General features: G+C 42.6%; 2 protein-coding genes across 4 annotated transcripts; both read left to right on the forward strand.

Annotated features, from left to right (window-relative positions):
- Window positions 1–23,714: 23,714 nt before the first annotated feature.
- On the forward strand, window positions 23,715–31,941 carry LOC121634675. 2 transcript variants are annotated; one of them, XM_041977531.1, is made up of 2 exons: window positions 23,715–23,798; window positions 24,156–31,941. In XM_041977531.1, the coding sequence occupies exons 1-2, from the start codon at window positions 23,793–23,795 to the stop codon at window positions 31,302–31,304; spliced, it is 7,155 nt and encodes a 2,384-aa protein (XP_041833465.1). In that variant the 5' UTR covers window positions 23,715–23,792; the 3' UTR covers window positions 31,305–31,941. The 2 variants fall into 2 exon arrangements, with proteins under 2 accessions (XP_041833465.1, XP_041833463.1); XM_041977529.1 differs by having other exon boundaries at window positions 23,726–23,809; window positions 24,167–31,941.
- Window positions 31,942–48,832: 16,891 nt separating this feature from the next.
- Window positions 48,833–56,476, forward strand: LOC121634697 (CD63 antigen-like). Of its 2 annotated transcripts, none has more exons than XM_041977570.1 (9): window positions 48,833–48,998; window positions 49,936–50,004; window positions 50,089–50,205; window positions 51,262–51,336; window positions 51,888–51,983; window positions 52,650–52,760; window positions 52,846–52,884; window positions 52,965–53,048; window positions 55,259–56,476. In XM_041977570.1, exons 1-9 carry the CDS (start codon window positions 48,939–48,941, stop codon window positions 55,400–55,402), a joined length of 795 nt encoding a protein of 264 aa, XP_041833504.1. In that variant the 5' UTR covers window positions 48,833–48,938; the 3' UTR covers window positions 55,403–56,476. The 2 variants fall into 2 exon arrangements, with proteins under 2 accessions (XP_041833504.1, XP_041833503.1); XM_041977569.1 differs by having other exon boundaries at window positions 48,838–48,998; window positions 50,086–50,205.
- The last annotated feature ends 7,309 nt before the right edge of the window (window positions 56,477–63,785 follow it).

Here is a 63,785-nt window from a genome sequence, read left to right on the forward strand (position 1 = left end):
GCAGAGCTTCAACCAAGTCCCGGGTGAGGCGGGGGACATTGAGTCTGAATGGGCTGTGTTCCGTGCCTCTATTGTCGAGGCGGCCAGCCGCAGCTGTGGCCGTAAGGTCGTCGGTGCCTGTCGTGGCGGTAACCCCCGAACTTGTTGGTGGACACCGACAGTAAGGGATGCCGTCAAGCTGAAGAAGGAGTCCTATCGGGCCTTTTTGGCCTGTGGGACTCCAGAGGCAGCTGATGGGTATCGGCGGGCTAAGCGGAGCGCGGCTTCGGCGGTCACTAAGGCAAAAGCTCGGGCGTGGGAGGAGTTTGGAGAGGCCATGGAGAATGACTTCCGGACGGCTTCGAGGAGATTCTGGTCCACCATCCGGCGGCTCAGGAGGGGAAAGCAGTGCTCCGTCAACACTGTGTACAGTGGGGATGGGGGGCTGCTGACCTCGACTCGAGACGTTGTGAGGCGGTGGAGGGAATACTTCGAAGACCTCCTCAATCCCACCAACACGTCTTCTGATTAGGAAGCAGAGTCTGGGGTAGCTGGTGCTGGCTCGCCTATCTCTGGGGCTGAGGTCGCTGAGGTGGTTAAAAATCTCCTTGGTGGCAAGGCCCCGGGGGTGGATGAGGTCCGCCCAGAGTTCCTTAAGGCTCTGGATGCCGTAGGGCTGTCTTGGTTGACACGCCTCTGCGGCATCGCATGGACATCGGGGACAGTCCCCCTGGACTGGCAGACTGGGGTGGTGGTCCCCCTCTTCAAAAAGGGGGACCGGAGGGTGTGCTCCAACTACAGGGGGATCACACTCCTCAGCCTCCCCGGTAAGGTCTATTCAGGGGTGCTGCAGAGGAGGGTCCGTCAGATAGTCGAACCTCGAATTGAGGAGGAGCAGTGTGGTTTTCGTCCCGGTCGTGGAACAGTGGACCAGCTCTACACCCTCTTTGGGGTCCTCGAGGGGGCATGGGAGTTTGCCCAACCAATCTACATGTGTTTTGTGGATTTGGAGAAGGCATTTGACCGTGTTCCCCGGGGACTCCTGTGGGGGGTACTCCGGGAGTATGGAGTGCCGGACTCGCTTGTACGAGCTGTCCGGTCCCTGTACGACCGGTGTCAGAGCTTGGTCCGCATTGCCGGCAGTAAATCAGAATCGTTTCCGGTGCGGGTTGGACTCCGCCAAGGCTGTCCTTTGTCACCGATTCTGTTCATAACTTTTATGGACAGAATTTCTAGGCGCAGCCGAGGTGTCGAGGGGATCCGGTTCGGTGGCCTCAGGATTGGGTCTCTGCTCTTTGCGGATGACGTGGTTCTGTTGGCTTCATCGGGACGTGATCTTCAGCTCGCACTGGAGCGATTCGCAGCCGAGTGTGAAGCGGCTGGGATGAGAATCAGCACCTCCAAATCCGAGACCATGGTCCTCAGCCGGAAAAGGGTGGAGTGCTCTCTCCGGGTCTGCGATGGGGTCCTGCCCCAAGTGGAGGAGTTTACATATCTCGGGGTCTTGTTCACGAGTGAGGGAAGGATGGAGCGAGAGATCGACAGGCGGATCGGTGCGGCGTCCGCAGTGATGCGGGCTCTGCATCGGTCTGTCGTGGTGAAGAGAGAGCTGAGCCGAAAGGCAAAGCTCTGGATTTACCGGTCGATCTACGTTCCTACGCTCACGTATGGTCATGAGCTGTGGGTAATGACCGAAAGAACGAGATCTCGAATACAAGCGGCCAATATGAGTTTCCTCCGCAGGGTGGCCGGGCTCTCCCTTAGAGATAGGGTGAGAAGCTTGGTGATCCGGGAGGGGCTCAGAGTAGAGCCGCTTCTCCTTCACATCGAGAGGAGCCAGATGAGGTGGCTCGGGCATCTGGTTAGGATGCCTCCTGGACGCCTCCCTGGTGAGGTGTTCCGGGCACGTCCCACCGGAAGGAGGCCCCGGGGCAGACCCAGGACACGCTGGACAGACTACATCTCTCGGCTGGCCTGGGAACGCCTCGGGATCCCTTCGGATGAGCTGGTAAATGTGGCCGGGGAGAGGGAAGTCTGGGTTTCCCTGCTTAGGCAGCTGCCCCCGCGACCCGACTCCGGATAAGCGGAAGAGAATGGATGGATGGATGGATGGACACTTAAGTCTTTACCATATAAGGTTCTCTGTCCCACAGACTGGATTGACACAAGAACATGCATTCCATGCAAATGAGCATCCTATAGGCAAACTCTATGATTGGAGGACACAGGACTGAGGAATTTTCTTTGTTTAAACCCTATATAAGACAGAACGACACATCAGGTCTGGAGGTCTTCGTTCTGGCTTTGAGACCTCCAGATTTTGCTGCAGAAATCTGTTTTGATGTCTGAACTTTTGTAATAAACTTCTTTTTATTATTCAAGTCAGCGTCCAGAGACGTTTTTGCCTGAAAACCAATTTTTCCACATCTCCTGATCAAGATACATCAGTGGTTTTCTTAAAGGAGGAGAGTATGGTGGCGGGGTTCATGGCGAGTGGCGTTACAGTGGACGGTGTTTACTTGCAGGTTTCCCCGCTTGCGGTGCCCACCTCCCGTGTTACTGTGTCGGGTGTTCCCCCGTTTGTCCCGAATGACGTTCTGGGGAAAGAGCTGCAGCGGTTTGGGAAGCTGGCGAGCAATTTTAGGACCGTGGGGCTAGGCTGTAAGAGTGAGAAGCTGAAGCACATCCAGTCTTTTAGGAGGCAGGTGTTTATGGTTTTGAGCTGTCAGACGCAGACGCTCGATGTGTCCTTCAAGGTGAAGCATGAGGAGGGATATTACATGGTCTACGCCAGCACTGAGAACATGAAGTGCTTTGACTGTGGTGTTGTGGGACACAAATGGATAAATTGTCCTCACAGGCAGGCTGGAGGTGTTGCTGAGCCGGGAGCTGATAGCGAGGGACTGGGGAAGGGTCGGGATGGTACCGCTGCTACGCCCGCTGAAGCCGGCCCACGGGGGACTGACGTCGCGGGGATGGGGGAGAGGGGTGTAGTGGAATGGCGGGTAGTCAGGTTGGAGAACGGCAGGCTCAGGGGGGTGTTCCTGGGTTATCCGGTGTCCCCGACAAGATAGCTGTGAAGGCGGGGGTGGAGTCGGCTCCGGGAGGAGCGTCCAGTCTAGTCAGGGAGGGCTGTGGTGCCTAAATGTATGCCAGGTGGGGATGAGCAGGATGCAGGGCGGCAGGGTGAAGAGGGGCCTACTGTAGATGAGGGGGAGAAGATGGAGGATGAAAATGAAATGAAATGAAAAATACTTTATTAATCCCTTTGCAGGGAAATTCATGTTTTCAGTACAACCCATCCAAGACTAGACAAAACAACATATGATGACACAAACAGAACAGGCATACACTGACGGAGCAGCCATTTCTACAGCGCTCCTTGTCTTAGATATAGGTGAAAGGAACATTAGGGAGTAAGATGTAGCTGAGAGGATAAAAAATAGGCATCTCCACACTGGGCCTAAGGGCCCATTATTGAGATACAAAAAAACACTCCTCAGTACATACAAAAACATAACTCAGACAATCACAACATGAGAAACACGTGGCGGGGGGGGACTCCCATCGCAGCAAGTGCAGACGCAGCTGCATTCTCAGAGCGCGTCCAATGAACCCACTGCCCGGGAGTGGAAGGAGGTGGAAGGACAGCAAGGCAGTGAATAACGGGGAGGTGTATCTGTAGTCGTGTACTTGAGTGTGGTGCGTGTGTGTGCGTAGAAGTGAGCATATGAACTTTGCCCCAGTTCTCCCTCACAGTCTCTGCCACCTGATGATAGTGGGGCATCCTTGAGGGCTGATCCAGGTTGAAGTCCATCGCCCGTGAAGAGGGTGAGGGGAGGGTGGGGGACTGAGCGTCCATCAACAAAACATTCCAGGGAGCTTTCAGCCAGCCATTCAAGGCCAGCACAGGGAGCCAAATTTGATAACAGCATTTGTTTTGGTTCAGGCCAGAGCTGTTTCGTCTGCCTTAAGTCTCTCAGTGGTCCCACTGGCGACTCCCAATGATCCGAATTATGGGTCAATTTCCATCCAGCCGAGCTGACAACTTCTCCAAGTTGGTGACCACCTCACGTACAAGCCCAGAAAGCGCAACCAGTTTGCCATCCAGAACTGGAATAGCCTCCAGTTTACGATTCAGCTCCTGTACCGCCACAGCCTGATTGTTCGTAGCTCGGGACACACCCGCACAGAAATCCGGCAGCTTGCCAGTGACTGCCGACAGTGTCCGAATTTTGCGATATGCCAGGAAACCGCCCGCTCCAAACAGCAGAAACCCAGTTATCATGAAACCGAATGTATAGATGTCCTCCACGTCCTCGACAGAAAGAATCGACAGACACATGACTTTCCACGCTCCCCAGGAATCCATCACATATCCAGCCGAAAACGTTCCGCCAGGGCAAGCAGGCTCCCCCACGCCTGTTTTCCGGTTCGAATAAATTTGGTCGATTGCATTTAGGGACCAGCTGATCAAATCCATATCCAAGATTTAGTTTTGGAAGGAAATGCAGAGAGAGGCTCAGAGATGACAGGACAGTAGCAGCAGGGCAGAGTGAGAGGGAGGGAGAAGAAAAAGCGTCTGCCTTGGTTGAGAGCCGGAAGTAATGACTCAGACTCTGCTTTGGTTGCAGATTCTCAGCACGGTGAAGATTTGTACACGCTGGAGGAAATTGATGGGTTTCTAGATGAAACATTTGGTAAATCCATTAAGGTATCAGACTTTTTTCCAGATGTGAGGAAGTTTATTAGAAGTGTGCGCACCCTACAGAAGGTAGTCAGGCTGGATTTACTGGATGAGAAGAAACGTTTTAGGTTAAAGAAACATGTCACTAGTTTGAGGAAGACACTTAACTTGAGAAGGGTTTCTGGACGGTTGAAGCCTAGTACATAAAGATATGGTGAAGATACTGCACTGGGTGTTTCTCCTCATGTTTTCCTTTACTGTTTACTCTTTTATTCTCTCTCTTGTTAGTATGGGTAAGGTGAGGGTGGGCATTTTAAATATTAATGGAGGGAAGGATCAGCAGAAGAGAGCAGTTATTTCTGAAATGATTTCTCAGAAAAGGTTAAACGTGGTTTTCCTACAAGAACACATAGTGATAAAAGTAATGAGCTGGACTGGGAATTGTGGTGGAAGGGGCAGTGTGTTTTCTCTCATGGCACGAACATCTCTGCTGGGGTAGCCTGCCTCTTTTCTCCTGGGCTGGATATTAACATTACGTCCGCAGTGGAGTTGGTGGCTAGTAGGGCTCTGGTTGTCAGGGCAGAAATTTTTGGTCTCTGTGGCGATCTGGGAAGAGGGGAGTTTATCACTCTGAGTCAATGGTGGGAAGTGGGAAAGGCACATATACGGGTTTTTTGTCAGCAGTACACCAGCCATTCTACTTTTAGAGTTAAATCGGTGATCCAGCGCTTAGAAGGAGAAATCAGAGCTCTGGAGGACACATCGTGCCCAGGTAGCAGTTTAGATGGCTGCAGACTACAGCAGAAAAAGAATGAATTGAATTCTTTTTTAAGGGAAAGAGTCAAGGGTGCTTTAGTTAGGGCCTGGTTTGTCAGCATGCGGGACGTGGACGCTCCCACTGCATTTTTTTTTATCTGGAGAAGTCTGTTTCTCAAGCAAAGCAGATGGTGTGTCTCCGTCTTCCTGATGGTACTGTGACGACTGACCCGGCTGAGATAAGACGACTTGCTGTGGAGTTTTACAGCGACCTCTTCAGGGAGGAGGCCTGTCACCAGCAGTGTGTGGCCGAGCTGCTGAAGGGGCTGCCTCGGTTGAAGCCCGCGGACAGAGACACGCTTGACACTGCCGTCTCCTTGGAGGAGCTTACTGCTGCTGTTGGTCAGATGGTGTCTGGTCGTGCTCCTGGGCTGGATGGGCTGCCGGTGGATTTCTATAAGCACTTCTGGAAGAGCATAGGAATGGACTTGTGGGAGGTGTTGCAGGAATTTTCGGCCTTGGGTCTGTTGCCAGTATCCAGCAGACATGCAGTTCTCTCTGTCTTGCCAAAGAAGGGGGGCTTGGCTTTGCTTAGGAACTGGAGGCCGGTGGCCTTGCTATGCACAGACTACAAACTTTTTTCCAAGGTGCTGGCTAACCGGCTAAAACGGGTGCTGGAGTTCATCATTCCTGTACTCTACAGTTCTTGAGCCTCTTTTAACTAAGATAAGGGCCAGACTGTCAGGTCTTCTGCTGCCAGGGATGCCTCGGCGTCCTCCACTGATTGTGTCTGCCTATGCTGATGATGTCACAGTTATTGTACGGAATCAGAGAGATGTAGAGGAGGTGAGCAGTAGTTTGGAGCTGTACCAGGCCTCTTCAGCTAAAGTTAATTGGGGGAAGAGTGAGGCCTTACAGGTAGGGCCGTGGGCGGACCAGGGTGTTCCTAATTTACCGGAGAACCTTTGTTGGGGACGACAGGAGTTCAAGATGTTAAGTGTGTTTTTGGGTACAGAGGAGTTTCAGGAGCAGAACTGGGAGGGTGTTGTGGACAGAGTGCGTGCCAGACTGTCCAAGTGGAAATGGCTGCTACCTCAGCTTTCCCACAGGGGGCGAGCCCTTATTGTCGATAACAAAAATAAGTCCAGACTAAACATGGAGAAGCAGCATTTAGCTGTTATGCTGCAAACAAGTGGAACAAACTGCCAGTGGAGATTAAACTTTCACCAAATGTAGACATTTTTAAATCCAGGTTAAAACATTTCTTTTCTCATGCGCCTATGCATGAATTCTGCATTTTACTTTCTTTTTTGTTTAAAACTTATCTTGCTTTTAATCATTTTAATGTAATTTATTATTTTATTGTGATTATGTGTTGATGCCTTTTACTATTCTAAATATCTGTAATGTCTTTGTTTTATGTAAAGCACTTTCAATTGTCCTGTACATGAAATGTGCTGTACAAATAAACTGCCTTGCCTAAAACAGAATATATTGTTAGGAACAACAAGCACTGCAACGCTAAACCTTCAACACAAGAAAGACACAGAACATTAAACAATGTATATAATTTTACTTGCAAGGAGTGTATGTAAGTATGATGCACATACTGAATTGTATGTGAAAAAAATCACACTTCACAAGACATTTTAAAGGGAGAAGTCCTTCCCTCGAACATCAAACACTTCAGAATTACACAAGTCTCAAGTTACAGCATTTTTCACTAAAGATAAGACATGAAAAATAGCAGGCATGGGTTAGTGTCTGCTCTTCTTCTGGTACAATCAGATCCTTCCATTTCGTCCATGGCCTTGACTTTCTGTTCCCAGGCATAAACCAGCACACACATGCAAAATGTTGCTTGAGTATATATTTCTAAATCCTGATACTTAAAATATAATGATTGGTAGATTCTTAAAACACAATGATTTAGTCCAAAGTATAACAACGAATCGCACATAAAAGCACAACATAATATAATAAGCATAATAATACTACATGTGATTTTTCTTACACATATAATAGAAAAAGGAAACTTCTTGTCATTTGATTAGCAGCACTAAATATTTCGAAAACCAACAGCTTAAATCTATTGTGTGTAAAAATATACCATTAACCAATTAAACTTGCACCTACCAATCAGGATAGCAGAATTCTTGACTCTCATGCCCCAATATATTATCCAAAATATATAGACTCATAACTTAGCTAGAAGATTCAGTAACTTTAATAAAGATGAATGGGCACATAAATGTTTAAACACCTTTAAACTGACTAAGAATTCAAACATGCAACTAATTCAATTCAAAATTCTGCATAGAACTCATTATACAGAACAAATGATGTTCAGGATGGGTCTGTCATAATCAAACATCTGAGCCGAGTGTGAAGCAACTGGAATAAGGATCAGCAACTCTAAATCTGAGACCATGATCCTCGGTCAGAAAAGGATGGAGCGTCCTCTCTGGGTCGGGAAAGAGAACCTGCACCAAGTGGAGGTGTTCAAGTATCATCAACAACAGTATAACTCACCTGACTCTCGAGGATCTAGAAGATCCCAGGGCTTATGCTCACCTTTTATGTGTTGATTGATTTTAGTTCTGCTTTTAATACACTCCAGCCACACCTGCTGTAAAAGAAACTGACTCAAACAAATATGAGTACTTGTATTATCAAATGGTTTTATTCTTTTTTAACAAGTATAACATACTTTTCAGTTTTATACTTCATACCCCACTGTCCATCTACAATGAAGAAATCAACCAGGTTAAATCCTACATGTACTTAAGTATTTAAAGTGATCACCTCTTCAGTTGGAATGACTACACTGTCTGTCTGAGCTCTTGTTTACAAAGGCTGCACTTTTTATGGAGACCAAGAATGTTTGGTGTGGAACAGAAAAGGATGTTCTTTTTTTATTAGGCTGGGCTGGAAAGCATCATCAGGTATGGGATGTCAGCATGGTACACCAATCTCCTTTAATAAATTGGACCAGGTGTACCGTAACATTCCAGGAGCACACAAGGCTGCAGCAGCTCCTCACCTCGGGATGTCAGATCATATTTCTGTGGAGCTGATCCCTGCCTACAGACCTCTGATTTGCAGGAGCAAACCCACCACCAGAACCATTCAGGTTTGGACTGAGGAGGCTTCCTCAGCCTTACAGAACCGCTTTGAGCACACAAACTGGGGAGTGTTCAAAGAGGACACTGATCTGGAGGACTACACATCATCTGTGCGGTCCTATGTTTACTTCTGCACTGATGCTGTCCTACCCACAAAGCAATCATGGTTTTCCCCAATCAGAAGACATGGGTGGACCACACAGTTCGGTCCCTGCTAAAAGCCCTGGATGCAGCTTACAGAGCAGGAGACAAACTGGCTTATAGAAAAGATCTGAAAAAAGGCATCCAACTGGCAAAACTCAGGTACAAGCAGTGCACTGAGGAGCACTTCAATGACAACACATGTAACATGTGGTAAGGCATCAAGACCATCACAGAGTACAAGCGCAGAGACCAGCAGGTCAGCCACGACCCCACTCTGCCTGACACCTTGAACAGCTCCTTCGCATGCTTTGACACTCCAAGCAGCAGAAGTACTGTTTACCCTCCAAAACCAAAGGCACAGCATCAGCCTGTTACCCTGCAGCTGCACCAAGTCACCTCCACCCTGAGGAGAATCGACATCAACAAGGCTGCAGGTTCAGATCAGGTGTCAGGTTGGACACCCACCTGTCTCTCTTACCCCAGTCATCATGATGGTGAATGTGGCCGAGGAGAGGGAAGTCTGGGTTTCCCTGCTTAGACAGCTGCCCCCGCGATCCGACTCCAGATAAGCGGAAGAAAATGGATGGATGGATGGACGGTTTCATGGAGGCTAATCCCTGGTTTTGAAGGGATGAAAGGGTGGGTTGCTAAAATATTTATGCAGTTTTACTGCAATTCTGCGCCCCTCAGAGACAGCTTCTTCCCCAGAGCTGTGAAAGTAAAAGCCCCTCCTCGTAGTTCAACAATTACAATGAATCTTGGTACAGTCTGCCATGAAGGTGATGGTAGGACTGGAAACCTCTCCCTCCACTCTGGACTGAGACAAGCACAGAGAGTTATCAGACCCATCATATGTCCTTTATCCTGAATACCAGTTATTACCTTCTGGTATAAGGTATTGCGTTCCAAAATACAGACTGAGCCCCTCGATTCTTTATTTTTTTCTTTATTTTTTTTTTCCCTGATGTTCTTCTAATTTTAGCCCAATACATATTGTACAATATATTAATAATTTGTGCTGTGTGGCTAAAGGTTTGTTTATAGATGACAGTGGTTGATGTCGACATGGCAGCTAATCTAACAGCACTTCCAGCAGGATAATGCATAAAGTCACAGAAATTAAATAATCTCCACCTGCTTTCTTGAACATCACAATGAGTTCACTGGACTCCAACGGCCTCCACAGTCACCAGGGCCTCATTTATAAAACTGTGCATAGAACAGATGACTACAGGTGTGCCTAGGGAAAATAGGAAATGTGGTGCACAAAAATTTCATAGACTGTGCAGGCACATCCCACACCGGTTTCTGTTTACCTAAACTTTTAGAAACACATTAAGGGAATTACAAAATCAGCCTACTATCACCTTAAGAATATTTTTTACGGGCAAAAGATCTGATGTCTGAGCAGGACCTGGAAAAACTAGTCCAGCTTTGATCTTTAGTCGGCTTGATTATTTTAACAGTGTCTTCACAGGTCTACCTAACAAATCAATTAAACACCTGCAGCTTATTCAGAACTCTGCTGCTCCAGTCCTCACTAAAACCAAGAAAGTGGACCACATCAGTCCAGCTCTGAGGTCTTTACACTGGCTGCCTGTTCGTCAGAGGATACACTTTGAAGTTCTGCTGCTGGTCTATAAAGATCTGAATGGTTTAGGACCAACATACATCAGAGACCTCTTGACCCAGTATGAACCTACCAGAACCCTCAGGTCATCTGGTTCCAGTTTCTTATCAGTTCCCAGAGTCAGAAACAGACATGGAGAAGCTGCATTCAGCTTCTATGCTCCACATGTCTGGAACAAACTCCCAGAAAGCCTCAGATAAGCTGAAACACTCAGTTTATTTAAATCAAGGTTAAAGACCCGGATGACTCAAGATGGTGACAGGTGCAGACGTACATTAAGGATTGTGCCAAATATTGTGGGAATCACTGCACAAATCTCCTTTTACATCATCTTACATTGTCATCCAAGATGAAATAACTCTTCTGAAAGAATAAGGTAACTGTCAAAAGAAAGAGAGAAAGCGTGAATTAACTATTTACATCACCTATCAAGTGCATATAGCTTTAGCTACTAGCTAACGATGGAAAAGTCCGACAAAGCTGAACTAACCCAAATGGAAACTTTGGAACATACTACCCTCAAGGGCAAGCGTAACATTGAAGAGATGTATTCTTATACTTGCCAGATGAACTCCGGGGATTACTGCATTTCCTCTCCAAACACACCCGCGAAGCAAACATCTTTCAGCAAATGTGGTGGGTCTGACTCACAAGTTCAGCCTTCTCTACAAAAACACAATAATTTCAGCGGTCACTGAGAAGATTAATGAAAGGGCAGATAAAACAGATAAAGCCGTTCATTACAATACCGTCCAAATTGACGCCCTGAAAAAATCTCTGGATTTCTGCCACCAAGAGGTAGTTGACAAAAAACAAAAACAAAACGTAGCTCTTACGAAGGCATGCTAACTGCTGTAGGAGAAAGTAAGAGAGATGGAGCAGAAGGTGACTGAAACGGATCGTTACAGCCGCAGACAAAACCTCCGTCTGCACGGCGTTCCTGAAAAAGGTGACGGTAACATCAGATCTCAAGTCAAGGAAATCTGTCATGCTGTGCTTCCAGTCGAGGAGGTCGAGTCAGTTGTTGCAGCGATGGATATTGTTCATAGAATCCGAAGACCCAAGGATGGAGGACAAATCAACCCCCACGTCCAGTGATCATCAGATTCATTTCCAGAAAGGCAAGAGATGTACTATGGAAAGAGTCCAAGGCGAACAAGTACCTGAAGAACAACCGTCTCCAATTTAAAGAGGATCTAACTGCAGCCGACCGAGCCACTCGCATTCGTCTTTGGCCAGTGGTGGAAGCAGCCAGGAAAAAGGGAGACAGGGCTTTCTTTGTTGGAGATAGGGCCTTTATGAACGGTAAAGAAGTCAAATAATATGATTGGTGAAGTATAATGTGAACTGATGGTGTACTGTTATATCTAGGGGTTTTATGTTCCAGTTGCAGCTTACAGATTTATAGTACACAATATTTTGATATGGCAACATACTAGTGCAGTGATTTCTGCAAATTCAAGTGAAACTTGAGTACAGAAGCTTACATTTGCTCTAAGATAATATTTTCTGGTTATTTGTGTTCCTAATGTCAATTTCCATTCTTACTGTTAATGTCAGGGGTGTCAAAAACTTGGTAAAGAGAAAGTGTCTATTTTTGTAGTGTCAAAACAAAAGTGCTGATTTTTACTTTATACAGGAGACTCGTGCTACAAAAGAAGATGTTTCATTCTGGAAAAGTCAATGGGAGAAGAATATTTGGTTGTCATTTGGAAGTAACAGATCGGTAGGGGCAGCTATATTACATGGAAAATTTAAAGGTAATATAATTAAGCATCTATCAGACAAAAATGTTAGATTCTTGATATCAATCAAACTCAATTTGTCATTGCTAATATTTATGCCTCCAACATTAAACAAAATAAAAGTCTATTTTCTACAATAGAATAAAAAATAAATCAGCTACTTTTATCATTTCCACCTGCCAAGGTTTGATGGGGTGGAGATTTTAATTCAGTTTTGGATGAATCAGCGGACAGATGGCCACCTAAGAACCAATCTGTGTGTGAATTAAATAATATCTGTAGTATAATGGACCTCATTTATATCTGGAGACAAAGAAACCCAAATCAAAACTCATACCTGGTCAAACAAGGACAGATCTCAACAATCTCGGACAGACTAGAGCCTGTTGTTTTTACTGACTACAAAGCCATTATTATCGAGGTCAATATGACTCCATTAAATAGTTTTCAGTTTTCAGTTTCAGTTTATTGAACATGGTTAGACATTTTGTTTACACTTTCACAATCAATATAAATCATAATAAAACTCCACCGGAGAATTTAACGAAAAGCAGAAACAAATTACCATTTGAATGTCTAATTAGTCCAAAAGGAATAGGCTGAAGCCTCAGCTTATTATGCCCTCCCTTTAGTACATTTTTAACTTAAACAATATAAACAACTACCATCACCGAAGTCTCGCTTTCAGCTTACTAACAAGTTTATATAATATATACATCATAGCATTTCAGACAGCACCCCTATCCCACTCCACAGGGTTGACTCAAAATATTCATCCGTCTTTTTATGCTTACATACAGCCTTCTGTCTCGATATAAGATTTTATAACATTTTCTTTAAACATTTTTTTAAACTGGATAATTGTTGTACAATCTTTTAATTCTTGTTCTAACTTATTCCATAAATTAACCCCCGCCGCAGAAATACAGTGTTTCTTTACATTAGTTCTTATATAAGGTTTATTAAACACTTCACTCCCTCGAAGATTGTAAACGTACTCTCTTTTTTTAAACAGTTCCTGGATGTGAATAGGCATCTTATTAGTCTTTATATGGTACATAAATTGTGCAATTTTGAAGTCAATCAGGTCCTTAAATTTGAGAGCTTTTAGATGAATAAAAAGCCGATTTGTATGTTCTCTATATGTTACTTTGTTAATAATTCTAATAGCTCTTTTTTGAATTATGCAAATAGGATTTAGGTTTGTCTGGTACGTATTTCCCCATACCTCTAAACCATAGGTCATATAAGGAAGAACCAGAGCGCAGTACAGAAGATATAGATTTTTCTCGTTCAAGAACAATTTAACTTTGGAAATTATTGCTAGAGATTTACATATTTTAGCTTTGATATGGTTTATATGAGGTTTCCAACTGAGTTTATTTTGTATAATTATTCCAAGAAATTTCACTTCATTCACTTGTTCTATGTCATTATCATCAATTTTTAAGTTTCTATCGTCGTTAATGGCACGATTTCCAAAAATTTGAAATTTGGTTTTATGAAGGTTTAAAGTTAATTTATTGAAATCAAGCCATTTCTTTAATACTATTAGTTCTTTTTCAACAGTATCTAACAATGTTTCTAAATTCTGACCGCAACAAAATATACTAGTGTCATCGGCAAATAGAATTAAATGAAGTTTTTTTGAGACTAAGCAGATGTCATTAACATACAGGATAAACAACAGAGGACTCAGCACTGACCCCTGCGGGACCCCGCAAGTCACTGGCTGCAATTGGGAGTCAGAGCCATTAAGATGGACATATTGGGATCTATTGTCCAAACAGCTACCTATCCAAGAGAGTGCAATACCTCTAATTCCATATTTGAACAATTTTTTTAACAATAATTTATGGTTGACAGTATCAAAAGCTTTAGTTAGATCCAGGTATACCCCAAGTGCATATTGTTTATCTTCTATTGATTTTGAAATTTTTTCTATGAGATCCACTAGTGCTAATGTTGTCGTCCTTTTGGGCCTGAATCCATATTGTTGATCACTTAGTATGTTGTACCTTTCTACAAAATCATATAGCCTTTTATGAAATAACTTCTCCAGTATCTTAGAGAACTGTCATAATATAGAGATAGGTCTATAATTCGAAAATTCCTGCTTATCTCCAGCCTTATAGACAGGGATCACTTTTGCGACCTTCATTCCTTCTGGAAATATTCCTGACCTTAAGGACAGGTTAAAAATATAAGTGATTGGTTTAAGAATACATTCAATTATTTCTTTTAACACTGACATATCCATTCCATTCCAGTCAGCAGACTTTTTTGACTTACATTTTTTTACAATTTCAAGTACTTCATTTTCATCAGTAGCTTGGAGGAATATGGTCTTGTCAGATTGAGGTATTTTCCTTAAAGTCGTCAGCTTGGGAAGGATCTACTATGTTTTTTGCCAAATTGGGTCCTATATTAGTAAAATAATCATTACATATATTAGCTATTTCCTTAGTCTGCTTAGCCATTTGATTATTAGTTTGGATTTGGATTGAGGTTTTGGTTTTCTGATTATCTTCTTTGATTAATTTATTTAAAATAGTCCAAGTATTTTTAATATTACTTCTATTTTTCTCAAGAGCAGCATTAAAGTAATTAATTTTACTTGCTCTCATGATACATATTAATCTATTCTTATAGGTTTTATAGGCACTCTCTGCCTCTGCTGTCCTTTTTTTCAAAAAAACTTTATATAATTTATTCTTTCTCTTACATGCTCTTAAAATAGCCTTCGTTAGCCAGGGCTTTTCCTCAAGTTTATTTTTCTTCTTCTTATAGGCTAGAGGACAGTGTTTATCATAGTGAGTGGTAAGTAAGTGGAGAAATTTTCCGTAAGCAATATTTACGTTATCTATATAAACGTCATTCCAATTTTGTTTAATCAATTCTCTTTTGAATGCATCAATTGTCTCTTGTGTCCTAAGCCTGGTCACTTCAATGCTTTTATTTTCTTTGGGAGATTTATTTACCCTCTTAATTACTGTGAAGACTGGAAGATGATCAGATATGTCAGTGATTAGAAGTCCACTTGATATTTCATTTTCGATAACATTAGTAAATATATTGTCAATCAAAGTTGCACTTGTTTGTGTTATTCGAGTTGGTCTTGTTATTGATGGATACAAGCATAAACTATACATGGAATGGATAAACTCTGTAACAGCATTCTGTTCTTGAAAACTCAGCAGGTCAATGTTGAAATCTCCACAGACAAATAACATTTTCCTATTATTTGTGTCTTCATATAAATCGATCATTTTTTCTTGAAATGTTTCAATACATGATCCTGGTTTCCGATATACACAACTTATTAGTACATTTTTTGACTTTTCAACTTCAATTTCTACAGTAACACACTCCATAACATGATCCAAAGCTAAACATTTATTACTGACAATTTTACTTGTCCAGTTCTGGTCCACATATAGTGCTACTCCACCACCTTTAGCAAAGTTCCTATTTTGAAAGAATGCATTATATCCTTCAATTTCATAGTGAGAAGACTGATCTTCACAGAGCCAGGTTTCTGAGATCGCTATAACAGAGAATGTATTTTTTGTTTGACGTAAACAGTTTAAGATCTGGGAAAAATTTGAATTTAGGCTTCTACTATTGAAATGTATAATAGACAATGAATCTTTGGTAAACAGATGAGCCTCAAATTGACTCTCTGTATAATAATTACAGTCATTTTGCACTTTTGTATAGAAATTGTTCTCAGGGTCAAGTTCATTTTGCATATCATACGGTTTATACTCTGTGTAGTCAAACGACTCAAACTGCAAGCTTTCATATTTAGAGTAGTTGTTGTCTGTCATTGCATTTGTAGTTGAGTTCAATTCATCTGTTTGTGTCATAAAGCCAATTTTCAGTTGATCACTTTTTGTTAGTTTCCTTCACGCTTCCCTTCTTTGTAGTCCTCATCTTATTTGTCACTTATATTGTTCCAGTTCTTTGCAATCCTTAATGACTATCACTTTTACTTGTTCTGGTGGCCCATTCAACTTGATATGAATTCTGCAATTTCTTGTCCAAGTATCTTGAATTTTTCCTTCTTTCTTCAGAATCCTTGCTTCTCTTGCCATGTCGGCATTTCTCTTTGTAAGGTGTTCATTCACATAGACACCTGTGCCCTTTAATTTTCTTGCATTCCTAAGCACCTCCATTTTGTGCTTCCTGTTAGCAAAGCGAATGATGATGTTTGGCTTTTTGCTGTATTTTAGGGGCATAACATGGCAAGCAGCGATGTTTTTACTGTCTATTGTGATGGCTTTACTTCCAAAGAACTTGATTACCTGTTGTTCCGGTGTAAGCACATCAGGGTTGAGAGATGGATTTTTCAGATTTTCCTCTGTTCCACTTCCAGCAACAGTTTGTGCATAAGTGCGCTGTATTTCAAACCCTGATATCAGGAGATCATCCAGCCTTGAGTACTGTTCTAAATCTTCAATTCTTCTTTCCAGTAAGTTGATTTTCTTATCCTTTTCTTGTACCAGCATCTTTAGTTGTTTAATTTCCTCCAACAGTTCCTTGAGGCCTCTTTGTTCAATTGCTACATTAGTTATTTCTTGTGACATGAAGTTCAGAGATTTCTTGATCTCTTCAATGTCTTCAGCCAATCTTTTATTGGCCATTGCATCCAAAATTTGCCAAAGTTAAGTATGCAACAAACCTTGTCTTGACTCTCTTCAATACTTGCGGAGCCCCAATTTGGCTTCGTAGCATTTATGTCCAAATATTCGAACGAGGTTCAAAATATTTGCTCACTGAAGTCTATATTCTTTTAAACATTTAGGAATTACTGTAGTTGAGGCTGGATGCTGTCTTCATTTCTTGATTTAGTTCGGATTGTGGAGCTAAGACAAGTCACCACATCAGCACGGCATCAGCACGGCAGCCATCTTGGATTTCCCAAGAAAAAAAAAAGTGGGACGGTTACTAAACCCTCACTGAAATGTTGCGCTTCAGGAGCAAAAGACCAGACCTATAACTCCAGTAGAGATTATTGGAAGTTAAATAAATCTCTGTTACAAAATAAACAATTTAAGAAAGAAACACTGGTTATTATTGAAAGATACTGGCAACAAGCTAAAACAACAAACAAATATGGAAAATTATGGGAACTAATGAAATTTGAGGTTTGGAAAAAGAATTGCCAAAACTAAAAGAGAAAAGGAAACCCAAATAATTACCAAAATAATGGGATTGTCTAAAATGGTTAATCTTTCTAACGGGGAATCTGGAGAACTGGCAAACTCGAATTAGACCAAATATATGAAGGAAAAGCCAGGGGGGCTTTTATCAGATCTAGAAGGAAATGGTTAGAACAAGGGGAAAATGTACAAAATATTTTTTTAATTTAGATAAAAGGAATTATGATTTATCTTCCCTCTCTAAACTCAAAATTGATGGTCAAATATGTGAAGATCCAAAACGTCTATCTCAACATGTTCCTGATTTTTATAAAACTTATGCTACTAGTAGAGCAAATCTGTCAAGCAAAATATGGCACACAGACCACCGTTCTGTATGTTAGGATGCTGGACAGGACAGGGTTAAAAAAAAAAAAAAAAACTTATGCTACTAATTTTGAAAGTGACAAAGGCATCGATTCATTTGTTAAAGGTACAGAAAAAGACAGAGGTATTGATGAAGGATTCGCATTAACTTGTGACCAGAAGATCAGTTTAGCAGAGGTTAAAAGTGTGTTTGCTCCCTTTGTTACAACCTCACCTGGCCAGGGCTGGTAGGCCTCCAGCAGCTCATCTTGCATTCTCCACACCTGGTCCTGATCTGCTCACCATAATCAAGCCCAACCAGTCACACCTGTCTCCCGTTAACTTCCCAGTCCTCATATACTCCAGCACTTCAGTCACTCCCTGTCGGACGTTGATCTACGCACCTCATGGACTCATCCCTTCTCTGTTCCCTGGTTCCTGGTTCCTTTCCCCCCAACCTACTCCTTCAGTTCTGTCTATGTAAGACCTCTACCTTCTGTTAATGGTGGATAATAAAGAGTGGTTAACCTGTCCTTGTCTCCATGGAGTTCCTACGTAACGCCCTTAAAGCCAACAAGTCTCCCAGTTCTGATGGTCTCATTAATGAATTTTATAAGACATTTGGAAAGTATTTAGCTCCATTTCTAGTGGCGGTTTTTGAAGAAGCCATAGATAAAGGAGTATTACGTCCCACCCTTTGCAAAGGCCATATTAAATTGATCCCCAAACCAAACAAAGATAAATTAAGTATTGAGAATTGGAGACCAATTAGCTCACTAAATAACGATGCAAAGATATTTGCCATGATCTTCGCTAAAAGATTAAAATTAGGATTAGACAATATTATTAATGAGGAACAATCAGGTTTCATGCCTGGCAGAAATATATGCAACAACGTCCGTTTGGTTTTGGACATGATCGACTATAATGATTATATTTTAGATGATAGTTTTATTCTATTTGTGGATTTTTACAAAGCATTTGACACAGTAAGTCATAATTTTATGCTCAAAGCTATACATAGCGGGGGGGGCGCTAGCGAGCGCGATGGAGTGAAGACGTGTTTATTTTTGCTCCTGCACACTCTTGTTTAAAATTTCATCATTTAAGGACCTACGTTACCAATTTGTCTCGCAAGACTTTAATAATTATTGTTAATCACTCGAAAAACCCAAACACCCAGCGGCAGTCGCATTTATGGCGTCAAAGTTGCGAAAGTTCAAATACGAGGCCCCTTCCACTGCTGGACCCAGCGCAGCCACGGCAAAAAGTTCGGACAATCCCCACCAACCACCACCCGAGACTACTGCAAGCATGGACCCTACAACGATTGAAACAGATATCCTTGCCTCCCTGCGAAAGGATATCTCCACCATAATCAAGGAAGAAATAAAGTGTGCCCTGGCAGATGATTTTGACTCACTGATAAGAGAAATAAAGGACGTGAAGGCGGAAATTAGCAACAATACTAGCGCCATCCGGGCGGAACTTGAACAAGTGAAAGCTAATGTAAAAGCTGTTGAGGATGGCATGTCAACTTGGTCCGACGAGGTGGTGGCAATGCAGGGGACAGTGACCAGCCTCAAAACAGAAGTGGAAATGCGAAGAGAAATGTGAGGATCTAGAGGGGCGAATGAGAAGGGGTAACATCAGGATTGTCGGTGTCGCTGAACTCCGGGGATGCAGCGCTCCGGAGGCTATTGTGGAGGAAAAAGTCAGTTAAGGACACTGTTCGCAGGATGACCTTTAAAAACAGCCTACGTGAGTAACCGGCCGGGACCAGATCCAGAGGATAAACACACACGAACCAGGAGCAGAGTGGCCTAAAAGTTCTGAGAAAAGCTGGGAAGAAGGCCAGTTCTTTTCCCTTATCGGGGATGTTGTAAGAATGTTTATATGGGAGTGAATGTGTGTGAAAGGTCTGATGGGAAACAGATGTGGAAGATAGAAACTTCTAGAAGGTTTTGGAAGGAGAGGAGGGGTCGGAGAACGAGCAAAAAGATCCTGCGTAGCAGGATCTGGTCAGTTCGTGCGGTCTGAATTTACCAGCAACCTTTGTGCACTGCAATAAACCATTTAAAGAACGTATCGGAGTCAGATTCTCTTTAAAGCGCGAGTGAAGTTAACTGTCAAAGCCGGAGCCGACCGGGAAAGAAGGAGAGAGGGAAGCAGAAAAGGAGCTCCAGCCGGGAGGCGCGCCCCTTCTCGTGGACGGAGCACGGTCTCGGAGTCGGGGACTCGACCGGGCAAAAGCCACAACATAATTGGTGACCCCCGACGTTTTTCTCTTGATTATCCCGCTGGAGTGAATATCAGAATTCTGGCTAATTTGCTTTCTCTTCTTTTCCCCGATGAAATTGGCCAACGAAACGCGACACTAAACCGAAGTGACACGGACAGAGAAACGGCGAACGTATCAACAGAACCCGGTAAGAAACGATTGCAGTTGTATTTTGGTGCTGGTCAGACGCACGAATTAGTGTCGGATCACAGCATAAACTAACTGTCAAAAAGATTAAGATTATAGAAAAAGATTAAGAAGAAAATTAAAAAGTAGAGATAAAAGTTAAAAGATCCAGGGAAAAATAATAATTGATATATGAAAATCTGAAATAAAATACCTTAAAAAGTTTTTAATATAATGTACTACTAAATTCCTTCATAAGACAACAAAATATATGACAAAGATTAACAGATAAATGTAAAAAGAAAAGGCAGAGCGTTAATAATCAGAAAATACATGATTTGTTGTAACTATATCAATGACCAGCAGATGGTGGCAGAGTGTTACTAACCAGAAAATATATGATTTGTTGTAACTATATCAATGACCAGCAGATGGTGGCAGAGCGTTACTAATTTGAAAATACATGGCTTGTTGTAATAGAAATAAACGACCAGTAGATGGTGCCAGATACTCACAGATGAAATGATGTTGAATGGATGGAGTGAAAGTGGGCATAAAATGCAAGATTGAGTTAATAACAGCTGAAAACAAGTATTCGTTGGGTTTATTCACGGTCTCGCTTGAAGAAATAAAAGCTATACAGCCAAATCATATGAGTCCTGTCATATTGGTTACACAATTTGATAAAAGGGTGATGTTGTGTTCATGTTAAAGATATCACATCCAGGATTATGGCTGGATAATGTGCATGGTTTTGAAAAGTATAAGTTGCATTCATACGTTTGAATAATAAACGGCCAGAGCATATAACCACCGGATATATATGTATATTGAAAAGTGTGTTTCTTGTCCTGACAGCAATCAAAAGTGACAACTTAACCATTTACTTAACAGATACAAATAAAGAGTAGTAGGCCTAAAAACCAGAAGCCAAAGCTAACATTAGCAAAGATTAGCTGGCCAACCAGGCCAAGCTAATAAGCTTTAGGCCCAAAACAATACCATAACAATAGCTAACACCGGCTAATATATTGAACTTAACAAGAGAAGTTAACATAACATTAAAACAAATTAAACAAATTATAAGCTAATAGCAAGTAGCAACATTAGCTTAACATTAGCTTAGCATTAGCTCAACATTAGCTTAACATTAGCTTAATATTAGCCCAACTTAGCTTAGCTTAGCATAACAACTAAAGCTAACATTATACTAGCCTAACTGAGCTGTAATACCTTAAGCTAACAGCATTTTAGGCCAAGGTAAGCCATTTATTAAGGCTTTAAATCAGCAATACCCAATTGAAAACATGTAACATAAGAAGCCAGGATACCGAGACGCACGGGGTGCGACATCCTGACCGAGACGCACGGGGTGCGACCTCCTGACCGAGAAGCCAGGATACCGAGACGCACGGGGTGCGACCTCCTGACCGAGAAGCCAGGATACCGAGACGCACGGGGTGCGACCTCCTGACCGAGAAGCCAGGATACCGAGACGCACGGGGTGCAACTCCTGACGAGAAGCCAGGATACCGAGACGCACGGGGTGCAACTGCCTGGCGAGAAGAAGCCAGGATACAGAGTAAAGCATAAAGAAGCTGATTCTGGTAATAAACCAGAATTAACGAACAATTAGAAATAACAAGAAACTCATAACTAAAAAGACAAATACATTTAAATTAGTTCTTACCTTCCTTTTTGTCTTTCTGTTGTATATTCAAACTTCAAAGCATTATCTTTTATTTTTTTTGGGTTTTTGTTTTCTTCTGCCACTTAAAATGGAACAAACACATCTAAAGACAACAGCTGTACAACAATTAGGAGGGGAACACCCCCTACTAAAGGTAGGGTGAAATAGAACAAACATCAAAACTGTGGTCAGAGATAACAAAAAACAACATCTCACCATGGCCTGAAGATGGCACTTTTGACACAGTTCAATGTGAAGAAATGCAGATCATTCTAAAAAACACACCCATTAAAGGAATTATTTCAAAGACAAAAATGAACAACAAGAGCAAATTAAGTAGACAAATACTAATTTTAGATTTGTTTCTACAAAAAGGCAAACTTCTGCGGAAACAACATAAACTGATGGTCAAACAGGTAAGAGTGGCTGAAGGGAAAAGCCAAAACACAATAACAAAGGCAGACACACAAAACCCACCCCCATATGTCTGCAATAATTCTATAAAACAAATGCCAGCAAGAGAAATTGAACTAGAGGGAAGATACACTCTGTCTAAAACACCAGAAAAAGGACAAAAAATATTATACCCTTCCCTACCAAGAGAAGAAGAAGACAGCGAATACGACGATGAAACGAAAGAAAAAAAGGAACAAACAGGGTACCACCGCGCTGTGGCAAAGAAAATCAGAGATATGGAAAAGAAAGGAGCTGAATTGATGATCGGACCAGAGACGACCAGAACACTGAGGTCGACCAAAGCAAAAGACAAGACTCCAGTAAAGGACAGAGTTGAGTGGGACCCGATTGACGGAGAACCCAAATGGATGGAGACACCAGGAGCACAAAAGGTCAAGCTTAAGAAAACTGATAAGTCAAATACACACGCTAAAACTACAAAGACTACAGGAGTTAACATGGACCGAGTACAGGAAAAAGGACACCTGAGAGGAAGACTGACACTTCAGACCGACATAAACAAAGATTTAGAAGAAACAATGGAAGAACCAGAAAACATGGAGGACATAGAGGAGGAGGAAAGAGAAGACGAGGAACCACAAACCAGTCAGATGCAACCCCTGATAGCGAAAGGAAGACAAATATATTATCAACCCTTTCCTAACGTCGACATTGATATTCTCATATCCAAGCTCCCCAGACTGGAAGCAGGAGCAAATAAATGGATCCTAATCCTGGCAAATCTATGCGAAGGAAAAATTCTTTCCCTGGGAGACATCAAGGCGATTTTAGCCCGAACGGTAGGAGTCCTGGAAATGTATAACATCTTTGAGTCAGCAGAACTGGCCAACGTGGCAAGGACCCAAATACATGATGCAGATTTTTTTAACAACTACAAAGAGGACATCTGGCAAGAACTACGAAGAAGATATCCCCTGAGAATCTCAATTGACTCAATATCATTAGGAACACTTAATGATACGGACGACCCCATGGCCTTTATTCACCAAGCCAGACGTGAATGGATAACAGAAACGGGAAATATGCCAGAAGTTGACAACGTCCACTCTTCCATGTTCCGTAGAAAAATCATTCAGGCCCTCCCTGTCCCAATACAAGACAAACTACTGGACACAGTTGGAATCTTCAATATGACATTCGAGATGTTTACAGATAACGTCACACATGTAATCCAAAGATACAGGGAACAGAAACAGAAATTGGCAAAACAAGATGGAGAGGCCATCAGAAAACTAACACAATTACAGATCCAAGACAAACAGGATGAGAAAAAACGGATCCAAGCAGTGATGACGATGCAACCACAACAACAGACTGTAACAAACAACCAAAATAATGGAGGAAGGAGATTCCAAGGACCAGCCCCATACAGACCAGGGGGACAATTCAGACCAGAAGGACCACGGCCCGGCCAAGGAGAAGAGACGACAGAAAATGCTTGAACTGCGAAAAATGGGGCCACTATGCTAGAGACTGTCGCTCACAGACAGTCTGCAGAAGATGTAAGAGACAAGGCCACATGGCAAGAGACTGCCGAGCGCAGATGGCCCAGGGTCCAGTGAACCCATACAGAGGACCACCACGGGACTTCTGACTAACTAAAGATGACAAAAGCTACATCCAAGCCCTGATAACGAACCCAATGGAACAAGATCCAATCATTCAAGTAACCATTAACGGAAAAAATCTACCATTCCTGGCAGACTCAGGAGCAACATTCTCATCAATAAAAAATGAACTGGCAGGAGAACTACAGAGATCCAACAAATTCATTTTTGCAGTGGGCTTACTTGGCGAAGCAACAAAAATGCAATTTTCCACACCAGTTGACATAACGGTCCAGAACAAAACAATAAAAATTCCCCTCCTCATTTCAGAAAACACACCTGTTAATCTACTAGGAAGAAATGCCTTGTGCAGGCTACAGGTGGCCATCATCTGCACACCCAAAGGAGTGAAGTTGGAACCAATCCAAGAAATGCAGGTCCAAGAAACCGAAATGGACCAAACCCCAACAGTTTACTGGCTGGGGGACATCAGTGATGAACTTTTGAGGCCAATAGAGATGTGGAAACAATACATGATGAAAATCATCCCAAAAGCCAGACCACCCACCTGCCCAACCCACTGCACACTTAAATACTTTCAACAAGATCCTCCCACAGCGGATGACTGGATCAAAGAACAACCAGACAGGGTTAACCTAACATCAACAGCCATCATCATCGGACCGCAAGGAGCAGCAATGAGTATCGAACCCAACGCCTACCTAACAAAGGAATTTGAGGTTCCAAACAGCGTCCCCCACATCACAATACTCATAAATGAAGGGTACACTTCTAAAAAGTTGGGGCCAATGATGAAAGAAGCCGGAAAACTACGGATATGGACACACAAGGAAAACCATATCATGGAGAGCCAAGATGGAAGGTTCCTGAAAATAATGACGGACGCTCAAGGAAATACAAGACCAGAAGTAATCCTGCTACCATGCGATGAACCTACAAGGGACCCAAAACGACTGATGAAGGAAGAAATGCTGTCAATCGTTCCATCCGAACTGTGGGCGAAAAGTGACACAGATGTCGGACTGATGAAAAATGCACAACCAGTCTCAATCAAACTGAAAGAAAACACCACCCTTCCATTTGTGCCACAATACCCGCTGTCAGATCATGTGCTAGAGGGAACCAGCAGAACTCTACAGAAACTGGAGGAACTAGGAGTGGTGGCAGAAGAGATGTATCCAGTAACGAACACCCCAATCTGGCCGATTGAGAAACCAGGAAGGAAGGAAGTCAGACTGACAAACGACCTGAGGAGACTGAACGAAATTGTTGAAGATATAGACACAGACATTCCAAATCCCTACATCCTGTTATGTAACTTGACACCAAATCACAAGATCTTCACGGTAATTGACCTATGCTCGGCATTTCACAATGTAAGGCTTCATCCCGACAGCCAACACCTGTTCGGATTTAAATACGGACACAAACACTTCAAATATCTCAGGCTGCCTCAGGGTCTTAAAATATCACCAGCCATTTTTAACGACCTTCTGAGAAAAGACCTGGAACAGATCAAAGAAAAGATCAACAGCACAATCTTGATCTACTGCGATGACATTTTGATTGCTGCACAGGACAGAGAAACATGCCACAAGGACTCAATCACGCTTTTAACCCACCTAGCCGAAGGGGGACATAGAGCATCGCTGGCGAAACTACAGTACTGCCAAGAAAAAGTTGAATACTTAGGCAGGCGGATTTCACAGGGAGAAAAAGCCATACTCCCTTCACAGATTGAGGCAATCACCAAAATGCCAAAGCCAAGAACGGTTAAAGAAATGATGACGTTTCTAGGAATGGCAGCGTACAATTCAGACTGGATCGACGGATTTGCAGTCATTGTTAAGCCATTAAGAGACCTCATAAGAGAAGAAGGGGTCCGCAACCTCAAACATCCACTCACATGGACCGTGGCCGCGGAACAAGCTTTTGAGGACATTAAGAGAGCCATGCAGACAGCACCAACATTGGCGATAGCAGATTATAACATGCCGTTTTTGCTATACGTCTCGTGCAGAAACAACCATGCATGCGGAGTTCTAGCACAAAACACCGGGATAGGAAAAAGTGCACAATGCATAGCATACTACACAATCGCTCTGTCACCGGTAGAAATAGGACTTCCAGAATGCTACATACACCTAGCAGCCGTTCATCTAATGTACGAAAAAGCATCTGTTGTTACCATGGGCTACAAGGTGGATATCTTAACACACCACAAGGTGGTGAGTTTGCTGGAAAAAAGCAACTTCGTTCTCACAAATCAGCGCATTTTGGAGTACTACCGGATTTTGGAGTACCCCGACGTGTCGATCAAAACATGCAGAACCAAAAACCCGGCGGACCTCATCCCTCTACCAAGTGAGGGAGAGGAACACGAGTGTGAAGAAGTGACCGAAAAACACATGAAACTGAGATCAGACTTAGAAGCTAAACCACTATGCTGGCCACATGAAAAATTTTTCGTGGATGGCTCATGCTACAGAACATTACAGGGCTTGGCATCAGGATATGCTGTGGTCCGACACGACCCTCAAACAAACAAATTCGAAGTGCTGGAAGCGCAAAAAGCTCAACAACCGTGTTCCGCGCAAAAAGCCGAACTTAAAGCGCTAATCCGAGCATGTGAACTAGCCGAGGGTAAACACGTAACGATTTACACGGACTCCGCGTATTGCCACTCCATTGTACATTTGTTCGCAGGAATGTGGAAGAACCGCGGCTTCCAGAGATCCGACGGATCACCGGTCCAACACGCCGACGAAATTAAACAGCTACTGGGGGCACTTATGAAACCAAAAACTATTGCAATAGTTAAATGCCCAGCTCACGTTAAAAGTGACACAATCGTCGCAAAAGGAAACGACGAAGCCGATCGAGCGGCCAAACAAGTAGCTGCAAGCTTGCAAGCTGTAATTGAAACAGCGACTTTTGACTTGGAAGACAAAATTACCATAAAAGACATTGTACTGATGCAACAGAACGTACTGGACACACAAAAAGACTGGTGGAGACAGAGGGGAGCACAGATGGACAATGAACAGGTATGGCGGACTCATGACGGACTCATTGTGCTCCCAGACGACCTTATGACTTTGTTGATAAGGGAAGGTCATTCAGTAAGCCACGACTCCAAGTCTCAGGTAATAGCGAAGATTCGCAACTGGGGTTTCTGGGGGTATAACCTGCATGCCCATGTAGAGAACTACATCGCACGGTGTGAGGTTTGTATAAAGAATAATGTCCGAAAGTCCCTGAAACCAACCCCAGGAACTTTCCCTTTGAGAGGCCCCTTTTCAGAACTGGTGATCGATTTCATCGACCTGATACAAAGAGTCCAAGGAAAAAGGTACGTTTTGGTGGCCGTGTGCAGATTTACGAAGTGGGTGGAGGCAACTCCGACCCGCCGTAAATCTGCCGAAGAGGTCGCAAAATTTCTGATCAGAGAAGTCATCCCCCGTTTTGGAATTCCAGATCGGATTTCATCCGATAACGGCAGGGAGTTTGTTGAAAAAGTCCTAAGCCTTGTCTTACAGGGTTTACAGATTTCACAACGACTGGGCAGCGTCTACCACCCCCAGTCACAAGGACAGGTCGAAAGGATCAACGGAGTCTTGAAAAACAAACTCCGGAAAATATGTGAAAGCACGGGGTTGACATGGCTCGACGCTTTGCCAATAGCTTTGATGCATATCAGAGGTACGCATAATCGCGAGCTAAGATTAACGCCACACGAGCTACTAACTGGACGAGCGATGCCAACCCCGCTGTTTCGAACATATAAAGGAGCCTCTCTGGACACACTGAACAATGAACTAAGGGAGTATGTGAAACAATTGATTAAAGTGCAGGATAGTTTGGTGTCACATGTTCTCTCTGTGCAGGAAAACGATTCTAGAAGGGAGTTGGAGGAGGAGCCAAAGATCAAACCAGGAGATCTCGTGTACGTGAAGGTGTTCCGCAGACAGTGGAACAGCCCGAGGCGAGAGGGGCCGTACGAAGTCACACGAGCCACCAGAACCGCAGTTCAGGTCAAAGGGAAACCGACCTGGTTTCACCTGTCCCACTGCACGCCAACATCCACGACACGAGCAGATGATGACAGCCAAAGGGCGCTCCCGAGTCTCTGGCTCCTGGTCATGGGTCTCATGATGTATCAGGGGGGCCGGGCACAGCAACCAGAGATGGTCCCGCCGCCCGAACCAGATCCCGGACGGGATCCGGTCCAACCTAACCAGGACGTGCTGAACAGACCACCTCCCCCCGACAGGACACAGGAAACCGGACAGAGACACGGCAAGGCTACAATAAGAGCAGTTCACACGACAAAGATAGAACCACGACAGACCACTATCATAACAAGCAACGGAAAGGTGACATTGTTATATGACTACATAACCTCAAAATACGGACGTGTGGCACTTAGACGGGGCCGGCAGACTGGGATTCAAATGATCCCGGAAGTAGAACAAGCACTGTATAAATGTGTTGGGCAGATGATGAATATAATATTACCAGACCAAAGATATTATGAACAATGTATATTTACAGTAGCATGGCAGACCACACCAGATCGGGAACTGAAGATTATGGATGAGACGACGAAGTTCCAGTTGAAGGAGACAGAGGAAGCGATAAGAGCAGCCAAATGCGACTTCCAAAATATGCCACCCTATCCAATCGAACAAAGTCTGACGGTAGGGTGTATCGCAGATTCATGTTTTGTAATACTTCCAGGAGGACAACTGCTGGAAGCAGAGACGCCAGAAGGGACAATGAGAGGAATGATAATAACGGGGACATGGGATGAGTCACTCTGCCAACTCCACATAAGAGACAGGACGACTCAACGAACAGCCGACGACGTAGAGCCAAGAAGGAAGGAAAGAACGGAGACAGACGTCATGGTAAACATTTCCCCGGAGCCGGAAGAGCCGGGGATACCAGCAAACACGCTCGCTGTAACAGGGTATGGAATGGTGAGACAATTGGAGGAAATTATGACTGACTGTGCTGTTAAGGTTTGGTTGTCAATAGTCCGGGACAGAGCGGAGCACTTCATGATCTGGCATCCCCTGGTGGCAATAATAAGAGGTAAGAGTGAGCGTGGGGAAACGGCATGGTCATTGGCCCTCCCACACACGGACCTCACCATAGAGATGGGGGTCACCGAGGGTAAGTGTGCAGACGTACCAGACACAAGACTCACAATGATTGTAGATATAGCCTGTAGTGGACACGGCTGTGCAGTATTTGGACTGGGACAAGGATGGATAGACGCCTCAACCATAGAACAGACTAATTACCGCATCAGAATGATGGTCGAACAACAACCAATAGGGAAAATGCAAGAAAGTGTTCTATTATACAGTAATCCCATAGAACACATACCCATATATGCTGAGGACTTAACAGTGAATAAGAACTTTGAGGACTGTGTTGTAGGCCTAACTGTAAGACTTTTTGGCCACATATGGAAACAACTGCTCTGTTACATGACATTGTCGTGGAGGGTGATCGGGCGGACTGAATCACAATACATTGAACTGGCTGACCCGACATCAGGGTGGCTAGTTCAAGAACGGGTCCAAACGCCAACCTGTACAATACCATCAGGCTCCCGTGGACCAGTGAGGATTAAAGTGGAATGCAATGACCAAAAATGTATGATGATGAGGAAACCATTGAAATGGATGAATAAAGCTGAAGCGGACAGATTTTGGCCAGGCCCGATAAGAGGAAAGGGCTATGGACTTGCTGAAACCACACAATGTACTGATAGGTTGCCATTTCTGTCCCTAGAGCCGAGGAGACCGCAACTCGTCCAGGGCGACAGCACGCACCAGAACTGGCCGAGCGGCGACCGGACGCAGAGAGATGCACGGAATAATGGGGAAAACACAGGTGGTGTGGTAATACGACCAAAACGTGCAGAACCACGGGGCGCACAGATACAGGGAGACGGTAAGACCAATCCAGAACAGAATCGGGCTACGATGTCATGGCGTGAGGCCATAGCCAAGGCGGCGGCCGACGTTAAAACATGGGTCGAAGGTAAGATTGTCAACCCATGGACGACGGAGACAGGCGTGATAGATGCACCGGAGGAATTCCTATATGATTTAGCTACACGAAATATGTGGTACCGCTGGGTAGAATATGTAGCAGACTCAGCGGGCGCGACGAACTGTTATGCATGTACTACAGCCAGACCAGAGAGGTTAATGCTTGTAGACCCGGAGCATAATTGGCAGGAATGCGAGACCTTAGAGGAACAATGGCTCGCCGACACGGGAAATGAGGATGGCCTCCTTTGGTGCCCCGCCCGATGCATGTCAATCTTGGCATCACCAGAATATCAGTCACTGCATACTCAATGTGGCCAATATGTTATGAATCTAAGAAAAGGACTAGCGGGTCTGATACCCCCTAAAGAAATCCCATTAGTACCCGTTGGTCAATTCGAATGTTTCCAAAAATGGGACGGTCACCTGGGCATAGGAAAGGTAAGACGGTCTCTGTGCAAATCACTGTGGTATGTTGATGAAAAATGTACTAAGGCCCATTTAAGACCAGCTTTAAGGGTAATAGGCTTAACAAATGTCTCCATCTATGCATGCCCCTTTCATAGCCAGACACTACCGATTCCAGACACCTACTGGTACTGCGGGGGAACTCGACTGCTCGCCACTCTTCCGGAAGGCTGGATCGGGAGGTGCGCGCGGGTACAGACGGTGGCGGACGTCACGATTGTTCCGGTAGACGCAGAGGACACACCGATAGAGGGGGGTAATACAACCACACCACCTGGTAGGTTAGAGGGACATAGGCGACACAGGAGAGCCCTTCAGGAAGACCCGAGAATATGGTTCTCGTCAATTGGTCAACCTAAGGGTATTCCAGAACAGTTTAAGGTGCGTAATGAAGTTGCGGTAGGATTCGAAGCGCTGATGCCGATCGTTAGCATAATTAAGACGACGGAATGGCTTAATTACGTGTTTTTCACGCTGCATAGGTTCGCTAACGCGACGGATGATGCGTTATCGGCTCTGGGTGAACAGTTATCGGCAACCAGTATAATGACATTGCAAAATAGACAGGCCTTGGACTGGCTCCTAGCAGCCCAAGGGGGAGTATGCCATGTTATTGGCACAAAGCAATGTTGCACGTTTATTCCTGATGTGATGTCCAAAACAGGAGAGTTCACACGGGCCATGGCCACACTCAAAGGACTGAAACAGGAAATGACAAAGGCTACGGAAGGACAGGAGAGTTGGGGAGCTGGACTGAGCCGCTTCTTCGACAATTGGGAAGTATCACTCTTACAATGGTTCACTGGAATAGCTGTGTCTCTGTTGGTTATGGCCTTTGCCTTATGCTGCTGTATTCCAGTGATCCGGACCTTGGTGATTAAAGCAGTGACCAAGCAGATGGCGCTGCTAGCTCCGAGGGGGACTGCCATACAGACGGAGCATGACGGCGGCACCTTGGTGCCACCAAGAGACCTTAAGCTGGAGAACAGCAGCCTCAGTTCGGAGGATGAGGAGGAGGAGGTCTCAGCAGACTTCAAGGGGGTTTGCTGAACGCCCACAAAGAGGAGACGACAGGAGGAGCTGCTTCGCTTTGCATTGCTTTTTGCAACCTGCTACAGCTGTGTTGATCAAAATACCCCTGAAGGGGTACATGCCCATGGAAAGCAGAGTTTTCCCTTGCCCCACCTTCAACTCCATGCATGGCAGGCCAGTGTGGAGACTTCATGACACACGAGGTGTCAGAGGGTGGAGAGTTATAGACTGGAAATCGGTTGGAGAAAAAGGAAGAAGGGACTGAAATGATTAAATACAGTCATGAAGTGATGAACAAATGAATAATGACATGTATAACATCTGTTTGATTAACAGGCGGGGACCGTAGGATGTCGATGGATTTAATTTTTATACGCTTATTTTTATTAATTAAAACACAATTTTAAAGGTCAAGATACATCACATAATACATATAGGAGATGCGTCGTTAACTAAGGGAGGAGTAGACGGTTAAACAGCGCGAGAGGGTGGAAATAAAAGATCGGGGTGGTAGAATCGGGGAAGGAAGTTCTGGATACAGAGTAAACTGCTTAGGAGGATGACCCCAGACCCCGGGTCATCGAGTAGATGGCTCTGTGAGGGTGCAAGTCCAATGTGTACCCAAGCAGAGGGTCATATGTCGTTTTTCCTTAAAGAATGTCATACTGAAGGTTTTTTCCGGCATATACTAAGCAGTAGAAAGTGTCCAGTAACTGAAATTGGGGTTTTTACGTCAATGAGGGACAGACGTAGGGATCGTATGGCGCCGGACTGAGCTATCAGCCAGCCGAGGCCATAGGATCATCAGAGTGTGAATGAGTGTGGATGAGAGGCAGAATGATGGGTTAACAATGTTATCAGATATTTAGACTTGTAACCGGTATAATCATATTAAGTAATCAATAATATACTCATGTGTGTTTTACATTGAAGTTTTAGCAGCTTGCATGCCAACATCAGAGTTATATCACAATGATAGAAGAAGGATAACACGGTTTGATAATGGTCATAGAAAAATGACCAGAGGGTGGAGTCTGTGGAGGAAAAAGTCAGTTAAGGACACTGTTCGCAGGATGACCTTTGTTGTGGATTTTGCCCGTATCCTTAGCTGACTTTTCTCCACACCTTTAAAAACAGCCTACGTGAGTAACCGGCCGGGACCAGATCCAGAGGATAAACACACACGAACCAGGAGCAGAGTGGCCTAAAAGTTCCGAGAAAAGCTGGGAAGAAGGCCAGTTCTTTTCCCTTATCGGGGATGTTGTAAGAATGTTTATATGGGAGTGAATGTGTGTGAAAGGTCTGATGGGAAACAGATGTGGAAGATAGAAACTTCTAGAAGGTTTTGGAAGGAGAGGAGGGGTCGGAGAACGAGCAAAAAGATCCTGCATAGCAGGATCTGGTCAGTTCGTGCGGTCTGAATTTACCAGCAACCTTTGTGCACTGCAATAAACCATTTAAAGAACGTATCGGAGTCAGATTCTCTTTAAAGCGCGAGTGAAGTTAACTGTCAAAGCCGGAGCCGACCGGGGAAGAAGGAGAGAGGGAAGCAGAAAAGGAGCTCCAGCCGGGAGGCGCGCCCCTTCTCGTGGACGGAGCACGGTCTCGGAGTCGGGGACTCGACCGGGCAAAAGCCACAACACTATCTCTGCTCTTCTGAAGGAAGTTTTCCAGCTGGACAGGGAGGTACGAGTGGATCGCTCTCATCGTAGTCTAATTCAGCGAAGGCCTGGAGACAAACCACGCGTAATCATCGGCAAATTACACAGTGAAGGAGACGCCATGGACATCTTGAGAAGAGCGCGTAACAGCGGAGGTAAACTTAACTACAAAGGACACCCGATTGCCATATTTCCAGACTATACAGTCGGCGTTGTTAAAGCCAGGGCTGCCTTTACCAAGGTCAGGAAAATGCTCCGTAACAGACCCGGTGTCCGCTACGGTATCCTCTTTCCCGCCAGACTCCGCATCTCCCACAACAACGTAGAAAAGGAGTTTGTGGATGCTGATAAAGTCATGGACTATGTAAAAGAAAACATCGTCATCCCAGCCGAAACTGAAGATGACAATCACCCTGTCAGAGAGTGCGAGACAAAAGGTAACAAAGTATAGTAAGAGAAAATTCTGAGGCATAATGTCCATTGTAAATGAATAGTTGTGCAGTGGCCTGAGTTAAATTGTATAGGTAGGCCTATATATCGGTGCGCAATCCGATGCGACTTAGAGCTGCTCGCTCAGCCACACACACTGAACTACAACGTGTTTTTTCATCTCAAAGAACTGGAAAGATCTTGGTACTAGTTTCGCTCAGAGTTCCTTTTATTTTCCTAGTTACTGTTCTTGTTCAGATCCCACTGTTCCCCGGGGATCATTTAGCAGTCAAAAGAGTTGTAAGAAAGTGCTTTGTTCAAATTTTACACATAACCGTATGCTCATACGTAAACATTCTGGTTTTTGTTGTTCTTATTTTTATTATTTTTCATTTGTTTTCAGGCTTATTTCTTTCTGATATGCATGCATTCCTGGGTTGTCATGTAGGTATCTATCTGCATTTTATGTTGCCTTTTGTGATCAATAGGACAAAACACTCCCTAGTATTCATTTACATTTCTAAATATGTGACCGCTTAGAGTTATAAGCTATAACGTCAAAAGACTTCATAGCCCAATCAAAAGAAAGAAAATCCTTGGTCAAATCAAGAAAGATAATTGCCAAATCGCATACCTACAAAAGACACACCTGTCTGATATGGAGAATGACAAATTGAAAAAGTCATGGGCAAATCAGGTATTCTACTCATCCCACAAGTCAGGCAGAAAGAGAGGTGTCGCTATTCTGGTGCACAGGCAGGTAAATTTCACACCTCTTACCATATGTAAAGACCCAGAGGAAAGATATGTGTTGGTTAATGGAGTAATTGATGGAATGCAGGTTTCCCTCTTTAATATATATGCTCCTAATGAGGACAAGCCTAATTTTATGCATAATATTTTCAATATAGTGCTCCAACAGAGCTCTGGAATTCTATTGCTTGGAGGAGACTTTAATTGTGTTATGTCCCCCCACTCAGATAGACACTCCAGTTCCAGGAGCCCTGCCTCTCAAATGAGTAAGGTGCTAAAGCATCTGACAACAGAATTAGGTCTGGTGGACGTCTGGAGAAGCAGGTACCCCAGGATCAGAGATTATACCTTTTATTCACATAGACATTCACCCTATTCTAGAATAGACCTATTCTTCACCCCTAAAACAGAAGAGCATAGAATAGAAGACATTGAAATTTTACCAATTACCTTATCCGATCATGCTCCTCTAATATTATCATGGAATTTAGGGCAAACACCAAAAATTAAACATTGGAGACTTAATGCATCACTTTTGAATGACAGGGAATTCCGTGACTTTATAAATGGTGAATTAGATACTTATTTAGAACTAAATGCCACTCCTGAAATATCGTCCTTGATTTTTGTGGGACTGTGTTAAGGCTTACATCAGAGGCCGTATTATATCTTTTGCGAGCACTAGGAGAAAGAAAAGAGAGGCTCAGCTGTGTGACCTGGAGTATAAAATAAAATGTTTAGAGCAGCAACATAAAAAGACACCAACCCCTGACCTGCTACGCAAGCTTAAATCTATGCAGAGAGAACTCGACAGCCTAATTACGGAGAAAATAGAGGGCACTTTAGGATTCACCAAACAAAAATACTACAAAAAAGGCAATAGAGCGGACAGATTGCTAGCAATAACACTTAAGAAGCAACAGTCTTCAAATATGGTCCAAAGACTGAGGTCTGATCATGTCACAATCACTGAACCAGACTATATCGCAGATTGTTTTGCTAAGTATTACAAGTCCCTGTATAAAAACACTGACACCTGTACAGATGATGAAATATTGGAAAAATTATTGAAGGACATTCAATTGAAAACACTCCCTGAATCTATGGCAAAACAATAAGACGAATCGATTAGAGAGCAGGAAATAAAACAGGCAACATCCAATCTGAAAAATAACAAAAGCCCTGGACCGGATGGTTTTATTAACGAATTTTATAAAATCTTTACAAAAAAAGTCACACCCTTACTGTTAAATGCCTACCAACATGCACTACAATCTAGTTCTATGGCACCTTCCTGGAATGATGCTACAATTGTTGTGATACGTAAAGAGGGCAAGGACCCAACCAATTGTCAATCATACAGACCAATATCATTACTAAATACAGACCTGCGCATACTTACATCAATTTTAGCCAAACGTGTCAGTAAAGTTATTACAGAAATTATAAATCCAGACCAGACTGGGTTCATAACAGGGAGGTACTACGGGGATAATGTTCGCAGATTGTTAAATCTAATGTCTTATTCCAAAGCTGAACAAAAGGAAGCAATGATACTGTCTCTTGACGCTCAAAAGGCGTTCGATCGTGTATCCTGGCAGTACTTAATTCACACACTGCAAAGATTTCAATTTGGCCCAAACTTCATAAAATGGATAGAAATTCTGTATTCCAGTCCACAAGCTGCTGTAAAAGTAAATGGGACGATGTCCGAGAGGTTCTCATTAGAGCGTGGCTGCAAGCAGGGATGTTCTTTGTTGCCTCTGTTGTTTAATATCAGTATAGAGCCTTTAGCACAGTTAATTAGAGATGACAATAACATTAAGGGATTTTCAATAAATGGAGAGCAACATAAATTGTCTATATATGCCGACGATGTGCTGTTATATTTGTCTGAACCTGAAATAACAATTCCCTATTTAAAGAAGCTAATCAACGATTATGGACACCTTTCTGGTTATATGGTTAATCTAGACAAAACATTGGCTATGGATATAGGGGGCAATATACGGCAAACTATTAAGGTTCAAAGTGGATTTAAATGGCCTAAAAACGGTTTTAAATATCTTGGTATCCAAATTCCTCCATCACTTGCAGATTTATATAATGCGAACTATAAGCTTGTTATAGGGAAAATCAAGAAAGATTTGGAGCGGTGGACGGTCCTGCCTCTGTCTCTCTCAGGTCGCATAGAGAGCATATGTATGAATGTGCTGCCAAGGCTTTTATATCTCTTTCAGATGCTGCCAATAAATATCCCCAACTCCACATTCAACGAATTAGACAAGCTTTTCTACAAATATATATGGCAGGGAAAACGCCCTAGGGTGAGGCTACAAACATTACAGTTATCAAAAACACAAGGTGGACTCGGAGTTCCGAATCTGAAGTACTACTTTTGGGCAGCCCAACTATGACCCATAATAGCCTGGATACAAGATCTATCTGACACACAATGGCTATTGAAAAGAGTTTATGTGAAAGATCCTTGGGGGCCTTGCTTTTCTCTGACGTTTCCTTAAAAGACACACATATGAGTGAATGGAGCAGAGTCACACTTAAGATCTGGACTAAAATAAAACAGTCATTGGGATTACCAAAAGAGATTTCAGCTCTATCCAATATTACACTATTACAAGGCTTTACCCCCTTTGTTATAGACAAGGGCTTTGGAAATTGGGCGAACCATGGGCTCAGCAAATTACACCATACTATTAAAGATGGTAATTTGAAATCCTTCGAACAATTAAGAGGTGAATTTCAGCTTCCCAGAACTACGGAGCTTCTTAACAAAGTATAAAGAGTGGAACAAAGTTTTAGAACCTTCACCAGTAGAGGAGCTTCTGATAAAAATACAAAATGGGAATAGACTCCCAAAAGCTATTAGTCTTTTCTACAAAGCATTTTCAAGTTTTAATAGGAATAAAACATTAAATATAAAGACTAGGTGGGGGTCTGAACTGAGCACTCATATCAGAGGAAGTATGGGAGGACATATGCTCTGAAGCTCACGTGGTGACTAACTCAAGTTTGTGGAGAGAGTTTAAATGGAAAGTCATAACAAGATTTTTTAGAACACCGGAGGTAGTCGCAAGAATGAACCCTGTCAACCCTAACATCTGCTGGTGAAATTGTGGTGGCCACATTGGTAACCACACTCACATTTTCTGGTTCTGCCCAAAGATTAGACCTTTCTGGGATGATGTATTTGCAGCCCTTAACACAGTGTTTCACTATACATTTGCTAAAAAACCACAGCTGGCAATTTTAGGGGCATATCCAGAAGGTTTTGTTGGGAAAAGTAGGAAATGCCTTTTGCGAATCTTATTGACCGCAGCCATTAAATGCATAACCATCAAGTGTTTGAAACTTGATCCTCCCACATACAACATATGGATAGAGAAAGTGAGGGAAATCTATCAAATGGAGAAAATTACATATTCATTGAGAATTCAAAGAGAGCTGTTTACTGAAAGATGGTGTCCTGTGATTGATCTGTTGATGCAGTGATTATGTGATGCACCAAACTTCGTATGTGCATACAGAATTGGTAATATCTCTAACAAATGTTCCCCCTTTTTTTTTTTTTTTTTTTTTATTTTCATTATTATTATTATTATTTTTCTTTGGTTGGCCCATTGTACAGATGTTCCTCAGAATATGTTTGAAACCTGTTATTGCATTTGGAATGATGTTACATGTCTGAATGTAATGCTCTTACATGTTTGTATGAGCAGTTACAAAATTAAAAAAAAAAAAAAAAATTAAAAGCTATACATAGCTTTGGTTTTGGAGACGGATTTTTAAAAACAGTCAATACAGTTTATACAAATTTTAATAGCTCTATTGGACTGAGCCATGGCACCACTCCTAGATTTAACATCCACCGAGGTATAAGACAAGGTTGTCCTCTAAGTCCTTTTTTATTTCTTTTCACAGAAATTTTCGGCCGTACACATCAAAAATAGTTCATTTAATGGCATCATGGCAGGAGACAATTTAAACTATCACAACTGGCAGATGACACAACTATCTTCTTAGCTAATAAAAATGAGGTTCCCAAAGTGATCCAATGTATAGAGATGTTTTCTAGAGCCTCAGGACTTAAAATGAACTTGAGCAAATCGGTGCTTCGCCACTAAAAGAATGTGATATGTTGGAGATAAATGGTATTCCTGTAAAGAATAGCTTCACATATTTGGGTGTTGTCATTAACAAAAATTAAAAAGCCCGTAACAACTCAAATTTCGATCCAAAAGTAATCTAATAACAAAAAAATTTAATATGTTTATTAAAGGTAGACATTCCTCTACTAACATGCGTAGACTAATTAACATCATAGATTATTCTACTCTACATAATCTGGAATCCACAGTAATTTCTTTAGACGCAGAAAAAGCGTTTGACCGAGTAAACTGGAAATTTTTATTTGCAACGTTAAACAAATTTGGGTTTGGGTCATCTTTCATAGATTGGATAAAGATATTATATAACAACCCAAATGCATGTGTGAAGACCAATGATCAAACCTCTCCAAGCTTCTGTTTGCAGAGAGGCACCAGACAGGGCTGCCCACTCTCTCCATCACTCTTTGCTATTTTTATTGAACCCCTAGCTGCTGCCATAAGACAAAATAAAGAGATTAAAGGAATCCATGCCAAAAATATAGAACACAAGATAAGTCTTTATGCTGATGACGTATTACTTTTTCTCCAGAACTCACCGACGTCTCTCCCCCAGACAATCACACTTATTAAGACATTCTCATCAATATCTGAATACTCTATTGACTGGTCTAAGACTATTATTATGCCCATCAACTGTGACCTACAAAACATACCCAAAACTACAATACAGTCTGGAAACATTAGATATCTAGGCATAAACATTTCCCCCAGGTTATCAGAACTAACAAAGCTAAATTATGTCCAGCTACTTAAAGCAATAGAGGATGATCTCTCACGGTGGAGGCGCTTACCCATATCACTCATGGGGAGGGTTGCCACAGTTAAAATGATGGTTCTATCTAAAGTAAACTACCTGTTTTCAATGTTACCCACTAAACCATCCTCCAGTTGGTTTAAGTCACCGGACTCACATATATCTAAATTTTTATGGAAAAATAAGCCATCACGTATCAGTCTAAAAACTTTACAACAGACTAAAGATAGAGGCGGATTGGAGCTACCCGACTTTAATCATGTTTTCTTAGCTAACAAGCTGCAGTATATCTCCAAATGGCTTAAACCTAGCAGTCTGGATGAAACATGGTTAGATGTAGAGCAAGCATTGTGTTAGGATGTGTTTATCTCTGACCTGCCATTCATCAGCTCAACCATCAAAACACAGAAGTGTTTTAAAAGCATCAATATCAGTTCCTCCTTAGTGGCTTGGTGGGATTTTCTAAAAATAACCAAATCCTCACTTTTTCCATGTTAGTTTACACCCCTCTGGAACAACCCTGACATCCTGCAAAACAAAAAGCTTATCAATTTTACTCAATGGAAAAATAAAGGAATAAAACAGAACATATAATAGAAAATGGAAACTTCTTATCATTTAATATTCTCACTTCACAATATGGAATCAGTAGCAAAACATTTTTAGAATATCACCAGCTTAAATCTATTATATGTAAAAAATATACCATTAATCAATTAAACTTACAGCTACCTATTAGGGTGGCAGAATTCATGAATCTCAATGCCCCAAAGCTATTATCAAAAACATATACTATTATCTAAACTAGAAGACTCAATCTGTCTTCCAACTTCAAAATGGGAGGGTGACTTATCCAGTAACTTTAATAAAGACAAATGGTCAAAAATATGTTTAAACACCTTTAAAATGACTAAAAATTCAAATATGCAACTAATACAATTCAAAATTCTGCATAGAACTCATTTTACAGGACAAAGGATGTTCAGGATGGGTCTGTCACAATCAAACATCTGCACACACTGCAATGAAAACACACCAGATAACTACCTCCATGCCTTGTGGTCCTGCACACCTGTCCGCAGGTTCTGGCTCCAGGTATGTGTGGACATGTCAACATGGTTTAAATGTAATATTCCTACAATCCCCGCACTATGTCTACTAGGTGACTTGGGTGACATTAATATGGCAATTAACTCTGCACACATGATACGCACAGCATTATGCATCGCAAAGAAAACTATCCTTGTGAACTGGAAAAACAAAAATAATCTGTGTATTCAGCAGTTTAGGAATCTCTTAGTTGACCACATCAGTAATGAGACAATGTCTGCCTCCTTAAAGAACTATTCGGCTGAATCTCATTCCTTCTGGTCCCCTGTGCTTAGTTCCATCACTTAGTGTAGGTGGAGGACTGTGACCTCGTTGCTATGGGGGTTTGAGAAATGGCCGGGAGTGACTGGTGGTTGCGGGTTTTTTGTGGTTTCCCGTGATGCGGGACCGGACTCCTCTGCGGTGGGGGTGGCTCTGAGTCTGGCCCCGTCGGGGGTTGAGGGGGCCAGCGGTTGGAGTCGCCTCGTGGCGGGGGGTGAGGCCACTGGTGGTGCCTGGGTTGGTGGGCGTCGGTCCTGAGCCGGGTGGCCGGGCTATTCTGGGGCGGGCTGGGCGGGGGTTCTGGGCTCTGGTGCCCGGGGGTGGTCCTCCTCCCTCCGGGGTGGTGGGCTCCGTATGTGCCTGGGGTCTGGGCCTGCCCGGATGTGCTGGCGTGGTGTGGGTTGGTGCATGCCCTGGTGTCTGGTTGACACTCTGGGACCCAGGGTATGGCCCGGGGGCAGGGGGGTGTAGGGGTTTAAAGGAGGGCTGAGTGGGATTCGGGGGATTATAGGGGGAGGTGCTGGGGTGTGAGACAGGGATGCTTGTGTGTTGTGTGTGTGTGTCTATACTTTGGATGTTTGTGTGAATGGGGGGGTATGTTTGTGTGCGTGCGTATGCATGTGTTAGGATGAGTGGGGGTGTGTCTGGGGAGTGAGAGTGGGAGGGTTGGATGCTGTGCGAGTGTTTACATTTTTTGGGTGGGGCTGAGAGGGCATATGTGAGTTATGATGAGTGGGAGTGTGCAAGGAAATAGGTGTGTGCATGTGTTTCTGTGTGTGGTTGGGGCGGGGTTAAGTGCACTGGTGGGGGGGGGGGGCCTGGGCGGGCCTGGGGGTGGTGGGCCGTGGGTCTGCCGCTGTCCCCATCCTCTCATTCCCCTTTAGGGGTGTGGGAGGGTGGGAACTTTCTGGGGTGGGTGGCGGCTCACTGGCTGCGGTCCCTGAATGGCCCGGCCGTGGGGGGCGGCCTCTCCTGGCCTGTCTTGCCCTGGGGGGCCTCCTGGGGAGCAGGGGTGCCTAATGCCACTAAAGGCTCATCATCCAGAGGGAAGTTTGCTTCCGTACATCCCCGGACCCCTCTTACTTCCCGCTCTCTCTGTCTCACATACACACACACGTAGGGAGTTGGGAGGTGTGGAGCCATGTGGGGTGGAACGGAGGAGACCATTCAGTGGTCTCCTTGGACGCACCCCGTGGCTGCTCGCCTCTCAGTTTTAATTGCACCGAGACACCAAAACACAAGAAACACAACACACAAACAAACACCTGGGGGGCATGGCATGCGGTGCATGGCGGGCGGGGCCACTTAGGTGGACCGGCTCACGGCTCATTGCAGTCACTGCCCCTCAATTTTAATTGCACACAACACACACTACATAAACAGTCAGGAGCGGGGAGGGAGAGGGTATTGGGGACCTCTTACACCCCTGCTCCTCCTGTGTGTGGCTGGGGGCGGGCGGGGGGGGTGGGGGTGGGGGGGGGTTGCCCCGGGGCCGGGTCCCGGGGTGGCTGCGCTGGTGGGCTGCTGGCTCTATGGGGGTTGGGGCTCGCTGTCCGCTGGTCCGCCTGGGGTGTCCCCCACGGGGCATGGTGGGAGGGTTGTGTGTGGCGTGATTGTGTGGTGGTGAGTGATTGTGGGTGCGGCACGGGGGAGGGTGTGAGTGTGGGGTTATATGGGGTGTAGGTTGAAGTAAATGGGGAGTGGGGGGAGGGGGCCGATAGCACCCTGGTTCCCGGGGTGTGCGGCTGGAACATCGGGGTGTGTGCTGGCCTACGCCGGTTGGCTGTCTGGGTGGGCCTGGTCCTCCTAGGCATGTTGCGGGCCCTCTGCCTTTGGGGGGTGGGGCGGCCGCCTCTGGGCTCCTGGGGCCCTGGGCCCTTCGCTTGGGCTGCCCTGGGTGGGCCGGTCCCTGGCGGGGCCGGCGGCTGCTGATCTTGGCCCACTGGGGCCTGTGCCCCGGGACCGTGGGGGGCTCTTGCTGGGGCTCTCCTCTGCCGCCCTTCGGGTGGGGCTGGAGTCGTCTTTGTGGTGGGGTGGCATGGGTTGGTGCTCCGGGTCTGCTGCTGAGGGCCCGGCCCAGGCCCTGGTCTGCCTCTGGCCTCCGTGGAGGCGAGGTCGCATTTGCATGATCTCACTCACCACTCTTCATCACTGATCACTCCTTGTTTCTCATGCTCTGCATGCTGACACAGTCACTGAGTTGTCTAGTGGGTTTTTAATATTAAGCGATAATTATATATATAAAAAAAAAAAAAAAAAAAAAAAAAAAAATTTGCATTTTTCCTGTGAGTTAGTATCTGGTCGCTGTTATGTCTTTTTGATTTGATTTGGTTATTATTTTAAAAACTCTTAATGACTGGCAGCCCTGTTTTTTTTTGTTTTTTTTTTTGTTTTGTTGTTTGTTTTTTTTTTGTGTGTGTGTGTGTTTCTGCTTTTGTAAAAGTTGTAGGAAATTTTCTGGTGTGTTCATGTACAGGTGTAACAGTTTGTTGTCTGGTGATGGTGTGGATTGAAGGGTCGTTTTCCTTCTGTCTGTGATCTTTTTGTCTCCTTTCTTCTTTCCCTTTTGCTCTTTTTTGCTATTTTCCATCTTTTTCTGTCCCCTCCGGTCAGGTCCAGCAAGATTACATAGATTCCGTGATTCAAAGTAAATAAATAAATAAATTAATCACATTATCAAGAGGAGCCTTACCCATAGGCCTCCCCTTGGCAGAGCAAATTTGTTCAGCACGATATAGCAACCAGATTATCATTTTGCTTGCTATGATGCTGGACAGGACAAGTTAAAAAAAAAAAAAAAAAATAAAAAATTTAATATGTGGTTATTGAGAGATCTCTTACTTAGAGTCTTACTGTCCAAGGCCGAAGGGATATCCCGAGCTGTCTCTGTGTCCTTGGCTCTGGGAATGTATACTACAACATATAAAAAACTGGATAAAATTCTGTTCAATTTCATTTGGAGAAATCAATGTCATTTTAAAAATTAGATATTATGTAACACAAGACAAAATGGAGGTCTGGAAGTCTTAACCTTCGAAACCCTAAATAATACTTTTAAAGTTAAATGGCTGACTAAATTGATTCAAGAAGAAGATAACATGTAGAATACTTTTCCTAAATTAATTTTTGGTTCAATTGGAGGACTCAGTTTCTTGTTAAAATGTGACTATAATCCTGATAAATTACCTATAAAACTAGCAAACTTTCACAAACAAGCTCTGCAAGCATGGAGATGATTGTACAAACATCATTTCTCACCTACGAACTACATTTGGAATAACAGGTGCACACTTAATAAAAATAGATCTTTATATAACAAAAACTGGGTAAACAATGGCGTTGTATTAGTCTCACAGCTTATGAAAACTGACAGTAAACTGCTGCTCTATGAAGAATTTATATCTAAATTCAGCGTAGCAGTTACACCAAAGGAATATGTTGTTTTTACTGTTTTACAGCTGCTCGCAGGATCTACAACTTAACTTCATGTGGCAGCTCTTGCATACAAATTTTTTTTGGAGATGTACAGTAGACATTACCAAGGACAAATGTAGTAATAAATACATTAGAAACCTTTTTGTAAATGTAATGGTTCCTTCTGCCAAAATCTTTTGGTCATCTCTCTTTAATGATCTTGATTGGAGAAAGATGTGGTCGATGAATGACAATTTTTTTCTTAATAATAAAATCCAAGAAGTTTCTTACAAAATTATACACAAAATTTATCCAGCAAAGAATACTTTAAAAGATTTCACATTGATATTGAATACTCTTGTACTTTTTGCGGCTTGGATGAAGAAACTATTGAGCATCTGTTTTACCATTGTATGTTTACTAAAGAGTTTTGGATCAGTGTAGAGAATTTTATAGAAAGAAAGACAGATCATTCCATACATCTGCAAGAGCAGGACATTTTTCTTTATTTTGAAGATATAAAAATGGAAAAGGACTCAACTTTCTTTGAACAACTTGTTATACTTTTAGGGAAATTTCACATTCACAAAAGGAAATGGGCTGAAGGCAAACCGAACTTTAAACTGTTTCTACAGGATCTTTTACAGCACAGCTCCAGCCTCAGCGGTCTGGAGAACTCGAAACCCCGCAAAACTGGATGTATTTTGGAGAGATTCTTGTTTCGCTGAGATGGCTCTTTGCTCAGTGGTACTTTGATGTTGATAGAACGACAATCAGTCCACTGGACAATACCAATCCATCAGTGTGAGGCTTTGTGGCAGGGACAAGACTAACATTTCACTTAAAAGTATTTGTTACATGATTAAGTATTTGGCAGTATTACAGCAGTTGCATGATATTAACATGTAAAGTGCTAGTGTTGCTGTGTGGGCTAAAAGATAAATGTTAGCACATACCATAAGGTCCTGGTGGGGCAGCATGTATTTTTGCAGAAGAAAGGAACTCTGGATCATCCATCTCAGCAACATCTTCTGACACGCCATATGAATCACTTTCACCACTGGTACCTGAAATATTAAAAACCACTAGAATCACTTTTATATATTGGTCATGGAAACACTAGTGTTTCCCTTTATCTTTTAATGTTTTGTAATAAATCAAAACAATGTGTGGATACTAAGATCTACAGTTTACTGTGTATTAGCAAATTATTATTAAACAAAGATTAATACCAAACAGTTTGAAGTAACTATCGATGACAGATCAATCAGGATAGAGAACTGAACGTACCATGATTAAAGTGGCGCTTCACAGACCTGCGGCTGGCTGACTGAAGTTCATGTTCCTTCACCGATGATCCAGAAAGTGACATTAGGTTATGTTTTTTGTTTTGTTTGTTTGTTTTTTTTCATGAATTTTTAGGTGGACGGTGAAAACAATTACATAGCTCTTATATGTATGTGTTCTATTATCTTGTCTTTAAAATTATTTTAAAATTCGTTTTCTACAGAGAACTATACTTGTATAAATGGAGTGACAAGAACTTAAATTCAGTCAACTTATTTGTAAAAGAACATGACAAATCCATCCATCTTCATCCAGGACACATAAGAGCTCCCTGAACATGACCTACCATGCTGTGCAGAGGGAGCTGATTGCTCTTCATCACTGCTGCTATGCCTATGCTGCTGACCTGACTGGCTTTCTCCCTGCTGCTGGCACCTGACTCTGATGACACTTTTATTTTTTTAAAGAAACTTTTATTATCCCTGTGTCTCTTCCTTGCTACCTTTAATCACGCCTGCAGAAAATTATATCAGTCACTAGATATCATTCATTGCAACATCCATCAGGATCATTGTTATCTTTGGTTAAAATCAGCATTAGAAATACGGGGAATCTTCCAGAAATGGGAAATCTTAAACAATAGCTTTAGCTCTTTCCAGTGTCAAAAACAAAATTCTGTTAGATTTTTTTATTATTATTATTATTATTTTTAATAGTTTCAAGCATTGAAAGCACTGCTTTGATAATGTTTTTTTAATATTGGATGGGAAAAATGCAGATTACATTTGATATTTAAATGCACTCTGTTACTCATTTGTAAAAGAATATTACAAAAGACATGAACTTTGAAAAGAGCTAAAGAAAAAAAGGAGCCAATTGATACTCAGTCAATTATCAGGTATTAACAAAAGCTTAAACATTACTCATATGTGAAGTAAATCACACAAATATCAACTAAACACATTTACAGCGGTTCGTGTTCCGTAGCTAGAAACCATTAGCTAAACTGGTGTGGTAACGGTTCTCCACATTCACCTGCGACACTGTTTGAGGCTCAGCCACAAGGTGTCTGTCAGGCTTCCTGGCATGTGGACATGTTTAAGGCCTATAGTGTTACACACAAACCCTCACTAACATGTTAATATTAACTCTGCCAAAGTTGAAAACTTGCTAAATGCTGAGTGGTTTGCAACAAGCTAGTTAGCAGCCTGTTTACGTAGCTACGAAGCCTGTTTCACACCGGCAAACTAAGGCAGTACTTTTATGTTTTAAAAAAACAAACAAAAAGCAAAGTACTAGCTTGGAGTGAAGTTATATTTTAAACAACCTACCTTTCAAATCTTTAATCTGCAAGTACGCGGTGACTCCAGTGATACAGAAGGCTTCCTAGTGTGCTGCTAGTTGTACGGCACGCAATTCAACTTTAATCCAGGTGAATCATACGTCCGCTCTCAAGATGCTTTTGGTTCAGTGTGATCCAACAGACCAGAAATCAGCTGTAGGCGCTTGTGCGTGAGCATTACTCAGATAGTTTGACACATACAACTGATCCTGAATCAGCTAATTATCCACACTGCATCGTTGATTGACAGGCATTTCTTTTTGATGGACTTGCCAGATTACCACTCAGGTTTTATGTAAAGCACTTTGAATTGTCTTGTACATGAAATGTGCTGTACAAATAAATTTGCCTTGTCTCATCCAACAGCAGGGCAGCGAAAAATCCCCAAAGTTGTAGAAAGCTCATGTCGGCCATTCTGACAAACACCTCTGAAAAGGAAGCTTTGGAACTTGAAAATAAGCCAAAAAGATATGAAGAAACAGCTGTCCCACAACTGAAAGCACAAGACAAGCCAGTGGGAAGAAAAAAAAATTAAGAAGACAAAGCACATGGATCAGGACGCACAAGTAACAACAATCTTAGTCCTCAGAGTCCCCCAAACCACAAAGTCACGCCTACACAAACGACATATACCCACAAAATTAAAATAAAATAAGTAAAATAAAATAAGATATACACTATAAGACTATTAAAAATGGAATACAAAGGCTCTTTAAAACTAAAAAAAGATGTGAAAATTCTAAATGTGTTGAAAAAGTAAATGCTGCATAAACACAATCACAAAATAATAATAAAACCAGATTTAACATAAGAGACTTTAAGAGAGAAAGGGTGTAAGTAAAATACAAAGTGAACTTTTTTAGAAAAGGTAACTTTTTAAAACTTTTTTTGGAAACAGCTGGCCAGGGTCTCCATGTGCCACACATAATAATTACCAAACTTCAAAGATTTATTGTTGTGTGTGCTGATGTCAGTAGCATTATAATCCAGTAAAATATCATCAGCTTTACTTTAATTAATTTGTAGTTCACATAATAAAAGTGAACCGTGAGAGCATTTAAAGATATTTTGCTTAATATTAAAATCCACTTTTAAATTATTTCAGTTCGATGTAAAAACCTGATGAAGGGCCGAACACGACCCCTCCGTGATGCTGCTGGAATTGCAGGTTAAAAAAACCTGTGATTTTTTTTTACATATCTTGTTTTGGGGGCGCCACAGTTGCAGTTCGCTTTGCTCCACATTACCTTCGACCAGCCGTCCTCACAGAGGAAGTCCTGCATGTAGACACAACTAATGGCGCTATTAACGATGAGTTCATTTTATTACCAACGAGTCGCGGGAAATAAAGACCAGTTTGAAAGAAATGAAGACACCACTCAAAGAGCTAGTGGGAAAAAAAACACGACCCAGCCTCCAGTCTGTGCGTGTCTGGAACAAATGAGTCATGTTGGACGCAGGCCAACAAGAACATTGGTTAACAACATGTTTGCATCACATATGTCTTGGACTTTGAGAGAATGAAAATGCTTTGGTTAATGACAGCACGTTTAATTTCCAATTTGCATTTTCTCTGTGGGATTATTAAGTTTTTTTTATTTCTTTCATTTAATTTGATGAAATTTAATTTAATTCTCACTTGGTCTTATTACAACACAAGGGCAGTAAATAGCTCCAATTTTACATATCTAAAGTGTACCTGAAGAGAGAGAAGTAGGAGGCTGTGTGACTACTGCTATTTTAATACAGAGAAAAATGCGCTGCATATATAGGACTGATATAAACTGAGAGAATATCTATCTATCTATCTATCTATCTATCTATCTATCTATCTATCTATCTATCTATCTATTGTATTATTTTATTATTGAAAAAATTGAATGCAGATTGCATTGGACACGTGCGTATAGACGCACATAAGCTTTCTTGCTTCGGCTTATTTTTTTAATATTTTTTAGTTTCAGTTATTGTTGGTGTGAATGTTGTGGAGGGTGATAATGTGAACTGCTCAGATAAATAAAGAACTAATTCTACTCGCCTTTTGACTCGCGCCCCTCCAGAGGAGCGAGACCGCAGCAGCCCAGAAAAATGCCTCTTCATATAAAGTTATGTTAATATTCTAAATATTAGCAGTAACAGCATTTTATTTGTTTATTTTTTGGTTAGTTAGTATTCCCCTCCACCACCGGATTTCCTTATTTAGGAGGAAAACACTCCTCTCCTCGCAAGAACCATGTGTTCCTCCCATCTTCACAGAACGAGACATTCCTTTCGCGTTAGTCCGGATGGTGGTCGGTTTACGGGAAGCTCCGCCTGCTGCCCTCCGCCTCCTCCCGTCACATAAAGATCCCCTCACCTCCTCACTCCCGGTACTTCGGTTTTCATTCAGTCGAAGCTTGAAGGACTGAAACTTTTAAACTCTGTTATTTTTTCCGAGTTTTCCTCACAGCAAACATGGCTCAGATCAGCGGCTTCCTCAAATGCATCTTCATCAGCTTCAACGTCTTCTTCGTGGTGAGTCATCCCGGGATATTATGGGGCGCCAAGTGTAAAAAATCAATATAAAAGTTGTACCTGACACTTTTTCATTATTTATCTCACATTTAGCACATTTTCCTACATTTTCCTACATTAACATAACTGTTAACATATATAATGGTAAAACAGAACATCTAAATCTAAATGTTAGATGTTATGTCTAAATGTTAAATCTTATATTTAAATCTTAAATTATATATCTAAATCTTGTATCTTAAATCTAAAAGCTAAATCTTATATCTAAGTTTAAATGTTTAACCTAAACGTTTATAATATATACTAATTGACCCTTTTAACCTCAACCTATAGCCAAATGTATGCACCAAACATTTGGAGTGTTTTAATTTATTGTTTTAATGTATTGATTTTTTTGGGGGGGGGGAGGGGTGAATATGTTGACATAGAGAAAGATTTTCACATTTATATTCATATTTATATATGTACTTTTATAGTCAGGATCAGATCTTACAAAAAAAAAAAAAAAAAAATGCTTACAAAACAATAACCTAAACGGCGCCAGACTACCTCCCTCCACCCCTTAATCCAGAGCTACACTCCCTCTCCACAGTTACACTCTGCTAGTGCTCCCACCACAACGTGGTGCAAAATCAGTAGCTAGAGCATTTCCGCACTTAGCTTGTGTCTTTTACTTAAAATGGGTTAGGATTTGTCCAGCTCTTTGCCTCAACCAAGTACTGAATAAGCTGTGTGCACTTATGTCCAAGATGAGATTGTTTGATGAATTTGTGATCTTTTATTTAAACAAAATGACTTACAAAAAATAAATAAATAAAGTCCCTTCTTGCTTGTATTCTTGCTCTTACATGTAAGTCGCTTTGGATAAAAGAGTCTGCTAAATGACTGTAGAATAGAATAGAATAGAATCTAATACTTATTTGTTTTTTTTTTCCAGATTGTGGGCGGAGTCATCATCGGCCTGGCTGCACTGTCTCAGGCTGTCATCAGCGCCCAAGTAGAAAATGTGAGGACACGCTCTTGTTAAACAAAAACAAAAGCCTCTGAAAACCTACGATGTTAACATGCTGTCAAAATCCTGTTCCAGCAGCTTGAGGGTCAGGCCAGCGGCCTCATTTTGCTCTATGTCATTGGTATCGTTACCATGGTGATCGCCTTGGTGGGAGCCTGTGGGGCTCATAAGGAGAGCAAAGCCTGCCTGATTGTGGTGAGTTTAAATGTCGGCACCATCCACCTCCACAGGACGTTCAGAGGCGTTTTATCAGAATCACTGACTTCATTTCCTGTAAACACCTGATTAAGATCAGTTATAAGTGTGGTTCATATGTGCCAGAGGAACAAAAGCTGCTGCAAATCACCTGCAGGCCAATGTTCTTTATTTTCTAGTCAGCGGCAGGTCATCAAACATCAATTAGGTAATCAACACGTCACCATTTTTCTCAGTAAATTTATTTCTGAAGGTGCTCTTGATGTGAAATTTTCACCAGATGTTGGTAACAACCAATGTAATCCATGCAAACACCAAACCTTAAATGTCCATAAATTAAGTTATGTGCAATAAAATGGAAGAAGAACGGGAGGTGCGTCTTAAGTTTTAAATATAAAAAAGTATATAAAGCCATAGTGAAAGTCATGGAGTCTAATACGGCTGCCAGCCTGTGGTGCCACAATATGAAATTAGATTTGTAATTGTACTGGCATCATAAACTCTGGTTCATAGAGGGCACCAGACTAACAGTTTTTGCTCTCTGACCTCTTGACCCGGGATGAACCTACCACAACCCTCAGGTCATCTGGACCCAGTTTCTTATCAGTTCCCAGAATTAGAACCAGACATGGAGAAGCTGCATTCAGCTTCTATGCTCCACATGTCTGGAACAAACTCCCAGAAAGTCTCAGATCAGCTGAAACACTCAGTTTATTTAGATCCAGGTTAAAGACCCACCTGTTCTCTGCTGCATGGAACTAGTTTTTATTTAGAAGTCAAAGTCTACATCTGGTTCTGTTGATCATGTTTTAATATTGTCTTTCCCCACACTGGAACCTTATTTCTTGCATTTTACCTATTTTATTTTAGCCTTTTCTTTCTGTTTTTATTTAATTAATTTTATTTCTTTTAATCTTTGTTTTTTTAATGCACTTGTATTGCTTTCTGCACCTGCTGTAATGTTTTTTTATGTAAAGCACTTTGAATTGTCTCGTACATGAAATGTGCTGTACAAATAAATTTGCCTTGCATTTCCTTTCTTCTTTTTCTCTGCAGTTCCTGGTGTGTATGGTCATCGGAAGTCTGATGATGTTCCTAGCTGGAATCCCGGTAGCCATCGCCCGTCCCCAGGTAACAATCCTGATGTTCTACTTCAGGTTCTACTGTTGGTTCTACTGTTGGTTCTACTGCAGACAAGAGAGGAGATTTGGTTCATTTAATGGAAACAGTTTGTTGACAGACCAGTTTACATTTAGGAAAGTGGGAGCTTCTTTTTTCTCCTGCGTTAAACTGAGCTTGGGCGGTGCATTAAGAGCAGGACAGACCGACAGACAGATGCCACATTTAAAACCAACAGAAATGTTAGTTTTGACTCATTTCCTGTAACTTCAAAATCAAAATTAAGAAACACTTCTTCCAGAATGAAACCAGCATTGTTTATATTTATATTTGGCGAGTTCAAACATTTTATATACCTGGAATTATTTTTATGTCACATGTTTGTTAAGACTGAACTCAGTTAAAACTCAAACATTTCACATTTCTGAGGAGGAAACCTGAACGTCTCTCAGTTCTGGACGGCAGTTTCCAGTTAGTTAAAATATCAGTGATGATTAATAATCAGCTGTAAGGTGATGACTGCTTCGTTTTTACAGCCTCCATTAATGCTGGTTTGTTTGTAGGTGGAGGGCGTGCTGGAGGCCAGGTTCCGTCAATTTCTTCCTCTGGACAAGGCCGAGTCCAACGTGAAGCAGATAGCCGACGCCGTGCAGACTCAGGTGAGAAGTTACCTGGTCAGGTAACGTGGTTAGGATCAGAAGATCTGTTCCAACAGTCCGCCTCTTTCGGGTTGTTGACTGTGGGTGTAGATCTGTCTTTACTATCAGGAGTGGAGTTATTTGCTTTCTTGTTCTTGCTGCTCTTACCATTCTTCCCACCAATCAATGGATTGCATCATGTCAAGCTCCACCCTTTTGGGTTGGATCAGTAAGATGTGGACCCCAACCAAAGGGCCCCAAAAACGTAGGAGAGGCCGGATATTCTGGCACCTGTCCCAGTTTCTGCCTGTGGAAAAAAAAGTGTCCCATTCTTAGTGGGACCCCTGGGTGGACACGAACATATCTCCATGGATGAAGCATTCTCTAAACAGATTCTAACCATAAACACCAGAACCAGGAAAACAAAAACAGAAGTTTTTACTTCTCATGTTCCAGCAATCTGTCTATAAATTTAAAAACCTTTTTTTCTCAGCTGGACTCCATGGGGGCTCTGGCAAGGACCTTCCTCTGATTTGTCATGATTTTATTTTCTCTTTACATGTTTCCTCTAGGCTTTAGAAAATATGGCAAGTGCTGACAGATCAACTGGGAAACACTGACTTCAGCAGTGAGATTAAACTTGAAGCTTCAGTGTGTTTGTTAAAGCTTCTTCTTCTGTGGTTTTAGATGCACTGCTGTGGGCTCTTCAGCTACAAAGACTGGGAGAACGACATCCCAGACTCCTGTGAATGCACCGAGGTGGTGGAGAAATACGAGTGCCAGAATATCAACTACAGAGTGAGTATCTGAGCTCAGACTGGCTTTAAGTCACCTGATCAGTGGTGTGGAGTCACTTATGGTTTTATCTTCACACCTCCTCCAGGATTTCTACCAAATGAAGACAAAGTCCATCTACAGCGAGGTGAGTAAAGCAGCATGGATTTTAGTAACAGGAAGATGAAATCAAACAGAAACTAAAGCTTGTGTCTCTTCCTGCTGCAGCCCTGCTTCCCCATCATCTTGCACTATGTCCTGATGGTCGTGGACATCGGGCTCGGGGTCTTCTTCTTTCTGGCTGCTCTGGCTGTGAGTATTACATCAGTTATCCTGCTCAGTTTTTTAGCTCTTAATATTTTTGTGAGAGACCAGCATTTCAATTCTCTGAATCTGGTCATGTTGACGACGTCTATTTACTCACAAACTAGACTGGATTTTCCTGGAGATGCCTAAATTTTAGTCATTTATTTATTGTCTCTATTGGAAAACATCAAACAGTACAATAATGACTATTGAATTCTGAGCAAAACTTAACAAAAACATAAATAGTAGGTAACTCGTTCGACAACTTAAAATAAAAACGCTGCTACTGATCTGTGTTATGACCAATGGGTGGTGCATAGATCAGTGTAAATGGTGCGTGTCTGTGCTTCCCATCATAACAATGTCCACATTATGCCAGTGTGCAAATCTACCTTTACACAGAGGACAGGAATTTACTGTTTAGTACCATGTGATGTCAAAATTATTGTAGTGCAAAAAGTGTCCACCAGGGGGCAGAAGACAAGCATTAGATTACACAGGTGATTTATTTCAGTAATTCCGATCAAAAAGTGAAACTTATATAATGTAGACATTCATTCCTCACAGACTGACATATTTCAAATGTTTATTTTTTTTAATTTTGATGATTATAACTGACAACTAATGAAAACCCCAAATTGAGTATCTCAGAAAATTAGAATATTGTGAATAGGTTCAACATTGAAGAAACCTGGTACCACACTCTAATCAGATAATTAACTCAAAACACCTGCAAAGGCCTTTAAATGGTCTGTCAGTCTAACTCTGTTGGCTACACAATCATGGAGAAGACTGCTGACCTGACAGTTGTCCAAAAGACGACCATTGACAGCTTGCACATGGAGGGCATAACACAAGGTCAATACTAAAGAGGCTGGATGTTCACAAAACTCTGTGTCCAAGCACATAAATAGAGAGGTGAAGGGAAGGAAAAGATATGGTAGAAAAAGGTGTACAAGCAATAGGGATAACCACACCGTGGAGAGGATTGTGAAACGAAACCCATTCAAAAATGTGGGGGAGATTCACAAAGAGTGGACTGCAGCTGGAGTCAGTGCTTCAGGAACCACCAGCACAGACATATGGAAGACATGGGTTTCAGCTGTCGCTTTCCTTGTGTCAAGCCACTCTGGAACAAGAGACGGTGTCAAAAGCGTCTCGCCTGGGCTAAAGACAAAAAGGACTGGACTGCTGCTGAGTGGTCCAAAGTTATGTTCGCTGATGAAAGGAAATGTTGATGTCCTTTGGAAATCAAGGTCCCAGAGTCTGGAGGAAGAGAGGAGAGGCTCAGAATCCACGTTGCTTGAGGTGGAGTGTAAAGTTTCCAGTCAGTGATGGTTTGGGTGCCAGGTCATCTGCTGGTGTTGGTCCACTGTGTTTTCTTAGGTCCACGGTCAACGCAGCGTCTACCAGTTAGTTTTAGAGCACTTCATGCTTCCTGCCGCTGACCAACTTTATGGAGATGCAGATTTAATTTTCCAACAGGACTTGGCACCTGCACACAGTGCCAAAGCTACCAGTACCTGGTTCAAGGACCATGGTATCCCTGTTCTTAACTGGCCAGCAAACTGGCCTGACCTTAACCCCGTAGAAAATCTATGGTATTGTGAAGAGGAAGACGCGATACGCCAGACCCAACAATGCAGAAGAGCTGAAGGCCACTATCAGAGCAACCTGGGCTCTCACCTGAGCAGTGCCACAGACTGATGGAAGCCATGCCACGCCGCATGCTGCAGTAATTCAGGCAAAAGGAGCCCCAACTAAGTACTTAGTGCTGTACATGCTCATACTTTTCATGTTCATACTTTTCATCTAGCCAACATTTTCTAGAAATCCTTTTTTGTATTGGTCTTAAGTAATTAAATTTTCTGAGATACTCAATTTGAGGTTTTCATTATTTGTCCATAATAATCAAAATTAAAAGAAATAAACATTTGAAATATGTCAGTCTGTGAGGAATGAATGTCTACATTATACAAGTTTCACTTTTTGAATGGAATTACTGAAATAAATAAATTTTTATTCTAATTTTATGATGAGCACCTGTATAAAACAGTGTTTTCTGCAACATTTTGACCATAAAGTGAATCAAAAGGTCTCAAAGACTGTACGTATCTGTAATTACCAGAAAATCATGGACTCAAAATAACCCAAACTAAGACTAAACTATGCTGAGCATCAGTGCTGTAAACTCATCTTCCTGTGTCTCCCTGCAGGTGCTCGGCATGATTCTGTCCTCCATCATGATCCACCAGCTCCGTCACCCCGAGAGACCCACCGTCCTGTTCACCGTTCCCACCATCTTCACCTCAGGACCACCCAAGTACCAGGAGCTGCACAACCCTCCTCCTCCGTACTAAAGATGCAGCTCTGTCAGCTTGTTGCATAGGTTCAGGATTTGCTTCTGTCTGCGTTCAAAGTTCCTTCATCACTGTGAGGAGGTCCAGCTGTGGAGCCTGAAACACCACCGGGTTTAATGTACGTCGTAGAGAAACTGATTTCTTCCTGTGAGGAAGAATCTGATGATTCATTCTGCTTATTTTCTTTCTTAAAGAGAAGAATCAAAAAGATTTTACTCAATACTTTTACCATTTGACGGGAAATTTGGAACCAGGATCGTTAAAAAATGACTTGAAACTCTAAAGTTCTTCGTCAAAGTTAAACTTTGGTGTTTAATTTTTGTAGTTTTAGTTTAGTTTTATTACATAAAAATCTTGAAAATCCAGACTTTTCAGGCTTTAATCCTCTGAGAATTTAAAAGCTGAAAAGCAGCATCAAAACTTTATTTTCTCATCAGACTGAGGAGCTGAAACTTTCTGCTTTATGCTGCTGCTGCTGCTGGAGGAAGAAGTCAGTTTGTTTCCGCTGATGTAAAAGTAAACCAATAAAAACAACAAACAAGCTCTTAGTGAAACTTAAATCAAAGCCAGAAGAGCCAGAGACACGTTTGACCTTTAAAACTGTGCAGACGTTGATTCATCAGTTCTGTTTGTAAAAATCACAGCTGTTACTTTTTCACTTGATTTTTTATATGTTAAACATCTTTTTTTTTGTGTTGTTCCTGTCATCATTAAACATGTTAAAAACAAAACATCCCTGCAGCTGCTGGAAGATCTGCTTTTATTAATTTTTATTCTCTTATTTTTATTTTATTTTCAGGGAAAATGGAATCAAAACTAAACTCAGGAAGTTTGTTGAAGTGAAGATTTTAATTTTCTACACACAGAACAGTTTGATCCCTCATGCTTTCTTCTACATTTTAAGCCATTTCTCAACTTTTTTTTACTTGATCATTTCAGCTGTGTTGCTGCTAGTGAGACGAATTTTTAGTCAGATTCATGAAATCCTCTTTTTCACTCACATCTTTTGCTCTGTATTGATGCATTTTTCATGACCTTTTTCATGACCTTTAAAATAAAGAAAAGTTTTCAACATATCTGTTCAAAACTGCTATTCAGTCGTTTTTAGAATTTTAACCCTTTAAATGTCACTTAAAATGTTTGATTTACTGCCTTATATATTATAAAACAAACAAAAAAAAAAGTATATTATTTTCCCTATAATAAGTATCAGGGAGACGAGTGTTAACAACAAAAGTGATGTTATTGCATTAGTCAATTTTATGTAATGTCCCTCTGGAGACCATCCATCCATTTTTTTGCCACTTATCCAGAGTCAGGTCATGGTGGGAGCTGCCTAAGCAGGGAAGCCCAGACTTCCCTCTGGTTCTGCCAGCCGAGAGATGTAGTCTGTCCAGCATGTCCTAGGTCTTCCTCTGGGCCTCCTCCCGATGGGACGTGCCTGGAACACCTCACCAGGGAGGCGTCCAGGAGGCATCCTGACCAGATGCCCGAGCCACCTCATCTGGCTCCTCTCGATGTGGAGGAGCAGCGACTCTACTCTGAGCCCCTCCAGGATCACCGAGCTTCTCTCCCTATCACTAAGGTAGAGCCCGGCCACCCTGCGGAGAAAACTCATTTTGGCTGCTTTTATTTGTGATCTTGTTTTTTCGGTCACTTCCCACAGCTCGTGACCATAGGTGATTGTAGGAACATAGATCGACCAGTAAATCGAGAGTTTTGCCTTTTGGCTTAGCTCTTTCTCCACCATAACAGACCGATGCAGCGTCTGCATCACTGCAGATGCCGCACCGATCCGCCTGTCGATTTCCCGCTCCATCCTACCCTCGTTCGTGAACAAGATCCCGAGATACGTAAACTTGGGGCAGGACCTCATTCCCAACCTGAAGTAAGCACTCCACTCTTTTACAGCTTAAGGACCATGGTCTCGGATTTGGAGGTGCTGATTCTTTCCCAGCTGCTTCACACTCAGCTGCGAAGCGCTCCAGCTGAAAATCGTGGCCCGACAAAGCCAACAGTATCACATCATCTGCAAATAGTAGAGACCCAATCCTGAGGTCACCAAACCGGATCCCCTCAACACCTTGGTTGTATCTAGAAATTCTGTCCATAAAAGTTAGGAACAGAATCTGTGACAAAGGGCAGCCTTGGCGGAGTCCAACCCTCACTGGAAATGAATCTGATTTACTGCCGGCAATGCAGACCAAGCTCTGACACCAGTCATACAGGGACCGGACAGCTCGTACAAGGGGGTCCGGCACTCCATACTCCCGGAGTACCCCCCACAGTAGTCCCTGGGGGACACGGTTGAAAGCACATGTAGATTGGTTCAGTGAACTCCCATGCCCCCTCCAAGACCATGAGGAGGGTGTAGAGCTGGTCCACTGTGCCACGTCCGGGATGAAAACCACACCGCTCTGAGGTTTGACTATCCAACAGACCCTTGTCTCCTGCACCCTTGACTAGACCTTACCAGGGAGTATAGCTGAGTGTGATCCCCCTGTAGTTGGAGCACACCCTTCGGTCGCCCTTTTTGAAGAGAGGGACCACCACCCCAGTCTGCCAGTCCAGGGGAACTGTCCCTGATGTCCATGCAATGCATCCTCTGGAGACCTTAGATGTAAAAAATGCCCCTTATTTATTGGTCATACTGGCCTCATATCAGTAACAATCCACCAGTCAGACGCTAAAAATACTCAAGATTTGGTGACTGGTGATGATAATAAATTATTCTCAGTCATGTAAAAGTTACAGGTCTGAAGTTGCATCTTTCTTCAATTTTCGAGTCATATTAAATACAGATTACAGAAAACATTAGGTGTTACCAGCCATTAGCTGAGGCATGTTGAGTTAAGAAAGGTTGTTGGCGTGAATATAAAGTTCCAGAAGAAGAGCTGGAGATGAGTTTAAAGGCAGTGGGACAGAGCTGTGTGTCCCAGATTCCTCAATGGATGATGAGAACCTCACTGAAAACCGCCTATCTATCTGCCTCAATGTTCACATGTTGGTTTATGGTTTATATATATATATATATATATATATATATATATATATATATATATATATATATATATATGTGATAGAGTAGGACACTCTGGTGTGGATGTGTGCTGGGCTGATAACTCCCTTTCAACAGAGCTCCGGTCAGGGAGAAGGGCACAGAGAAGACAGTTCTTTGAATTCCTTTATTTCAGTTGGGTAGCAGGATGGTTTGTGTTATCTGTAAGTGGATGAGTGCAATAAACGTGTATAGGTGTATGGATATGTGTGTATATGTATGTGTGTGTGGTCTGTAAAAGAAACAAAGTACAAATAATATTAGTACTACTGTACAATTGTGCGAATTTGCATAGCATAAATAATTACTATACAGATTTACTTGTAGTATTGTAACCCCAATATACCAGCCGAACTATGAACTAACCATATCCAGTCAGACAAAAGATCAGTAACACAAACAGGCAGGATTAGACCAGTTTAGCGGTCTCTGGCTCTATCTAGTGGGCGCAGCCCGCAACTGCACCACATGCACTCAGCTCGTGGAGGACGCATGAACTGCGGTAGCAAGCTACACTACATTGTTTTCTAACGAAGGGTCGAATACAATGCAACTAGGCACACAGACTAATTAAACAACAAATCAAATAAACAGTTCGCCCACACCATGCCTGCACACATTCGGGAGAATATTAGCTTACTACTATTCAAGAAACCTTACTTTTTGTTCATGCACGCACACGGCGGGTGACCATCTAGTAACGTGCGGTCTCACTCTCAATACGAGTAAACACTGGAAAAAGGAAGTAACGCAACTAAAATGCAAGCTTCAAAATAAAATAGCTACGAACATAATAGGCTTTCCGACAATATATATACATACACAGCAAGAAGGTCGCAGGTTTGAGCCTTGGCTGGGGGGGGAGGTAGCCTTTCTGTGTGGAGTTTGCATGTTCTCCCCGTGTATGTGTGGGTTCTCTCTGGGTTCTCCGGCTTCCTCCCACCGTCCAAAGACATGCATGATAGGTTAATTGGTTATTCCAAATTCTCCCTAGGAGAGAGTGTGTGTGTGAATGGTTGTTTGTCTACTTGTGTTGGCCCTGCGACAGACTGGTGACCTGTCCAGGGTGTACCCTGCCTCTCACCTGTTAAAATGCTGGGATAGGCTCCAGCTCACCAGCGACCCGTAAAGGAATAAGCGGTCAAAATAATGAATGAATATGTGTGTGTGTGTGTGTGTGTGTAAATCTATGTATCTACACACACACACATACCTGGTCAATAGTCGTAAGGCTCTGAGGGGCCTGTTCTTAGGGACAGGAATAATAATGGTCTTCTTAAATTTTGCTGGTACATATAACTGTGACAATGAGTGATTAAAGATGTCAGTAAGCACACCTGCTATCTGATGTGTACAGTTCTTCATTACCCAGCCAGATACCAGTTGCTTTCTTTGCACAGTTTGGAGTCCTCTGGAGGCAGAGGAGCAGAAAGTGAACGGAGTGAGCAGGTTTCATTGTGTTCTTGTTGGGTGTTGAAACGGGCATAAAATGTATTTAATTTCTCAGCTAGTTTACAATTGTTTGTGGTGGGGTCATCTCTGCTGCCTTTATACATGGCATGGGTCTGCAGTCAAAAAGCCCGTCTATTTTGTGTTTGTAAGTAGTTGTAGTCTTTGTAATTGCTTTTTTAAGGTCTGCTCTGGCTGTGGTGTATAATGATGCGCTTCCAGATTTATAGGTTTTATTTCTTTCTTCACCTCCCTGTTGAACCATTGTTTTTGGTTAGGAAAGTTTTACTCCTTTGGTGGCGGTCACATTTTAACACTTCATGTAAAACAGAACAGACAATCTTCTAGATTGTCCTGTGGAAAAATATTCTAGTTAGCTGTTTTAAAAGAATCCTGTAGCTGCTCCTTTGGCTCCTTCAGGCCAGGAAGTTACAAAACAACTGGTTTGGACTGTCTGAAGTCAATGAAGGCATGATCTGATGCTCCAAGGTGGAAAGAGTGCTGGCCCTGTAGCTGTGCTTAATGTTAGTGTAAACATGATCGAGTGTGTTTTTCCCCCTCACTGCACATTTAACGTGCTGCTCAAACTAGGAAAGCAGTTTTTTAAACTGAGTAAGCTGACAGCTGCCTGTTGATCACTTTCGCCCAAGAACTTAGCGCTAGGTTAGCATTAGCATCTGGGGATGTGTAGACGGCCGTAGTTAGAATGCCGCATAACTCCCTTGGTAAATAGAATGGTTGGCACTTCACAGTAAGGTACTCCAAGTCAGATGAACAGTGTTTGTCAATTACAGTATAACTGTTGCACAATTGGTTATGGGTGTAAATGCACAATCCCCCTTCTTTGACCTTACTCAGCTTGACGTTTCTGTCATGGCGGTGCATTGAATGCTCTGCTAGCTCAACGGCCTCATCTGGTATCGATGGGTTGAGCCCATAGACGGTATAAAATACATGGACGGAGTCTCCGTGATGTCACCCGTAGGTTTCTAAAGAGCAAAAGTTAAGCTCGTTGGGCGGTTCCTACCATCGCCATCTTGGCAGCGTCATGCCTGCTGTTGCTCCCGGAAAATACAAAAATGGGCAAAGTGGCGGAGCTGATAGGGGAGCTGTGAGTGTGGGGTGGATGATTGACGTCTATCAAACTCTGAGCTGCATGTAGCTAAGAACTAACCAAGCTAACCTGAGGCTAACAGTAGCTAACCAGCTAATGTAGGTAGGTGGGCTAAAGCTAAGGTGGGCTAAAAACCGTGGTTGTGCTGCACTTTCCCTTCTTTCCGTGGATATTGGTTATGTGTCAGTCAAAAGGACACATCCCTAAGTATGCTGAATTTAAAGAATAAATAACATCGGATGAGTTAGAATATAGGCTTCACATTTCACTGCTGGAGGTTGCTGCTTGGTTGAGACACACTTTTCCCTTCCACTTATGGAGAGAAAATCAACTCAATATTATTGTGTGTGTGTAATACACGAGTTGTAAACTGTGTAAACTAATTTGTGTGTAATTTAGAGTAGTTATGTATGTAATACAGGGTTTGTAAACCATGAAAACCATTTTGTATGAAACTTTAGGTACTTGCAAATGTGTGTTTAAATGCACACACAAATACCTAGAATTTACACACACAGAATAAATTTACACACACACAAATTATAGAAATGTACAGACAATATTTTAGACAGTTTTTTTTCTTAAACCTCACAAATCTAATATTTCTACCATTTATTACCATGTGATATATTAAAAATATTATAATATGGTTTTCTGCTTCTGGGTATCTATTAGGGGATAGAAGACAAGTATCAGATTGGGTTCAACAGGATTTTGAGCAAAGTTTATACCATAAATTGAAGCAAAATGTCTCAGAAACTCTATGTGACAAATATGTCATGTTGGGTTCTTATGGGTTAAAATAGTTGTGCTAAGTGGATACTTAAGTAACAATAAAAACAGAATTGTTTTGTTAATGTATAAATTCTCGTCACGATTTATAAACATATGGGCCTAATGTAAATTGGGTCACAGGGATTTATCAACTTTAAAAAGAGGGTCCTCTGAAAAAAGTTTGGAAAACACTGGTATAGACGTGAAGAGTCAGCATCTTTCCTGGACAATCAACTCCAGCAGCTACACAGTTAACCACAGCACAGAACCAGAGTTATCTCCAGCACAGAACCAAAACCAGAACCAGAATTATCCCTAGTCCTAGTGTAGCACAGAACCAGAACCAGTCACAAGACAGGTAGGACCCAAGAGAGCAATCCAATAAGGTAAGATGTAACAGATTTATTTGTGTGGCTTGAAGGTGTCTGGAGATAATTGAGGTTTGCCAGGTGGTGTGGTGAGCAGGCAGACAGGCTCCGATGGAAGCAGCTCTGGATCTGAGGCAGAAAATCTTTAAAGAAAGCAGGAAGGTTGGCCACATGCAGAATCAACAAGAACATGAATTTGTTTGAGGGCAGTGTACCACATAGTTTAGCAACAATCCAGCATTGAATGAAGATTAGCCTGGAGCTTATAAACAGGTGAGGAGCAACAAATCTGATTCCACTCAGCTGCACTGCTCAATCACAGGACACGCCTCCTGTCCCCACAAAGGAAAGGGGAGGAACACACATACACACACACCAGAACCAGAGTTGTCCTCAGCACAGAACCAGAACTAGCGTTATCCTTATTACAGAATCAGAACCAGAATTATATCCCCAGCTCAGAACTAGCATTATCCCCAACGCAGAACCAGAACCAAAGTTATCCCCAGCACAGAACCAGTTATCCTCATTACAGAACCAGAACCAGAGTTATCCCCAGCTCAGAACCAGAGTTATCCTCATTACAGAACAAGAACCAGAGTTATCCCCAGCACAGAACCAGAACCAGAGTTATCCCCAGCACAGAACCAGAGTTATCCTCATTACAGAACAAGAACCAGAGTTATCCTCAGCTCTGAACCTGAACCAGTTATCCCCAGTGCAGAACCAGAGTTATCCCCAGCACAGAACCAGAGTTATCCTCATTACAGAACAAGAACCAGAGTTATCCCCAGCACAGAACCAAAGTTATCCTTATTACAGAATGAAAACCAGAGTTATCCCCAGCACAGAACCAGAACCAGAGTTATCCCCAGCACAGAACCAGAGTTATCCTCATTACAGAACAAGAACCAGAGTTATCCTTATTACAGAATGAAAACCAGAGTTATCCCCAGCACAGAATCCGAACCAGAGTTATCCCCAGCACAGAACCAGAACCAGTTATCCCCAGCGCAGAACCAGAGTTATCCCCAGCACAGAACCAGAGTTACCCTAATTACTGAACAAGAACCAGAGTTATCCCCAGCACAGAACCAGAGTTATCCTCATTACAGAACAAGAACCAGAGTCATCCCCAGCACAGAACCAGAACCAGTTATCCCCAGCGCAGAACCAGAGTTATCCCCAGCACAGAACCAGAGTTACCCTAATTACTGAACAAGAACCAGAGTTATCCCCAGCACAGAACCAGAGTTATCCTCATTACAGAATCCGAACCAGAGTTATCCCCAGCACAGAACCAGAACCAGTTATCCCCAGCGCAGAACCAGAGTTATCCCCAGCACAGAACCAGAGTTACCCTAATTACTGAACAAGAACCAGAGTTATCCCCAGCACAGAACCAGAGTTATCCTCATTACAGAATCCGAACCAGAGTTATCCCCAGCACAGAACCAGAACCAGTTATCCCCAGCGCAGAACCAGAGTTATCCCCAGCACAGAACCAGAGTTACCCTAATTACTGAACAAGAACCAGAGTTATCCCCAGCACAGAACCAGAGTTATCCTCATTACAGAACAAGAACCAGAGTTATCCTTATTACAGAATGAAAACCAGAG

The sequence above is a fragment of the Melanotaenia boesemani genome, chromosome 23, assembly GCF_017639745.1.
Source record: "Melanotaenia boesemani isolate fMelBoe1 chromosome 23, fMelBoe1.pri, whole genome shotgun sequence".
Lineage (NCBI taxonomy): Eukaryota > Metazoa > Chordata > Actinopteri > Atheriniformes > Melanotaeniidae > Melanotaenia > Melanotaenia boesemani.

What these genes read in the sequence shown, in the direction of transcription:
- LOC121634697 (XM_041977569.1), top strand. Translation starts at nt 48,939, where the DNA reads ATGGCTCAGATCAGCGGCTTCCTCAAATGCATCTTCATCAGCTTCAAC. An exon ending in CCGACGCCGTGCAGACTCAG is followed by an intron (nt 51,984 to 52,649) that starts GTGAGAAGTTAC and finishes CTGTGGTTTTAG; the next exon opens with ATGCACTGCTGTGGGCTCTT. An exon ending in GCCAGAATATCAACTACAGA is followed by an intron (nt 52,761 to 52,845) that starts GTGAGTATCTGA and finishes CACCTCCTCCAG; the next exon opens with GATTTCTACCAAATGAAGAC.